We start from the raw sequence: 72,089 nt of genomic DNA, 5'->3' as shown, positions 1-72,089 counted from the left end.
ATGTACCTAGATCCAGACAGCCTGTACAAGCCCAGATCCCTACCCTGCTGTCATATAAACTTGCATGCTTTTCTGCCATTTCCTTCTTCTCTCTGCCCCTCCCCCGCCTGAGAGATGGCCTTGGCAATTTGATTCCTGAATAAACCTTTATTTAGTTTGAGAGTTCTTCTGCAGCATCACTTCTAATAGATATGAGGAGTACAAATGTCAGCTCTTACAACGGGATATTTAAGGTAGCTATAAAAGTACTCTCACCAGAGTTGGGCCTGGGTCCATGTACAAATCATGATGATACTTCTTGTTAGTTACAGGCACCCCATTCAGTATTCTGGACAACCTAGACTGAGACGCTACTACAAACAAAATTCCCATTTTGCCAGCAGTTCCCTTTTGGGCCCTGCCAGTTAAGGTGTTGAGCTGGAAGATGGAATGAAGACTTGTTACTTCAGTTGCTTCATTTTCTGTCAGGGCCACCCCAGCTTTGTTTTTGTGTGAGGGAGTCCAGGGTGAGGTATTAGAGTACTCTGAACCAGATTCGCCTATTTCTCTGTGGATTCAACCCCAGTACCAACTAAGCACTCCTTCTTAATACTCTAGGTTCCAGGTAGAGTCACTTTTTCAGGCCAGAGACTCATTACTGGCTGAGCAGTACCCCTGTAATTCAGTGCCCTGAGCACTATAGCCTCGTAATTCCCATCTGGCTCCTTTATTCCCCTAGCAGTAGGTATGGTAGCTGCTCCCTTTGATTGCTAACTCCTATTATTCTTTTTTGTTGCTATTGTTGTTTTACTTCCTTAACATTTATTTAATAATCCTTTATATTAAATTCTCACTGTTACAATAGCCAGAATGTTTCTCTCTCTCTCTCTCTGTTACATCTTGAGCAACTATACTCACAGCTCTGCTAGGCCTGAAGAAGAAATAGGAGGAACACTGGCAGAGAGAAGCTTAAGAGACTCCAGTAGTTTTGAGAAGAGACTCTTAAAAAGTCACAGGTTTTTTCCAAAGGTGAGCAGCTTTGAAGACTGCCCCCGAGGATCCTCACATGCTAAGTCTTCATGAAAAAACTGATCAGTGGCCATTCCTGAAATTACATTATGAAAATTTTGTGGCTTCTATCTTAGAATCACATTTGTGTAGCTCACTTTTGAGGAGGTGACTGTCAATTAGGCAGTCTCGAAGGGAGGTGAAAAAAGTACGGAATCCAGGCTTGCAAACACAGAAGATGAAAATCTGCTGTGCCCTCCACTTTAGCTCAGTTTGACCACAGCCTTATGAAAACTCTGCTAACCACAGAACTGAGATGACAAATACTTATTGTTTTAAAACCACTAATTTGGGGAGTAATTTGTTGTGGAGCAATGGCTGTTTAGTGAAGTTGTTTTTGTTAAATTGCTACGGAAAGCTAAAAGGAAATATTTTTCTTAATCAGCAAATGTGGAAAATTTACCTAATAGTCAGCAGTTATGCATAATTTCATTGAATTGAATATTAATTTAGTACTCATAATTATACTTTCTCTAAATGTGTGTGTGTGTGTGTGTGTGTGTGTGTGTGTGTGTGTGTGTAAATGTGCAATGTGCACTATTACAATTTGGGTCAAGGAGAAATAGCCCATATTTGGCTGTAATTTACAAATGGGAATACTCTGAGCCGTGGGCTAGATATTTTTTAAAAAGTATTTTAAACTCTATATCTTCATTAAGAAACTTAGAAGATGATAAGACATATGAGAGAGCCCAAGACTAATCAAGATTCTCATATGCAAATATACAATGAACAAAATAGGTTAATTTCTTGATCAGGAGAGGACAAGACACCAGTGTTTCAACATTGTCAGTTTATTTTTTGTAAGAAGTGGTGGCCAAGTTGCTGGAAATTTTGACTCAATGTTATTCTTCATAAAAGTTGCTTGTGTCCCAGGAATTAAATATCTCTTGAACTACTCAGTCACTGATTTGGAGCCGTTGTGGAACATGGATGAAAGGTAGAGGCCCCAGAGATGCATAGAACCCCATGTTCATGGATTTAGCAGAATTGGTATTATAAAAGTGACTATATTACCCAAAGTGGTCTACAGTCAATTAAATCTTCATCAAAATTCTAACTACACTCTTTACAGAGTTAGAAAGAAACAAACCTAAAACTCATATTTAATCATAAAAGATCCCAAACAGCAAAAGCAATGCTGAACCGAAAGAATGATGATGGGGGTGTCACAATACCTTATCTCAGACTATACTAAACAGATACATAGAAAATTAGAGTAGAAGACAACAGAATTCTGAAATAAACCACACAACCTCATATCTGGTAAAAAAAAAAAAAAAAAAAAAAAAAAAAAAAAAGTATTGGAAAGAGATAGACTTTTCAATAAATGGTGATTGGAAGAACCCATATCTCTTGCTCAGAAAAAAAAATCAATATAAGTGAACCAAGAACCTTAATTTACAACCCCAAACTCTAACACTTCTAGAGTACAAATCTTAGGCAAGGGCTTTCTCAAAAGGACTCCAGAAGTGCAGGTAATAAGCCCCAAACTGGCCAATGGGATTGTATGGAATTAAGAAGCTTCTGAGCAGTGAAGAACACCAAATCGTTCAATCAATAAATGTGCCGGGACTGGCTTTAGCTCAGTGTTTCCTTCAACAGTGCAGCAACAAATGCTAATGTGTCGAATAGACAGTTTTCAAAAGAAGAAATACAAATGAGGAATAAATATTTGAAAAAAAAGTCGACAAACATGGCATAGCTCTTCTGCTCCTGGACACACTGCAGCTGTGTGTATCTGCACAGGAAGGGCCATTTGCAGGGAGAATGGAGACCAGCAAGATGAGGGAGGGGGACAGGGGGTGGAATGGCATGAAGAACAGTAGGGAGTGGGCTGGGTGTGAATAAGAACAAAGTACAATCATTTGTGTGTATGAAAATGTTACAATGAAACCGATTACTTTGTATGCTAACTAAAAAATGGATAAAAATTCTGCGACTTAAGATATTTTAGTATAAAATACATACTGGGTTTGGAAGACAACATATAAAAAGCATGTTTACATATATACACGTGTGTGTGTGTGTGTGTGTGTGTGTGTGTGTGTGTGTGTGTGTGTGTGTTTGCATCAGGGGTTGGGCGCATATACATGTGTATACATGTGAAGAACAGATGTAGATGTTGTGTGTCTTCCTCAATTATCTTCTGCCTTATTTTTTAATGTATGGTCTTTCACTGAACTCAGAGCTCCCTAATGGAGCTAGCCTGCCTGGACAGGAAGCTTCAAGGATCCTGCGTCTGCCTCTCCACACTGGGATCACAGGTGCATGCATGCCTTGCACCCTGCTTGTTAAGATGGGTGGTGGGGATGGAACTCAGACCCTCATGCTGGTGTTGCAAACACTTTATTGACTGTGCCATCTCCCACCTCCAAAAGTAAAACTAGATCCTTAATGATTTTCACATTAATTACAGGGGGAGATGGCAAGATTTTGAAGTAGTAAACAAAAACACATTAAAATTTTAAAAGCTCATTAATGTTTAACAGAACTGTTTTAAATACTTATCATGCCAATTAATAGAACTTCTACCCTTGAATGGGGATACAAAGTTGAAATACTTCTGGAGCATGGCCCCTTAACTAAGTATCTCTAGAGGGTTCTTTTGTGTGAGGCAACCAAGCATTCATGATTTACAGAGCTCACTAAACCATGTTAAAATGAACTGGATATGGTGATGAGCATATATAGAAAAACAGTGAAGATGGAGCAGGTGTAATTAAACTCTTGGAAATACTGTGCTACCCCACATACACTCCTTTGACTCCACCATGGGTGGTAAGCAGTATCATTATGAGAGCTCCTTGTCCTATTGAGGTCTCTAGTGCTGTGATAAATATTATGAGTAAAAACAATTTGGGGAGGAAAGGGTTTATTTGGCTTACATGTTCTAATCACAATCCATCATGAAGGAAAGTCAGAGCAGGAACTGAGACAGGAACAGAAGCACAGGGCATGGAGGAATGTGGCGTACTGACTTGCTCTTTCTGTCTTGCTCAGCTACCTTTCTTACACAACTCAGGACCATCTGCCTAGGGGTGCCACCACCTACAGTGGATTGGGCCCTCCCACATCAACTGTTAATCAAGAAAATGCTTCACAAACTTTGTCTACAGGCCAATCTGATAGAAGTAATTCCTCAGTTGACATTCCTTCTTCCCAAATGACTCTAGCTTTTGTCAAGTTGACAAAAAAAAATTCTAACCAACACACATTTCATATTATAATTTGCTAGAACATTGTAATATTATGAAAAGACTTTGATATTGTGTAACAACTGGAATTTCCTCATTCATTTTATCAAGATAGAAATAGAAGTGAACAGAGATAAAGTTAACGGCAAGAAAAGAGGGCCGGAGCTGTATGTGGTTAGTATATGAGGATGTGTGTAGACAGGGGACTGAATTAGGTGAGTGTTGGGAGGAAAAGCTCCCTGACTCTGCACAAGTGTTTCAGAGTTGCAGGTTTGTAATTCACCAGTCCTAGAAAAGCTCACCAGGTCTCAACCCTATACAAAGAACCACAAGCAACTAAGAAATGCTAAAAGTGGGGGACAGTTTCTCCAGGGAAGAGCACACTAATTGATTATCCAACACCAAATCGTCAGCCCTGAAGACATGCATACAAGTAACATTCTTTGGAGAGCAGGTTATATTTAGGAATATATATGTATATGCATATAACAATAATTATAAAAATGAGGCCACGGATTTGAAAGAGAGCAAGGAGGGGCAAGGTGTTTGGAGGGAGGAAAGAGAAGGAAGAAATAATGTTAACTATATTATAAACTTTAAAATAAAATAAAATAAAAACTTGTCTGTGCTCATAAAATTTCTAATTGATCACCATTGATATTAACATCACGATTGCAATTTTAAGAGTTTTCCCACTGTTGTCAAATTTAATTTTCATTGCCATTTCAGGTAAGTTACTATCTAAAGTTTTTGTCCTCATTTCATAGGTAAAGTTTCTCAGTCAATGTGAAGCCAGAATTAGAACCTTGTTCTTCTAGCTGTATTCTATAAACCATGTTCATCTACCATGAGCTACTGCTAGTTAGTGATGGGGGTATACAGGTGTGATGAACACATGTTTTGTGTTCCCCAAGAGCATTTTTTATAATTCTTCAAAACCATAGTAGCCCTCATTAAATGTGGTAAATAAGTTCAGTGATTCCCATTTGGTGCCTGAAGCCACAGATGGCACTGAACACTACATATATGGTATTTTCATATACATACAGCCCCATGATAAAGTTTGATTTATAAATTAGGCACAGTAAAATAAAATAGAATGGTTTAAAACAAAATGATATACTGAAAATTACTTAGAAATGTTTTAGTTCTGGAATTTCCCTCTTAATACTTTTGGACTAATCTTGGCCAGAGGTAAGTAACTTGAGGCCGTGGAAAGGGAAACAGTGCCCATCAGAGTCTAAGACTTCAAACAATAAGAGTGAAAAGAGTAGGCATCTTTGTCTCCTTCCTGATTTTAGAAGAATACTCTCAGTTATTTCCCGTGTAGGATGATGGTGACTTTAGTTTTGTTGTGAATTGCTTTTATTTTGTTGATGTATATTACATCTATTCTTGATTTCTTTGGAGGGGGCTTTTTACCATAAATGGGTGTTGATGTTTGTAAAAGGCTTTTTCTGTATCTATCAAAATGATCACATGTATGGTTATATGTTGTGTAACATTTATTGATTTCCATATGCTTAACTAACTTGGTACTGGTTTGTGACCTTATTAATGTGTTTTTATGTATTTATTGGGAGCATTTTCAGTTACATTCATTGTGGAAATAGGTTCACAATTTTCTCTTGTTGTTCTTTTGGTGTTTTCTGGTTTGGGCATCAGATTAATACATTGTAATGCATTTGACAGCATTTCCTCATTTTCTATTTGTTTAAAGGTTTGAGGAATGCTGTTTTTATCTCTTTCATAAAAGGTTTATTGGAATTAGAAAGTTAATCCACACAATTGTGTGTTTTTCTTTGTAAGGCAACTTTTTGTTACTTCTTCAATGTCATTGTTTGTATGAATTAATTGGGTTATGTCTTTTTTCCCTGTCTCTTTCATTAATTTCTACCACAATTTTTATTGTTTTCTGATTTCCAGTGCTTTGTTTTGAGCTTGCTTGTCCCTGTATTTTAGAGCTGAGAGTAAGTACATCATTGGGTTATTTGGCACTTCTGAGTTTTTAATGTAAGCCCTCATAGCTATGAATCCCCCTCTGAGAACAACCTTAGTTGTATCCCAAAGGTTCTGATAACTCGTATTTTTAATTTCCCTTGATTCTAGGAACTTTTAACTTTCTCCATTATCTTCAGCAGTGTGGTATTCTGTCTCCATGTTTTTCTGTAGTTTCTCTTGTTATTGGTTTCTAGTTTCATTCAATTATGATCTAATAAAAATTATTTCAATTCTTTTTTTTTTTTTTTTTTGGTTTTTCGAGACAGGGTTTCTCTGTGTAGCTTTGCGCCTTTCCTGGGACTCACTTGGTAGTCCAGGCTGGCCTAGAACTCACAGAGATCCGCCTGGCTCTGCCTCCCGAGTGCTGGGATTAAAGGCGTGCGCCGCCACCACCGCCTGGCATCAATTCTTTTTTTAATGAAAAACTTTCATTGTGGCCTAGAATGTAATCTATTATAACAAAGGTTATAAAGAATGCTGAGAAGAATATATGTCCACATTTGTTGAATGGAATATACTGTAGGTATCTATTAAATCTTTTTTGTCTATATTGTAATTTAACTATGATGTTACTTTGTTAATTTTTGTTTTGCATAGCCTATCTAAAGATGAAAGAAAAAAATTGAAGTTATCCATTATTGCTATATTAGAGCTTCCCTTTTACACCCATTACTATTTATGAAATTGTAAGAACAACATTTAGTGCATATTATATATGTATATATACACAGAAAATCTATTCAATGAAAATATAGCAGAAAATTCTTCAAATACACACACGGAAATGGACATCCAAATACAAGAGGCATTTAGAACACCAGATAGACATGATGAAAGAAGAATATTGCAATAAATATGTTAAAATACAAATAACATGAAAAGTTGTTCAGGTAAAATACCAAGTTATCTACAAAGGTAAACACATTAAAACAAGGTCAGATCTCTTATCTGCTCTTGTTGCTTTTGCAGAGGACCTGGGTTCAGTTCCCAGCATCCACATAGCGTGTGTGTGTGTGTGTGTGTGCGTGTGCGTGTGTGTGTGTGTGTGTGTGTGTGTGTGTGTGTGTATCAATAATATATAACAATTACATATATGTGACTGTTTTATTAATATTATATAATAAACAATATGTTTATTACATATTGTTGATATATATATAAGACAATGTGATTGTCTTTTTTAGTATATAGTGACCTTCTTTATATCTTCTTACTAATTTTTATTTGCAGTATACTTTATCAGGTATCCAAATAGAAATACCAGCTTGTTTTTGATTTGCATTTGCTTGATGGATGGACTACCAACCTTCAACTTTCAGACTATGGGTGGGTACCTTTGCCAGTGAGGTATGTTTCTTGGAGACAACAGATAATTGGATCTTGTTTTTTAATCCAACTAATCAATTTACATCTTTTCATTGGTGAGCTGGGCCATTTACACTAAAGGTTATTATTTTGAAATGTTTACTAATTCCTGCAATTCTGTTGGTTATTTGTCTGGTTGATTGGATTGTTGTTTGTTCTTTTATTTACCCCATAGGAATATTAGGTGTTTGGTTGCTTACTATATTGGATAGAATCAATTACATATCTGGTCTCCTTTGTTCATATATGTCTGTTAAGAAACTTACTCTTTCTTATGTTCTTACAATTGCAACTTTTGTTTTTCTCCCTCTCTGTACAGTATTCCTTTAAGCATCATCTGTAATTCTGGCTTAATGATCATGTACTTTTTTATTTTTGTGCTTATCTTGAAATATTCTTTTTAAAAAAGATTTATTTATTTATTATGTATACAATATTCTGCCTGCACACCAGAAGAGGGCACCAGATCTCATTATAGATAGTTGTGAGCCACCATGTGGTTGCTGGGAATTGAACTCAGGTCCTCTGAAAGAGCAGCCAGTGCTCTTAACCTCTGAGCCATCTCTTCTTATTTCTCTGTCAATTTTAAAAGATTACCTTGTTATATATGACAGCCTGATTTGGCAATTATTTGCTTTCAGGGCTTGAAATACATTGTTTCATGCTTTTCTAGTTTTTACAGTTGCTAATGAGAGATCTGATACTGTTTTGGTGGGTATACCTTTGTAGATGATTTGGTATTTTACCTGAACAACTTTTTATGTTGTTATATTTATATTTATTTATATTTTGACATATTTATTGTAATATTCTCCGATCATGTCTATCTGTGGTTCTAAATGCCTCTTGTATTTGGATGTGCATTTCTTTCTGTATACTTAAAGAACTTCTTGCTATATTTTAATTGAATAGATTCTCTGTAACTTTAGTTTTGAACCTCATCTCCTTCTAGTCTTGGGATTCTTGGATTTAGTCTCTTGAATATATCCCAGAGTTAGTACACATTTCTATCATGTTCATTTATTCTTTTGTTTTTCTTTATTGATGCTTGGATGTAGTATTTCCTGTATCTTGTCCCACACAAGAGTCTGTCTCAAAAAAAAAAAAAAATGTCTTCTGATATTGGTCCTGGGGTTAAAGATGGCTCAGTAATTAAGAGCACTTGTTGTTCTTGCAGAGAACATAGGTTCAATTCTCCACATCCACATAGCAGCTCACAACTACCTTAACTACAGTTCCGGGGGGATCTGAAGCTCTCTTCTGGCCTACACAGGCACTAGGCACACACATGGTACACACACATACATTCAGGTAAACATTCCTACACATACAATAGAAATAAATAAACCCTTTTTTAAGGAGTCCTCTGGAAAAGAATTCATATTTAATTTGAAACACTCATGAGTTGCTCTCCTACATGAAGTGTCAAGTAACTTTGACTAATTTAGTGTCCCTGAATCAGAAGTCCTCTATATACTCTCCAAGGTCAGCAAACAGGCCTCACTAATTCCCTGGGGTCTCCAATCAGGGTCTCAGAAAGGAAGGAGGCCTGAAGTCAGGAGGGCATCCTGCAGACCACTGCCCATAAAGATCTCCTTGCCTACTGCTTGCATGACAGCAGAGATGCTCTGCAAAGGGGACTCCCTCTACCTAGGAGACTGGCCACAAGGCCCTTGACGTTCTCTTAAATGGGTGTCTTGTCCTTTCAAGCTGACCTGCCCTTTCTAAAGCTCTACCATCTATAGGTGCTCAAGGCTCCACCACCTACGGCTGCCAGCCTCCAAGGCAGTCAAATGCTAGGTTCAACTAACTGTTTGCTTCCCATCAATGCCCCTGTGCTGCCAGGTTTTGTCAGTAGGACACAAGCTAGAGTCCTTTGGGAAGAGGCAAAGTCAGCTGAAAAAAAAATGTCCCCACCTGCCTGGCCTGTGAGCAAACCTATGGAGCATTTTCTTGACTGATGACTGATGTGGGGGCACTCTGTTTACTGTAGGTGGTGCTATCCCTGGGCTGGTGGTCCTGGGTATCAAGAAAGCAGGCTGAGCAAGCCAGTAGGAAGCTTTCCTCCCTAGCTTCTGCTTTAGTTCCTGCTTCCAGGTTCTTGCCCTCTGTTCCTGTCCTGACCTCCTTTAACAATGGATTGGGATGTGGACCGGTAAGTTTGAAATAAATCCTTCCTTCCACAAGCTGCTTTTGGTTATGACATTTTATTACAGCAATAGAAACCCTAACCAAGACAGCCCCCCCACCGCCCCGCCTAGGACTCAGGCCTCACTGCTCTGCAGTGGGTAGAGAGGTCATCCCTCAAATCTCATGCACCCGGTCTTCAATTTGGCCTGTTCTTATCCAACTGATCACTGCACACTGATGATCTACCTTGGAGGTACATGCCCATAGTGAAGATAGCAAAAAGGTCGAAAACTTGGGTGAGATAATACACAAAAAAAAAAAAAAAAAAAAAAAAAAAAAAAAAAAAAAAAAAAAAAATAATACCACATTGCCAGAGATTGGTTTTCTCTAAAAACCTGGTAGGGATAAAGATTGCTCCAGTCAAGATGGCTAGCTCTGGGAGAATAGGCAAAGCAGAATATACTAGAAGGGCAGTGGGGTAGTAGGCAAGGCATCCTTGTCTACAGTGCTGATTGAGCCTTTACAGGCCAGTGATTACTCATCCTCCATCTGGGCTGGGGATATGCTCCTCCTCCAGGGGGTCAGATATGGGTGAGGAAGTTTCTGCAGAGTTGGTCTGAGGAGTGAGGAACCTGGAAACACTAGCCTGATTGGTACCGTGCAAGTCTAGGCTTGGATCCCAGCCCTGCCTGTGACCCCGAGCTAGTTCATGAACTTTTCTGTTTTCAGTTTGCTGATAATCCTATCCTCCCGATTAGCTTTCCTGTCCCCTCTCTCACTCCTTTTCAGGACTGCCATGTTTTACCCAGGAGTAATCTTTTACAAATGTGAACCTAATGAAATCAGGACTCCTACACTCCTGAAATTAGTTATCGGTAAATAAACCCCATACATTTCTCATTGAGCTTGAGACAAAATCCTCAATCTTTCTCATGTAATCTCATGTGTCTCAGGTGACCTGTCCTCTGCCTACTTCTTCTCTACCTCACCCCCCCCCCCCCCCCCGCTTCAATGACACTCTGCCAGCCTCTCTCAAGGCATTTCCCCCAATACTCATTCTTGTCACACAGCCTTCTCATTTGCTGGCCCCTCCTCTCTCCTGGTGAGTGCTAATCATTTTGCATGTCTCGGCTTCTCCTCCTAAAAGAAAACTGCCTCATATACTGTTGAAACTCAACCATTGCTTTGTTGTCTCTGGCCACTCCATATTTTCTTTCAAAACATTAAGCATTTGAGTGTGTGATTCCTGGTTCATAATAGGTTGCAAGGTCAAGAAATACATGAGATATAGAGCACTGGTGGATGAAGAAGCATGTGTCAAGTGTATTAGGGACCTTGAGCAGATCTTTGCAGGCCTGTCCCTGCTGTTACCCCTCTTAGTGGATATAGTCATAGCACTTCTCAGAAGTGGGTACAGACGCTCCTCCCTCCCAATTAAGAAATCCTTGACACTGATGCTCAGGGGTTGACTGAAAGCAGTCAGGGCAGCTGTGGAGTCAAGCTGGGCAGATCAGATGGCAGACCCTAGCACCCACGGGATCAGGAATGGCCTAGCGGGGAGTTGGAAGGTGCTGGGGAGCCAGCCCCTTGAGTCTCATCAGACCCAGCCCTCCCTGTCTTGCTCCAACTCCCCTCAGAAAGCTGCTCTGCCTGGTCCCATGCCAAGTGAGCTGCTGCTTGTTTTGTTGTATGTGCTGCTAGGCAACTGGCCTGTTTTTGCTTATTTACCTCCCCTGGGCCATTTCACAACACTTAGTAATAGGCCCTACTCGCTCTCTCTGGTGCACATCTGGTTTAGATTTAGCCTGTCAGAGCCCCTTTGCAAGGAGAGCTTGCACTTTCCTCAGTGGTCACCAGCAAGGACTCCCAGGACCTTGGCTGCTTCTGGGCCTTGGTCACTCACCCGGCCCCCAGGGATCTCCGCCCTAAACCTCCTACTTGGCTTTTCAACAGTTTACACATTTATAAGCCCAAAGAGGAGGAACTTTGGGAAGAAAAAGGCAAGGGAGGGTTCAAGAACTGTAAGAACAGAAAGTAAACTTAGAGAGGATGCCAACAGTGCCCTTGTTTCTCTGACAGAACTTGCCTCATTCAGGACACAGAGAGACAGGTATGGAGCCATGTCTGGGTTCCATCAGACTCAAGTCTTCCTACCAAGACCACCTAGCATAAAGAGAGGGTTGGAGCCCACATTAGGAGGGAGGAATTCACCAAGTGCTTATACATAGAATAGTTTTGTACATGGCTTAATAATATTAAGTGATTCTGGTTTTCTTCTCAGATCTCTTACACGGTGATATTGACTATACTTACCTGTCTCTTGCAAAATAAAATGCTCACCTGTCATGTTAGACTATAAATCTAAGTACCAGCTCATGGTGATCCTGCCCATCCCTGGACAGGTTCTCTGGGGGAGACCAGTTCCCACTTATTTCTACCCCATGGTACTCTTGAGGAAAGAGGGATAAGAGCATTAGGTAGAAGTATGAAGGGGAGAGAAACAGATAGAAACACAGGATAGCCTTGGGTGGGCCTGGGTCCTTATCCACCGGCCTCTTCTGTCTCTTTTAAAGGGCTATTTATAGTAATGCCAAGGGTTGGAACAAAGGCCTTCCCCTAGCTCAGCCAAGTGTAGACCCTTCCAATCACCTAGTAACCACACACGGCCAAGCAATCCTCTAATGCAGCCCTGCTGGGTGAAGCAAGCTCAGATCACTAGAAATCTTTGTGGGCCCCCACAGTTCTCTCTCCACTTAGAACACCCTTCCCTATCCAACCCTACCTCTCCACACCTCCCCCAGGTGTTGACTTGTCATTTGTCATGCTAGATAGTCATCTCAGCAATTGCCCAGTGCCTCTCTCTGGTTTTCAGAAATGGTGGTTAATCTATTCAGACTCTTCCCCCACCATCAGTGAGAGACAGAACACTAGATGACCCACTGTATGGCCATGAAGAACAGTGTGTGTCCTTCATCCTTGATGGTTCTCTATTGGGTCTTCTTTGGATTGATTTTGTCAGCTGTTGACCTTGGATGTAGATTTCTTGTGGTTCAAGAGGATGTGTGTTTTACCTGCACATATGTCTGTGCACCACATTTGTGCCTGGTGCCAGAATCTATAAGAGGATGTCAGAGTGCCTGGAACTAGAGTTACAGATGGTTGAGAGCTACTATGTGGGTGTGAGAACTGAACTGGGGTCTTCTGCATACCACTGAGCCACTTCTTCAGCACTAGTCATTCAAGAGTATGGGGTGAGATGCAAGAGCAAAACCTTGGTGAGTTTAAATTTCTATGTTCCCATTACCCACCCTGAGAGGAAACACTAGCTGATCCATTCCTTAAACCCAGGATTAATCAAGTATCCTAAATTTTATCCAATCCCAGATCCCTGCCAAACTCCAATACTGCCCCTGCTTGCTTCATAAACCATCTCAATCCTCCCCATCTCTCCTTTTACACAATCCTATTTCCTAGTCTTGATGCCTCACAACAGGCTCTCCTTTTTTTGTTTTTATGCCCAGGTAGTAGGCATAATCATGTTTTATTAAAGTGTAAATCCAGTAGTGTTTCTCTTGTGTTTTACACTATCCTGATGGCCTTCTACTGTACTCTTGGTAAAAATCCAGCCCTTTACCTGGACTCCAAAGACTGCCATCTATCTCCCACTTACCTCCTCAACTTCAGGTCACACTCAACTGCCTTCCTACTCACTGTGTTCAATTCTATTCCTTACACACATCAACTTGTTCTCCTTCTATTCCTTACACACATCAACTTGTCTTTTCTCTGTTCCTTACACACATCAATTTGCCCTCCTGCTATTCCTTACACACATCAACTTGTTCAAGTGTTGGAGCTTTACCAACAACTGTCTTCTCTCCTTGGAATTCTCTTCCTTCACATTTCCATGTGACTGATTCCTTCTGCCCATTCATACATTGGCTTCAATAGCACTTCTTCAAAAAGGGTTTTCTAGACATGACTTTCTTTGCATACACCGACCATGACACAGAAGCATAGTCTCATCAAATCTTTTTTACATTATTCTCAACAGATATCACCATTTTTTTTTCCTATCTAGCATTCCCCAGTTAGAGTAAAACTCTACAGGTGGGAACCACTGAGAACTGGGTCTGAAACATAAAGATCACTCAAACTGTCTGTTGAGTGAGTAAATGGATGAACTGAAGGTAGCCTAGGCCTGGAGTGAGAGCCAGAGTGCACATCTTATGTGTGCACATCTTGCTGGGCTACCCTCAAGCTAGGTGGACTTTGGACATGTCCTGTATGTGTTCTAGATCTCCCCAAATCAGCACTGTCAAATGAAACATTATTTCATGATCCCCCACCTGTCCAGCTTCCAGATGTTTGCATTCTACCAATCTTCACATTGTTGAAAACAGAAAGCCGTCAAAGTTGGTAATGACCCAACTCCAGTTGAAAATTACTTTTTTAAATTGAAAATAAAGTTATTTTCATATACTATATTCTGATTGCCACAGTTTTCCTTCCTTCATTTTCTACCAGATCCTCCCCATCTCCCACCTTTCCAACCCCATGTCTTCTTTCTCTCTCTCAAGAAAAGATGCAGTCAAATAAAAACAAAAACAATCGAGGATAAAACAAAATGAAAAAACTAAGAAACAGGAAAAAAAAGAAACAAAGAGCATGAGAAATGTACGTACACACACACACACACACACACACACACACACACACCTCATAAAATACAATTGGAAGCCATAATATACAAGCAAAAGACCAGTAATGTTAAAAAAAAAAAGCTTAAATAATGCATTTTTTTATTAGACTAAAACAAAAAATCTCCAAAAATATCTATGAGTTCATTTTATGTTGTCCATCTACTGCTGGGTATCAACCTACCCCTAAGTGTGGTTTGTATGCCCAATAAGAGTCCCTTGAAGATACTATTTTTTCCTTTGGTGAGCAGTTGTCAATTGGAGATAACAACTTATTTTATGTCAACTTGACACAAGCTAGAGTCATCTGAGAGGATGGAATACCAATTGAGAAAATGCTCCATAAGATTGGGCTGTAGGCAAGCCAGTAGAGCATTTTCTTAATTAGTGATGGATGTGGGAGAGTCCAGTCCCTTGTGGGTGGGACCATCCATAGGCTGGTGGTCCTGGGTTGTATAAAGAATAAAAAAAATAAAAAAAAATAAAAAAAAACAGGCTGAGCAAGCCATGGGGAGAAATAAAGTAAGCAACATTCTTCCATGATCTCCATATCAGTTCCTGACTCTAGGTTCCTGCCCTGTTTGAGTTCCTGTCTTGACGTCTTTCAGTGATAGACTATGGATATGGAAGCATGAGTCGAATAAAAAGTTTCCTTTCCAAATTGCTTTGGTCAAAGTGTTTCATCATAGCAATAGTAAACTAATACAGTTAGGGATGGGAGCGTGTGCCTACTTCCCCATCTCAGCATGGGACCCCATCTGGTTTGGACGCTCGTGGGCCCTCTGCCTGCTATCCTACTCCATGTGCATCAGTCACCTTGCTTCTGGAAGGTCCTGTTTCCATTATGCATTCCCTCTGGCTCTTACAATCTTTCCACTTCCTCTTCCACATAGTTGCCTGAGCCCTGAGGGGAAGGATTCGATGAATACATCCCATTTAGGACTAAGTGGTCTCTTACTCCACGCACACTGTCCAGTTGTGGATCTCTGTATTAGTTGCCACCTACCGCAAGAGAAATCTTCCCTGATGAGTGAAGTGCTGCATCTTTGGGTATAACAGAATGTTGTTGGAAGTCATTTTTATTGTGACATTCCTTTAGCAGAACAATAGTATTTGGTTTTCACCTAGGTCCATGGACTATCTAGTCTTAGATTCTTGACCAACCACTCAGTGTCAGGCATGGGTGCCATCTCATGGAATGGGTTTTAAATCTGCAGACAGCGGCTGGTTACTCTCACAACATTTGTGCTACTATGTCCCTGGCATATCATGAAGGCAAACATGGTCGATGAAAAGGATTGTAGCAGGCTTGTGTTTCCCCTTCTTCTCTGGTAGCATGCAGAGTACCTTCTCGTACCACGAATACTAGTCAGTAGGGAAGGCTGTAGCTAGTCCCAGCTTAGCTTCTCTGTGTTTAATGAGAGCCTTAGGTGTTGTCTTCAGCAACGGGGCCTCACCATCTATTTGTAGAGATCAACCAATAACCATGGCAATAGCCTGAGTTGTTTGTGGGTTTCCATGGGGCCCGTTTGGTCAACAACTCAATTAGATGTAACTAATTCCTGGCACTGGAGGTTTCACTTGGTGGAGAGATGCCTGGTTGGGGCTTTGTCTCCCTCAGCACTTGGTGATTCCATTTAAATTTCTTTCATGTATGTAATATTTAAAGAACCTTCCACTGTAGTGGGTGTCCATATATTCCCTCAAATGGGCCTTAACGTTAGCTGTTTCTCTCCCTCTCCATTTAATCCTCATGAACCATTCTTCCCCGTTTCTCTCTAACTGTATACCTATTTCCCCTTACTTGGGAGATCTTTCCTTCTCCAATAGTCCCTTACTCTATATGGAACCACTGTGGTTATTCAGTTAGCAGCATGCCTATTGAAGCTTAAAAGTCAACACCCACATATAAAAGCATACATGCCTGCATGAGGCTCTGGAGGCGGCAGGAATACATACTAGATTTGTCTTTGGGTATCTGGCTACCTCACTCAGGATGATTATTTTTTCTAGCTCCACCACTTACCTCAGTCCATGTCAGGTGTGGTCACTGGGGGTTCCAGGTTGAATTTTTTTTTATTAAAACACCCCAGTTTACATTATTTACTTAAGCACATATCCAAAAAGGGCTTAATGAAGCTCATACTTCAGACTCACTTTTCTGCTTTTCTGCTTTCTCTAAGAAGTCTCAGTCTCTCTCTCTCTCTCTCTCTCTCTCTCTCTCTCTCTCTCTCTCTCTCTCTCTCGTATATATGAGAACAAAGAATGGGTTCTCCCACAGAGGTTGTTATTTTAGAATGGACTTTAGTGATTGAAACTGGAGGGAGCTAATTTAATCAATGCTGGAAGGGAGGGGACTGTCTTAACAGCCTATGAGCTCCAAGGAAAAGGTAAATCATCATGTGCTGGCAGGGCAACAAGGAACTGGGATTGAAGCTTTGCTGGAACCAGAAGCTGGAGTTCCCATTCATGTTCCTGCAATGTTCTTTGCTTGGATCAGTGTATTGACTGCATCTCCCCATCTCCAGGCATCCTGGCTTTTTCTGCAGAGTTTCAGCACATAATTTATCACATTCTACTACTTGTTTGCGTGCCTGTTTTTAGTCTCTCTCAATATAACAGTTCACTGAGGCAAAGACTTCATGCATGTATTGATTTATGTATCTCTTACACCCAGTGCAGTAGCATAGACAGATTCAATAAATACTAATTGGGTAAGTAGACCATCAAAAAGATACCATTGAATCCCACAGTACCTAATGCCCTACATCTTCAGGGACTAGAGAAAAGCTAGAAAGCTCTCTGGCATTCTACTTACAAATGTAGGAGCTGGGGAGATCGCTTAGTTAGTAGGTTGCTTGCGGTATAAGAGGACCTACACTCCATCTTCATAACCCCTATTAAAAAAAATGCCAGGCATGGTGACATGTTTGTAATCCTAGCACTGAGAAACAGAGACAAGCTTATCTCCAGGGTCCAGTGGCCAGCCAGCCTAGGTTACTTAGCAAATTACAGGCCAGTGAGACCCTGTCTCAAAAAAAAAAAGGGAGGGGGAAAGAATTTAAGAAAAGACACCAGAAGTTGACCTCTGACTTTTGTACACATGCACATAAATGTAAACATGTACCCATACACATACAGAGAGAGAGAGAGAGAGAGAGAGAGAGAGAGAGAGAGAGAGAGAGAGAGAGATATTAAATTAAACAAAAGAAGCTGAAGCCTCAGGGAATGGACATTGGTCCAATTAGGTTGTATGTCTGCAGGATCAAACACTTGTAACTACTAAATATGACAATATCTTAGCATTTGTGTAAAGTAGAAAAAGGGATTTTTAAAAGCTGTCCTTGAAAACATCTATCTAGGAAATCTCAATGGTATCTGCATTCTCAGATATAGGGAGCAGATGAAGTCTTGAGTGGATATTGATTATTTACATGAGCACAGCCCTATTGAGGACTCCAGTGTCTCAGATCCACAGGAATGGCAAATCCTTCCCCTGGTCCATGTGCTGATGTTAACAATATGTCCAGAAAGTATAGACTGCAGCTTCCTCATTTAGAATGACTGCAGCCTGAGACTGCTTCCCTACAATGAGAGCATACAGTGCACCCCATCCAAGCTTTGCTTGTGTTCTGTGTATCTGTCTGTCTTTCTTAATCTCCCATTGCCCCAGCCAGATTTACAAACCCAGCCACTCAGGCCATTGCATCAGAGTTGTCAGCCTCTGATGATATGCTGTGGGAGAGGGTACTTGGACAAACTGTTACAAAACTGCCCACTTTATAGGCTATAATTGGTCATATATTGGCAGTTCTGCATGTTGCAACCCACAAAAGTGTTGCATGGATACAATGCAGAACTATAATCAGCAGAAAAGGGATGAAGAACATTTGAAAAGAATGCCAAGTTTTAAGTTCTGAGTTCCATGGCCACATTGGTTTACTGTGCTAGTGTGTTGAACAATAGTACTGCAAGTTTTGCAGAGATTATCTCATTATTTTTTCCAAATTTTCCCCAGAGTAAGTACTGTGAGATCCTCATTCCACAGTCAAGCAAACAAAGGTTTATTATGGTTAACCTATTTGTTTCTGATGACTCAGTTTAAAAACAGAACCAAGACTTGACCCTAGGAAAGATTGGAGGTCCTCCATGCAAGCAAATTTACTGCTGATAGAAAGAATGAGCTATCCTTTTATCTGTGATCTGTAGACCTGGGCATATTCTTCTGCCAAGCCACTGGCATGGCCTTATAACTGGTAGTGAGCATCTGTCCTCCATGGCAGCCACTTACGTTCATTTAAAATTGTTTTGAAATTACAATTGGTGTGTGAGTAAGTGAGTGTGAGTGTGTGTGTGTGTGTACACACAAGTGGAGGTCAGAGAACAACATTCTGAAATCAGTTCTCTCTACCATGTTGGACCAAATGCAGGCCAAGCACCTTTACCAGTTGAACCATATCTCTGGCCCTCATCTTGCTCATTTCTGTATTTACAAAAGCCTTATATTCTAAGAAGCATGTGTAAAGAAAGAACTGTGTAAAGTTTTATTGAACTGCAAGAACTAGACAGATGGCAAAAGCATAGTTGATATCACCAAAGAATAGCTTTGATCTGCATGTTCAAGGGTATAAAAAGAGGGAAGGTGGTACAATGCAAATAATAGGAATCATGACAAAAGCATTTGTGGAGTGCTGTCAGATGTCAGGAAATTTATGACCATTATCTACAATGTCCGCATTACTTTGCAAGTTAGTTGTCGTAGTGGTTGTCGATTTGACATAAATCTATACACACCTGACCTGAGAAGAGGGAATGTCTGCTGAGGAATGAGGCTGCCTCTGTCAGCTGTCCTGGGGGCAGATCTGTGGGGCCATGTTCTTGATCATTGATCGATGTGAAAGGGTCACAGCCCAACTGTGGGTACTGCCGTCCCTGGATTGTATAATAAAGATAACTGAGCAAGCCACAAAAAAAAAAAAAAAAAATGCCAGCAAGTAGTGTTTCTCCATGGTCACTGCAACTCCAGGTTCCTGCCTTGGCTTCCCTCGGTGATAAACTGTGATCTGAGAGGTGTGAGAGGAAAGAGACCATTTCCTTCCTAAGTTGGTTTTGGTCAGTGTTTTGTCACAGCAACCGAAAGAAAGCAAACTAGAAAAGTGCAGGTGCTGGGTCCAAGTCGTTACCCCTCGAGGACAGCATCCAACGTTTCCAGATACTGAAACCGCCTCTGTGCTATCTCTGTGCTGTGGAAATGTGTTTGCTCTGAGTAAGGTCACACAGGGCATTGAACTGAAAGAACAGTCCTTCATTAGAATTCCACAGAATTCCATTCTGGGTGGACCCCCAGTTTCTACTGAATGCATACCACACCCATACTCCAGAGCCCCACAACTGTGTCAAATGCATGCTTGACTTGATTTCAGTACAAAGACTTGATGTGGAGCCAGGGAATTTCAGAGCTGTGCCTGTAAGCCTGGAATTTAAATATTAGCCTTCTTGACCTGGACAGCTTTGATCTTCCAAGTTTACATTCACAAGTATTGATAACATAGCTTAAATCACAAGCAAGAACGCACGGCCTGGAGCCCACAGCTGCCAAGTGTGTGCATGTGTACAGGATCTCCGCTGAGATCAAAATGCTCTTGGCTTTCAAGAGTGCTTATCTGATGCTAGTGGCACACATGGGACAGAGAAACAGAGACCTTTTCACACAGTCCATCTGGATGGCTTCATCCTATAGGACACACTTAAGAGTGACCTGTAAGTGACCCCTAGCACAACCTGGCCCTACCTGAGCTGGCCTTCCTCAGTTTTGTTGTTTACTTTCTTGTTGAGGAATGGCTGCAATGGTTAGCCGTTCTTTGCCAAGTATCCACGTAGATGTAACCTCAGTACAAATAAAATATCACCATATATCCATCTTACACTACGTACCTGTTAATAATAGTAGATGAAACATGTATATAGTACTGCTGTTACCATCATTATCCAGATGGGGAAACTGAGGCACAGAGAGTTATTTACTGAGAGTCATACTATGGGTAAACAGCAGAGTGAGGATCTGAACCTGGTGCCTGATAGTATCTCTTTTTGTCTTATGGACTGGGGGAAGCAGATTTTGGTTATTTTACAGAGAAAGTGTAGTTTAAATAACTTGTCAAATGTCACATGACCTGTTCATTTGAATTCAAACCTTGTGATTTGAATGAGAATGGCCCCATAGGCTCATATATTTGAATACTTGATGGAACAGTTTGGGAAGGATTAGGAAGTGTGGTTTTATTGGAGGAGATGTCTCTAGGTGCAGGCTTTGAGATTTCATAAGACTCCTGTGATACCCATTCTCTCTCTCTCTCTCTCTCTCTCTCTCTCTCTCTCTCTCTCTCTCCTTTCTCTCCCTCTCTCTCTCCCTCCCTCCTACTTGTGAATCACGATGTGAGTTCTCAGATGCTGCTGTGTGCCATGCTTGTCTACCAGCTGCCATGCTCCCTATGATGATGGCCACGGACTTTTTAACCCTCTGAAAACATAAGCTCCAAATAAACCTACTCTTCTATAAGTTAGCTTGATCATGGTGTCTTATCACCCACAGTGGCATCTTATCTTAGTTTTAACTAAAACAGTGGCAGAACCAAAGTTTCAGACCCAGGTCAAAGTCCAGTGCCAGAATCTCAAAACCATGCAGAAACCTGTTTTTGTGTGGCCTGTGAGCTGATAGTGGTTTCCAATGCTTCTAAAGCATTGTTACAAAAAGGAGGAGGGTAAGAAGAGATGGACAAAGAAGAGAAGGAGGAATAGAGAACAAGGGAGAGGAGGAGGTGGTGGTGGTAGCGGCCATAAGAACCTTATGGTTCCTTAAAACTCAGGGTATTTACAGTCTTGCTCTTTATGGGAAAAACTTGGCAACCTCTTTACTCTGTGGTCTCCTTTATATGTTGGGCTGATACGCTGCTCTAAGGATCAAATAAAGGAACTGGGGTGTCTGTATGGTGTACAGGGACACTGACTCCCCTTTGCTGGGCTCATTTCCCATTAGACAGTAAGTGCAGATCCCTAGGCTTCCACCTTAGGGGAAGGGGCCGCCGGGTCATACACTGCTTTCTCTGTCCCCCCTCCCATCTCATTACCTCATCACTAATCTTACTGTAAAGAATTCCAGACATAATTTTTCTTCAATAGAGTAGAAAAATATAATCCCCCTCATAATCTCTGGATGCTATAATGTGCCTTAGCTCCACACCACCGTCCCCTCTACCATGGGTCCCAACTCATGACACTTGTCTTCAGAGCTCAATTTAGGCCCTTTGCTTTCAAGGCCAGCCTCCTAGCATGTGAAATTTCTGGTTTCCTCATAAAAGCTCACAGTGTCTCCTACTCTCTCCTCCCTTAACCTCCATGGTATTTGTCTTAGGGTTTCTGTTGCAGCAATGAAACACTGTGACCAAAAAGAAAGTTAGGGAGGAAAGGGTTTATTTGGCTTTCACTTCCATATCACTGTTCATCATCACAGGAAATCAGACAGGAACTCAGAGCAGGAACCTGGAGGTAGGAACTGATACAGACAGAGGCCATGAGAGGGAGCTGCATCCTAGTTAGTTTGCTCTCATGGCTTGCTCAGTCTTCTTTCTTACAGAACCCAGAGCCACCGGCCCAGGCATGGCATCACCAACCATGGGCTAGGTTCTCCTCCATCAACCACTGATTAAGAAAATGTCCTACAGTCTTGCCTGCAGCCCCTTCTATGGAAGAATTTTCTGAATTGAAATCTTCTCAGAAGACTTCAGCACAGTATTCAACATTAGCAACCAACCAACCAACTAATCAATAAACGCAGGAAGAAAGAACCGCTCATTTCCCTCCCGTTTGTTTCCTGGCATCCTACACTCACTGTCTTCTGTCTCCAGGCCTAGGCTCCCTGGCACTGGAAGGATGAAGGCAGCCCCCCAACTTCTGACCTCTTTTCTCCTGTCTTACACAGTCCTGTGTGGCCAGCCAGCCTTTGCCCTCTGAGGATTTGTCTCTTTCAAAGTTCTAATCATCAACTTTCTCTTCCTGAGGAGAAACCCAAGCAGAAGACACTATGAGCTTACTCTTCCCTTCAACGTGGGCCTGCCTTGAGGGCTGCTCAGTGCTCGCCCTGACTCCACACTTACCTGGAGAGACACGTGGGAAACAGACCTAGGCCTCCTGGTACCTGCCTGTTGTGCTTGTCTTCACCTTCTTCCAGGAGGGTGGATGTCCACCTGTTCAAATCCTCACCCTTGTTCCCAAGGGGCTCCTTCAGCTCCAGCCCCTTCTTCCTCAAATAAGTCACTACTCTGTAGTCAGAACAATGAGTTGGCCCTCGAGGCAAGCCCACCCCAGCCATGTTCCTGCTCTACTGTCTTCAGTGGTCCTTGGTGATTTCAGAAGGATACCCCCTGCCCAGCTCCCCATGATCCAGGCCTGTTACCCCTCCCCATCTCCTGTCTCATCATTGAGTCACTCCTTCCCTGGGCCTTTGCTGTGCCAAAGCAGCTACAACACTCCAAGCATCCCTGACAATATGACAGCAGCTTCTTTCCCTCATCTGGGTGCCTGTTGCCAACTCTGTCTTACTGAAAATATCTGGGCAGCCTTCAGGTACAATGCAGGGTACCTTTTGAGGCCCTCTATATCCATACTTTCCCTATCTTCTGGTCTCTAGGTCCAGGGAGTTAAACTGGGTCTGTGGGTTCTGTTTCTGGTTGTTTTTGACTAACTAGTAGCTTAGAGACCAGAGACGGGAGCAGGAAAGCTGGGTCATGGGCAACTCTATTTTCGTTTGATTCTCTTGCCAGTCAACACTGCGAGACTTCAGAACCCCCCCCACACACACACACACACACTCCCCCATGATGAATGATTGAGCAGCAGTGAAGTCCCCAGCTCTGCCATTCTTCTCCCTCTGTGCCTTTCTGAACAAGCAAAGCAAGTATGCTGTTTATAGGGAGCCTTAGGACCCTGACCTGTCCACAGTGACCCAGCACAAACCTCAGGGGGCACCTTGTGAGTACTGTTGTCTATCACAGATCTGGTTACCAACATTCTGTCTTCTCCCTGAGGCGGTCTCATTTCACCTTGCCTTGCAGAGATGCATGTTGCTCACACATCTTAGTGAGCAGCTATTATATGCTGGGCTGTGACCGAGGCATTGCAGATTTAGAGGTTAATAAAGGATCAACAGCTGGCCTTGCCAATCTCTAACTTCAGCACAGGCAATTAAATTTGAGCCTCATTAGATATAATGGTTATGAGCACAGCACCAATTAGCAGACAAGTCTTAGTTCTATGAACTAGCTAGGATGTGACTAGGTTATCTCTCTGAGCCTCAGTTTCCCAGTCTGGAAGTCCACATAAGAGCAGTCACCTTAGGCATTTGTTGTGAGGACTCAAGTAGTTAGCATAGTATCCTGACATGTGCTTGAAACTCAGTAAGCATCCATTATTTATTTTTATTGTAGTGGGTACTTGGTTTATATACAGTAAGTAAATAAATAGATATATTATTGAATGATAATCGAATGAATGTCTCATACTCATGTCCAGCTGTCTCCCATCTCCCAGCAGCTGTAACTATGCTGTTTTTCTGAATTATTGGGAGTTCCAGGTCCTGGAAAAATGACCTTGGCTTTTGCTCCAGTTTCCTTGCTTTGGAATATTGTTCCCAGAGCACCATGACCCATTCTGTGGCTAACACATCTGGCTACAGGTGTTCCTGGAGTTTGTAAACATGGGTTGCCAGGCTCTTCCTTGAAGCTCACAGTTTCTCAGAAACTGCCTGGGTTCCTGTTGAGCTGCCTTGTTTCTGAAAGGCTTCCACAAGCTCCACTGCCCTTCTGGTAAACCCAGCTGGCAAGGCTTCCACTTTCGCTTTCACTGAATACCCTCAAGGGGAGATTTCTCAGCAGGGAGGCATTGTCCTTTCTCCTTGGGCCCAACCTCCAGTCTTCCCCTAAGGCCTCAGAGTTTTTAAAATGTACCTATCTTTACAATGATGCTCCTCACAACAGTAAGCTTTCCAACTGCTTCAGAAATTAGCAGCTAGGGTGCCTGTGGCAACCAGCCTGTATGTGGCATGCTTTCCACACTGCTCTCCCTATTATCCACACTGGTACATCCCTGCAGGTTGACTTACCTGTAGCCAACTTCCATCTGAAAACATTAAACAGAGGATTTCGAACCACTTCCTACATTAGCAGCAGCCTGCCATTATAGTTGTTCTGTCTTATCTGTACTTGATAATCTCTCACTGGGCCTGATTTGAAAGCTAAACTTTATCATGGGTGTGTAAGTGTGGGAAAACCCTTGCATGCTCAGGCTTCCATACTGTCTACACTTTTAGGTGTGATAGCATCTTGGAATGTGTCCCCTACCAATAAGGGGAGGTTTCTGTATACTCTCTGTTCCTCCCAACATCCCTATTTGGTGGACATGATCCCAAACCAACAGATGTGGGGATTTGGACTCGGGGTGATGGAAAACCTAGAGTTTTAAACCTAGGTTTAAAGAGAAAACCCCACAACTTTGACCTTTAGAAACAAAGTTAAAAATGACCACAGATGGAAGCCCCCAAGGGCGACTCAGCTCTGCTGTTTCAGTCACTTTGTTTCCTATAAATTACCAGGTTACTTGTGTGGATTTGTCTCTCCCACCTGACCACTCCTCCTCAAGGGTTGTGTAGGTGACTCAGTTCAACCTGATCATTTGCCCCAGGACATGGCTTGAGTTGAGGAAGGAGTGATGAGGAGTAATGAGGGGAGTCTGAGAAGCCCAAAACACTCCAGCAAGCTGAGAATGGATGGAGGGTAGCTGTGAGTACCAGATCATGGAAGGACTTACAGGTCACTGAGAAGTTGGATTGAACCCTGGGTGCAAGAGGAAGCCACTAAAGGCTCCTGAGCAGAGCTCTTGCATATGAAAAGAGAATTCTGCAGTAGGATGAAGAGCTGTTTAGAAGACAGTAGGAAAAACTCAAAAAAGCCAAGTTGAAAGCTATTGTAGCCGCCTAAGCCAGAGCTGGGGGAGACTCACAGACCTGCAGGCTGGAGCAGGGATGGGTAGAACTTTCTGACCTCATTGCTAGGGTTTCTGGGCAAGGACTAAGGGTATGTTTCTATCAAAATTGGTACTACTAGTCTTCCAGCACCACTGGATTAGAAAAGGTGGGGTTGGAGAGGATGAACATGGACATCCTCCAGAAGATCTCTGTGCTTGTAAGAAGTACGTGAAGAGTGTAGTTTGAAAGCAGCAGACGTGTGTCTGCTGTAGGACATCTCTCCAGTCCAGGTGGAGAGATGCTCATGGGAAGCTTCTAGAAGAGGAAATGGCAGGTGAGCACCTAAGGGAGATCCTGGGGATAGGTGGTAGAAGACAATACTCAAAGCAGAAGACATAGCCCATGAAGTAGAAAAAAGCAACATGTTTAAGCAATTGGGGCTGAGAGATCCAAAATGAAGAGTCTGATTAAAATCTGAGAGGCTGGTGAAAGCAGTGCCTGATAGCTAACCACATACTTTAGGGTACTCACAAATGCCTAAATCCTTCCTATAACTTTCAGAGAATGTCACTGTCAGGCTCATCTTTTAGCTAGGTTATGGGGGTCAAGTCAAAAAGTAGTATTTGGTTCCCCTTTATCTGGTTTGAGTCTAGGTCACTTGCCAGTGCAGGTAAGCTAAGCAGGAAGCCATTTCTGACAGTCACATGCTAGTCGATGGGTATCTGTCAGCTGGATCTAGAGCTCCTCGTGACTTCAGGACTAGAGACCGGGGACACAGAGGCACCATTCTGGTGAACTAGGTATGTGGACAGCATGAGTCTGTGGGCTCCTGGGAGGAAGCAGAGTTTCATTTCTTCTAGGTAGTTTTTTTTTTTTTTTTCAATACACAGAGATGAGATGTGAAATTGAAGGCCAGACAGTGAAGGCTTGTCAAAAGATGGGCAGCGCACCAGGGCACAGGGACTAGAATTTAACCATGAATTTAACTCCCCGTGTCAGCCTCTTGCCTTGGACTGGCCCTGGTGTACTCTGCCTTGGTCACTTCTTGAGGTTCTAAGGTCTTACAATTCTGATTCTCATGGGTAAGTAGCTCTCCACTGTTCCTTGGGTACCATGATCTTAGGCTGAGCCACATGCATAGTTCATAAACATTTGGCTCCCTGCCTTGATTTCCAAAATCATCTCTAAAACAAAAGAACCTGAAAGATTTTCCCAGTACTTTCTCTATTCTGAGCTTTGGTGTTCCATGGAGTCTTCTAAGCCTCCAAATTCTGCTGGAGCTGTGGCTCCTCACCATCCAACTCTTTTCAACAGTCATTAGCATGTTTTATTTCTTCCTGGAGTCAAAACACTGATCTAAGCACTTTGACTCTTCAAAATAACTTTACAAGACATTGTTATTGTCACTTCCAGTGTATGGATGAAAACACCAAAAAACACACAGAGAAGTTACACACATAATGTAAGGCTATGCAGCTAACACATTGTGGATTCAAAGGTCAGACCCTAGCAAACTACCCGAAGGTCCATGACCCTTGCCCTAGGAAACAAATGCTAAAGGGTTAAAGGTACATGGAGGACGTGGGGACATCAGGGGAAGTCCTAATGACAGACAGCTTATTGGTCCTTGAGGCATTTTCTCTTCTTGTTCCTATTCTGTAGGTTGTGCAATACCTCGAGACATCCTACCACCCATGGAGAAGAGCTCACAAGAAGTCATCTAATGAGTGTGGAAAGAATTGTAGACTTAGCAGACAAATATACAGGCTGTCTGGCTAAATTTTGAATTTCAGATGAACAATAAAAAAAATTTAACTATAACTATATTCTGTGCAACATTGGTATGTGTGTGTGTGTGTGTGTGTGTGAGAGAGAGAGAGAGAGAGAGAGAGAGAGAGAGAGAGAGAGAGAGAGAGAGAGAGAGAGAGAGAGAAGAGTTTCACGGCTCGTATGAACTTCAGGTTTAACTGGGCATCTTCTCTTTTATCTGGAAAACCCATTTCTAGCAGCACAGCAAGGGCAGGGTGGTGATTCCCCTCCAGAATATTCATGAGTGTGATTCTTGCTTTGTCTATTGGCATAGAAAGCTTGACACAATCAGTTTCAAAACCATAGGAATAACCAGGCCTGGTAACACAAGCCTATAATTTTTACTACCTGCTTAGGGAATAGTGAATTTCAACTGGCCTGACTAACTTTTTGAAACCCCTTCTCAAAATTAAAAACTTAAAGGAGGGCTAGAGATCAAGCTTTAGTAGAAGAATTTATGTCATTCATGAAAGGTGCTAGGCTCAGTTTCCAGCATAGACACAAACAAAGCACAGGGTAATCCTACTTCTTCAGTGTCTCCCCTGGGGAAACCTGGAAAAGACTCTCCAGCCTGGAGCAGAACTCCCTAGGATGACATGTGTAGGCCTGCTCACAGGTAGTATTGTGGTATTGTGTTCCCCAAAATTTTGTGACTCTAATGAACTTATCTGGGGTCAGAGAACAGAACAGCCACAATATAGATATAGAGGTTAGACAGTGGTAGCACACGCCTTTAATCCTAGCATTCCAGAGGCAGAGATCCGCCTGGATCCCTGTGAGTTCAAGGCCACACAGGAAACAGCCAAGCATCGTGACTCACACCTTTAATTCCAGGGAGTAATGGCAGGAGGCAGAAAGGTATTTAAGGTGTGAGGACAAGGAACTATAGGCTGGTTAAGCTTTCAGGCTTCTGAGAGCAGTTCAGCTGAGATCCATTTGGATAAGGATTCAGAGGCTACCAGTCTGAGGAAACAGGATCAGCCGAGGAATTGGCAAGGTGAGGTGGCTGTGGTCATTCTATTTCTCTGATCTTCCTACATTCACCCCAGTACCTGGCTTCAGGTTTGATTTCATTAATAAGATCCTTTAAGATTCATGCTACAGGGTAGTGTGTTCCAAGTTCTGTTTCTAAAGCTCTTCAGTGGTCCTCACGCTGTTCTCTACTTCTGCATCCTCCCTTCTTCTCTTCACAGTTCTCTCCTGCAGTAACTAGAGAACAATCAGAAAGAGCATTTAGTTGCATCAATAGATTTGACACACACACCCCTTCCTGCTTGATATCCCACAACCAGGGTCTAAGTAGACTGTTCTCTTGCTTTTCCTCACCATGCAGGTGACAGGGATCTAGGAGAAGACTAGCAGCCCTGAGAGGATTGTGTGACCTCAACAACATGTTACAAATTCCCCCAAACCAATTCCAATATTCTAATGACACATTCTGCTTCTTCCAATAGTTAGATTTTCATAAATACTCAGTGAATGAACAAGACATAAATGGAAAGGGGTGAGGTACATTTTTTTTCCTATTAGGTCTGACTTTTTTGGAGCAAACAAATAAGAAGTGAATGTCAGTTGATGTATCATGAAGAAAACAGCATTTTAAGCATGAAGATGGAGGCTGGGAAGATAACTCAGTAAAGTACTTGCTCTGTAAACATGCAGACCTGAGTTCAATCCCAATTACCCACGTACAAAAAGCCAGGCATAGTGGTACATACTTACAATGCCATCAATAGAAAGACAGAGACAGGAGAACCCCTGGGGCTCCGTGGCCAGGCAGCATAACCTACTTGGTGATTTTCAACCAATGAGAGACACCGTTTCAAACAGCAAATGAAAAAAAAGCCTACAAAGGATTTTTGTGAAATAATCTTTTTGTACACTTTGAAGAAATGTCACTCTGATTGGTTTAATACAAAGCTGAATGGCCAATAGTTAGGCAGAATTTCCAGAAACAGAGAACACCGGGAGAAGGAGGGTGGAAACACAAGGAGACACAGAGGAAGCAGGAAAACAGGATGGACAGTATGTAGATGAGATTAACAAGCCTCAGAGCAGCATACAGATTAATAAAAAATGGGCTAATTTAAGTTATTATAACAAATAGCTAAAAACAAGCCTAAGCTATTGGCCAAGATTTTGTAATTAATAATAAATCTCTGTGTAGTGATTTGGGAGTTGGCTGGTGGGACAGAGAAAGACTCACTATAAAAGGCACCCAACGTAGGGCACATATTTCCACGTAAGACCTGAGAAAGCCTTTAAAAAATTACCCATCACACAAAAATGGAGCCAAACATGGTTTCCTAATCCCTCAGTCTCTCATGCAGGCTGCAGTACAGAGACTGTCTCCCAGCCACTGCCAGCGGGCTTGATCTGCCATGGACTAAGTTGTGCAGTGCTTTAATATTTTGCTTATATAGACAGAAAAGTTACAGATATGCAGTAAAGCAGATTCAGATGTGTAGTGGGTAGCCATTCCAGCTTGGATCTGGAAGTTCCAACCCCCATTGCGACTCTGGCAACTGTCACGCCTACGAGGTGGGCCAGGGGAGGCGCCTGGAGACCTGAGATCTGGATGGGCAAGCACGCTCTCTCTGGGCTGGGACCCTGAACCATGGAGGTTGACAGAGCAGAGCTCCAGAGAACACTGCTGGACTGCGATACACCTTCTCCAGACCCTGCAACCTACCTTTCCCTTTTTGTAAGTTACCCACTACATAAATCTTCCTTTTAACTAAGTGGAGTGGCCTTAATAATTTCACCAATACAGATAGGAAAAATAGCTCTAAGCAGACTACAGTGTGATCAACAATGTGTGTAGACTTAAGAAAAAAAAAGAAAAAGAATATAGACAGTCATAAAAAATAAAAATTTAAAAATAATAAAACAAAGTCTTCACAGAGAAAAGTAAAGTAATAAAAATTAGACCATTTAGAGATGGGAAATACACAGTAAGTCTGGATCATGTATGGTGTTGTATTGATTTTAAATTTTTTTGAATGCTGATAAGCAAAAAATAGCTGCTCAGAGAAACTAGATTATAAAGACTACTAAATTGAACAACCTATATATTTAAAAAATGTCTTAACTTTAAAATGCAAGTCAAAAATATGTTACATTGGGAAGAGGTTATACTTTTGTTTCTACAGAAAACAAAAGGCTGTGGATTTATTCAATGTTGATAGAGATCAGATCAGATTTGATCAGGGAAGATCCCCTGAAAATTCTGGCTACAGACATGAATAAATAAACTTAAAAAAAATACAAGATATGTGACATATATGTTACCTGTTAAAACAAAAAAAAAATCATCTTTAATTGACTTGTGCACACTGCACATTTCATACTTGTGTTAATGCAGACACATGTTGCCTTTGAAACTTTGTGTGTTTTCATGACAAGGGGACCAGATACCAATGAAAATGGGTGGCCCAGGTGATCTAGCCTCTTAGAATGCCTCTGTTGCAGTTTCCTCAGAATTGTGCATCCAGAATAGTTTCAAGCTTCTGGCTGAGATGGTCCAGCCTCACAGACCATTCTAGCCAGGACTTGACCCTTATCCTAATTTTCTCAGGTCCCCAAATATGCCAGCACCCCCAGACAACAGGAAGCTATCTAGAGAACACAACACCCACATTCCCAAGAGATGAGGGTGGGTGATTTATTTTTTTTTTTTTTTTTTTTTGGTCATTCAGTAGGTTATAGATGCTTATCATTGTTTATGGGGGTTGGTTACAAATTGTTATTTGTCATGGTCAGGAAAAAAAACAAAGATGAGATTCAGATCTCTTTCTGAAGAGAAAAAGTGAGAATATAGTATAGAAATGATGAGATAAAAGGGTGGATTTTTGAGTTTACTTTTGAACAACCACTAGTCTCAAATATTTTACATTGTTATGGATTTTTGTATATTGATACAAATTTAAGGTTATTTTTGTTATACTGTATATATGCTTCTGTTCTTGTTTAAGGTATTGTACCTATGCAGCTCATTTTAAAATGTAATGTGAAGTTCTAGTCCTTGAAAGCTATTTAGGATAATAAAGAAATACAGGTTAGTAGTCATCTATGACAATCAAACTTACAGTAATGTTAATATATTTTCAAGGTCAATCAGTAATATATTTTAAATAGGTGATCTTCAACACTTCAAAGACCTATAGAATATGGCATTTAAAGTGTTTTAATAACATAGGGCTTTTCTTGACAGTGAGACACATCTGATCCTGGCAGCACCAATTCACTTCAAAAAAAGGATGATGGGCATTGAAGAACCTTCATATGGGGTCGCTTTCTTTGTGGCAAAAACTAGCCACTGGGCAAAGAAACTGCCTTTGTCACAATTGCTGGCAGTATGTTCTCCAAATTGTACAAGTAGGACAAAAAAAAAAGTGTCTGCCAAACTTTGTCAAGACAAGGTATGACAGTCCTTCAAAATTATTGCTTCACAGAAAAGCCTGTCAGATATACTAGGCTTGTAGGCCAAAGACAGATGCCCCAACATTATAGAGAAACCTTGGGTGATTGTCCAGGCAGCCAGTTGTTTCTGTCATTTCTTATAGCTTTAGAAGTTGCTTGCTCTGCACTTCCTCCTTACTTAGGTAATATTATATCATTCTCGGGTCTTTGGTAGGATTGAAGACTAGATAGTTATAGTTTCTCTTAGTCATGATAGAAAGTAAATTAGGTACAAAACTCTGCACTCGTCAAGAGAGAAGAGATAATGGAGTATTTTCTCTGAATTTGCCAAATACAAATGAACTAGACATTGTAAATGTAATTCTTACCTGATAATTGTTCTTATTGTATATAATTTTGCTGTATTAGAATTAAAACTTTTCTTTCTGTATTTAAACAAAAAGGGGGAAATATTGTGAAATAATCTTTATGTACACTGTGACAAAGTTTCATTCTGATTGGTTTAATAAAAAGCTAAATAGCCAATAGCTAGGCAGGATTTCCAGGCATAGAGGACACTGAGAAGAATGATGGAAACACAAGGAGATACAGAGGAAGCACGAAAACAGGATGGACAGTATGTATATGAGGTAAACAAGCCTTGGGGCAGCACATAGATTAATAGAAATGGGTTCATTTAAGTTATAAGAGCTAGCTAAAAACAAGCCTAAGCTATTGGCCAAGCTTTCATGTAGCATGAGTCTGATCAATAATAAGATCAAACCTGGAGCCAGATATTGGGGTGAATGTCGGAAGATCAGAGAAGCAGAACAAGCCATAGCTACCTCACCTTGCCAATTCCTCAGCTGATCCTGTTTCCTCAGACTAGAAGCTTCTGAGTCCTCTTCCAAATGGATCTCAGCTGAACTGCTGCTCAAAACCTAAAAGCTTAATCAGGCCTCGTTCCTGGTCCTCACACCTTATATACCCTTTCTGCTTCCAGCCATCCTTCCTGGAATTAAAGGCATGTGTCACCATGCCTTGCTGTTTCCAGTGTGACCTTAAACTCACAAAGATCCAGAGGATCTCTGCCTTTGGCATGCTAGGATTAAAGGCGTGTGCTACCACTGCCTAATCTCTATGTTTAATATTGTGGCTGGTCCATTCTCTGATCCCAGATAAGTTTATTAGAGTGCACAATATTTTGGGGAACACAATGCCACCACACTTTCATAATTAATAATTCTCTGTATAGTGACTTGAAAGCTGGCTGGCAGGACAGAAAAAGATTTGCTATAAGGATAGGCAGTACCTGAGCCGCAATACAAAAAGCTGTCCTCTGCCGGGCGGTGGTTGCGCACGCCTTTAATCCCAGCACTCGGGAGGCAGAAGCAGGCGGATCTCTGTGAGTTCGAGGCCAGACTCGTCTACCAAGTGAGTTCCAGGAAAGGCGCAAAGCTACACAGAGAAACCCTGTCTTGAAAAACCAAAAAAAAAAAAAAAAAAAAAGCTGTCCTCTGGCTTCTACATGTATACACACACACACACACACACACACAGTGGCAACATGAGGATTTAATTTATATAGGAAGTGATTAGGAGAGATGTTTTTGATTCTATAGTTTTTAAGTGGGCAGAGCCTTAAGGGAAATGAAGCAGTAAGCCACGTCCCAGAGCAGCAGAACGGAAGCAAATGCAGGACCAACTGCAAAGCAAGAGTGTATGGAAGAGTTAGAGGCAATGAAGGAGGCCTAGGAAATGGAGCAGGGGTTGGGGAGGAAGAGCTACTGAAGAGGAGGTCCAAGAAAATCTTGTGGGCACTCAAGCCAGTGGAAAGGGCAATGTTTAAAGTGATAGGGAAATCCAGTGAGGATATCACCAAGTTGATCAAGCTCTCGCTAAAGGCTCTGTCTGTATAGTGGAGAGTAAATAGATATGAGAGTAGGAAGTCATTGCAACAGCTGTAGCAGGAGATGATGGAGGCTGTGACTGAGGTGGTGATGCCGGGAAATGTGTAAGTCACTTAAGAGCTCTGCAGTTCACCTTGGCCAAAAAAAGAAGCAAGACTCTAGGATTCTGATATGCTTGCAAGCTGAGGCTTTATTTATTTATTTTTTTACCTCTTTGCTAATTTTATTGATATATATTTGACAAGCACAAATTGTACTTATGGAGCATGTAACATTGCAACTTGACTGAGCCATCTTATCAGCCAGATAGCCCAATTTTTGATGTTTTCTATAATAGCTAAATTAATTTATATTATAGAAAACAAATTTATATTATAGTTGCGCCATTCAAGGACGAGGGCTCCCTGTCTTTCTTACCCTTGCCAATACTTACCCCAGTCCTCTGGAAGAGTAGCGAGTGCTCCTTTCCATCCACTGAGCCACTGCCCTAACCTCCTTCACTCTTCTCATTTTGGGAAACAGATGTTTTCAATGCAGAGTTAAGTAAGCTGCATGGTGATGTGGTGGACAGTGATTATAGGACCCCCAGTCATCATAGATAATTCAAGGAATGGAGAGGTGATAGATTTCAGGCATCTTTGGCATTCCCTAAGGGAGGAGACAGGCTATATAACAAAGATGTAACCAACTGTTTGAATCAAGATTTTATACAAAACTGAGAAAATGTCACTTACAGGTAGCAGCTGAAACCACTGGGATAAGTTAAGTCTTTTCCCGTTCCTATATTATGCAATCTTCCTGTGAGCTACGTGTATCTTGATTAATAAAAGAAAGGAAAGGATAATTGTTCTAGGATACTGTGTTAAGGAGAGGCAGGGAAAGGAATGCATTTCCTGGAGGTATATTTTTTTTAATGAAGTAGCTGTATATTTGTTAATTAGGAAAAAGAAGACAACTTAGCCATTTGGGCATAAATCCCTGACATTGTACTAGCTGGGGTTTGAAATTTCCATTGGTGTGGGTCAGCTGGACCACCCGAATATATCTAAGGTATTTGGTAGTAAGTGTTTCTGTATGGAACATGAACTTACTTTGTTCAGCTGTGCGGTTTGTGGGCTCCTTGAGGAAACTGTGCACATGGTAAGTTTCATGCAAAATGTTTTTGTGCTTTAGAGGTGTGTGTCTATGTGTTTTGTCAGTTAGTATTTCCTCTATCAACCCAGGAGCCCAGGATCAGCAGAGCTCCTGTCCTAGTCTCATTATGACATCTTCAAGTTCAGATGATCACTCGGCTCTCTGTAGTTGAATGACCATGTGTACCTCTGGCCTCACTCTGTGTGAAAGAGACCAGGACACTGTGATTCTGGAAAGGGGGGTCAAGACAGCCAGGCAAAAGGGATACATGGAAACTCTGTAGTATAAAAAAGAGCTGGCAGAAGTAATATGCATTCTATATGGGAGTGGTCAACCAGGGAAGGATGTAATAATACCTTCAAAAAATTGACTTGATCCTAACCTACATTGTGGCTGAGCCAAACAGATAGTTTTTAACTCACCATTCACAGAAAAAAACAAACAAGCAACAACAAAAAACATTTCTGATAGTATTTCCCACCCAATAATGAAATGAACTGCCTTGAGAAATGACTGAAAGATTAGGTTCAAGGAGCAGACCTGAGATTGAACTGCATCTTCCTGGATCTCATCGCAACTTGCAGATGCCCTTGGGTGATGACAGCCAGGACAGAGCCCAGCCCTTTGGACTCCCACATACCTGTGATTGATAGTGAAAGCACAGTCAAGGACTAGCACATGAACACATTCTCATGCACAAAGCCATGCTGCGTGGACCCTCCCCTTCATTTCCATTATTCTCTCCCCATATTTCTATGTTACTGTAGCTCTAATATAAGGGAAAAAATTGCATGGATTTTTTTTTTCTAAATGGCTATTAAACTCTTGGTTCCTTTTCTCTCAGGATGCACACTGTCAGTTTGACCTGAGATAATCCTAACTCTTCTGAGAAATTTACAGCAAGGCAAATACCTCTCATTCCTCAGGCTTCCTGGACCATGTGGTGACTGCCTTCAGCCAGGCACTGAAAGGCACCCTTGCCCCAGAGGGTGCCTTCTCCCTGGTGTGGCCCCAGGTCAAGGCCAATCAATTTTGCTTTGAGGGAAGGAATGTGAAGCACGTATCTCCAAGAAGGTCCAGATGTTAAGTTGCTCTTTCATGACTGCTTTTGCTAAATGACATATGGCGGAGTCCTTGAGAGTCAGACCAGGCATTGTCAGGAAAGCCCATCACTGATGGCCAGGCCTCCTGTAAGACAGGAGAAATGTAGATGAAATAATAGAAGAATGACATGTCACAGAACCTGGGGACTAGAAGATAGTTTTCAAGCCAGAGAACCTAATACTCCACATAGCTCAACTTCTTCATTTTTATAGATGTGGGAATGACTTTCCAGAAGTGAAGTACAAGGTCAGCTCTAGAATAGACCTGGAATAGTCAGAGATGTTCTTACACAGCCCAGAAAGTTATTCCCCTCTGGGTTTATACCTGCAGATCCCTGTTTAGCTCATCAAGCCTTGGCTCTGAACACACTATACCACTTAGACTGCAGGACATCCACCACACTCAAACACTTTCAGAGGCATTGATGTATTTTAAATATTTACATGCACCCTGTTTGCCACCCCAGTGTCACATGTTAAAATCTTAAATTCCAAGGTGATAGTATTAGAAAGTGGATGGGCCTTTGGGGGATAATTAGTGGGGAGCCTTTGTGAACAGAATTAGAGCCTGTGCCCATTTTTGTAACTGTAAAATTTATTACAGACAGGATTGTCTATAAGTAACAGAGATTTATTCCTCCCAATTCTGGAACCTAGAAAGTCCACAGTCAAGCTAGTGTGGAGTGTGGTGAGAATTGATTTCTGCTTCTAAGATGGTTCCTTCTTACTGGATGGGATCCTCTTGAAAGGATGGCTACTACATCATCATATGGTAGAAAGTCCGAAAGTGGGCCATATGTGTAAGGAAGCGTCTTTCCTGAGGGTCAGAATCTCCTTTTCAAGGGAGGAGCCCTGCTGACCCAGTGACTTCCCAAAGGCTATAACTGGTAATATCACTGCATTGGAGGCCAAGTTCAAACATGAGGGAAACACAAACACTTAAACCACAGCAGTGCTCTTATTTTAGAAGGCCCCAGAAAGCTCCTTCTTTGCTCCTCCCCTGGGAAGGGAAATGGCAAGAAGCCATCATATTTAAGGAAACAGGTTCTTACCAGGCACTGAATCTGCTTACACCTTGAACTTAGGCTTCCCAGCTTCCAGAACATTGAGAGACAAGTTGTTACTGTCCATAAGTCCCATAGTTTATGACACTTTGTTGAACTAAGCTAGAACAGACCAAAGTAGAGATTCCATCCAAGGAAGGTGCTTAATTTCCAAACAGAGCAGGGGGCCATACCCCCAATGGGAAAAAGAAGAGCCCCTGTCTACAAGCAACCAAGGGGAAGTCCGCCATCTAGTGACAGTTCACTGTGGGCAACTACCCCACTGGGTAATTAGATTCTCTCTTGAGAATTCAAATCAACAATGAGGGGCAGTGTTATATAAATTGTTCAGAAACAATTTAATGCTTTTCAAGACAGAGATTTCACTATACAGCCTAGGCTGGTCTAGAACTCATAGATTCCCTCTGCCTTTGCTTCCCAAGTGCTGGTATTAAAGATGTGTACCAACACACAGGATCAAACCCGAAAGTCTGAATCATCAAGAAAGGAGAAAAATCTTCAGCTGTTAATTGAGTAACCTTTCTGTTCCTTAATTCTTGTTTCTGTTGTGTCCACCCTTTCCTGTTATGGGAAGATAGAGACAAACAGACAGACAAACAGACAGACAGACAGAAATAGAGAAGCAGCCCCAACCCTCTCCTTTCCAGCATAAATAATTGGAGCAATTCTTGTATCATTTACTGTTTAAATTCCTGCCCATTACTGCAGGGATCACCTGACTCCTCACCCCTCTGTTAAACAATGATAGAAAACTCCATTTATTCTAGGCACAAAGATGGTTAACTCTTATTCCTCAGTCTTAGGTACCTATACCTAAGCAGGAAGTGGAGGGGGAAAAACACTATTACCACTCAGTAATGATTATGATGAAGAGAGCAACAGGCCGTGTTGGGGCAGAAAACTCATGAATGTATAGCCCATCTGGGGAACTGTATACAAAAGCAGGGAGGGGCGTGGAGAAAGAGTTGCCCGAATGATAGGATTTCAGCAAAGGAAGAGCAGGGCCAGGCATGCCAGCTTCCATCAAGGGCACCGAGCCAAGGATGGGTATGAGTATGTGGGAAAACTGCAGTTTGACAGTCCTAGGACTGTTAAGTCAGCAGGGCATAGCAAAAAGGAGGCTGAAGCTTATCAACAAAGATAAGAAACTCAGGTTTCATATTCTGGCAGAGTCTCACCCTCAAGTCAAGGCCCAAAACTCTGTCCCAAAACAAGCTTCATTGAGCCTGTAGACTAGACTTTTCCAGAATTCTGAATTTGAATATCATTAGTCAGTCAAGCTCCAGTTCATCAAGGTCCCTTCCACACCTCCTTGCCCATGTTCTCTCATGGAATGTATTTCTGTCTGCCCCTGCTGGGTGTGGTCCTTACTCTCAGAAGCGTTGTTAGTTTTCTATGGGTAAGGGAGACGGGCATGATTGGACCCCTGATTTACATAGGTTATCTCTGGAGATATGGCGGGGGGGGGGGGGCAGGGCACGGGCAGCCTTTGGAATGGTACTCTCGAGGCAGAGACAGCTCTTAGAAGGACTGCAAAAGACCAGCCAAAAGATGTCAAACACTTATAGCTATGCCCTGAAGGGCATGGTACATGTAGTGGAGTGGCATGCATCATCTCTTCTTGTTATTCCAACAACTGCAGAGCTTTTATTACCATTCCCTCCATCTCTCTTTGAAGGCACAAAGAGGCTCAATTATCTCTACAAAGCGTTGACCTGAAATTCAGACTCCAAGTTACATGACAGTAAATTTCACCCAACTGCAATCCCTTGTGTGGAATTTTTGTGGAGTCCGCCATTTCTCAGGAGCCATAACTGTTGCGTGATGGAGAAGGGTAACTCAGCTGAAGTTTAGTATGGACTTTGGGACCCACATACCTAATAATACAGATTCCGTGTGCTTAGAGCGGGTGGATTTCATGGAGTGTCTGAGGCTATTGGGGCTGCAATAATGTATACTATAGACTGGGTAGCTCATAGAAAACATATGCTTATTCTTCACAGATCTGGAGAAGTCTTTGGCAAGATTCAGTATCACATGAGGACATGCTACCCCTGTGTCCACATGATGAGAAGGACTGATTATTCCTCCAGGGTTTTTTTAATAATGGCACTTACCCTGTTCAGGAGGCCTCTACCCTGACCTAGTCACCTCCTAAAGCCCCACCTTCTGATATCATAACAGGGAATAAAATTTTGACATACAAATTGGGGGTGGGGTACATCCATACCACAGGACTTGTCAAAACTTCTCTACATTTTCCCCTCAGAAAATAAGAGGAAAATAATCCAAGCTTTTTTACATAATAAAACACAAACACCAAAGCAAGGTTAGGTGTCATAATTGGTTTACATAACCACTAGTTTCGAATAGGGTCAGAGGATCCTTCCTGGAAGGGCCCTAGAAGCCTAGACTAGGAGCCTCCATCTCCTTCTCTCCCCCAATTCTGAGGAAAATTTATAAACAATCCCATGCCCTGAGCAGCACTCCCAGAAACTGAAGTGCTTCCTCTAAGACAGAACTTTTCGAAGTACAGTTCCCAGCAGATAGCATGGACATTGTTAAAAACAAACAAGAAATAATCTCAGTGTCGTGTAAAGGAACACATAGCAAAGAAAAAGTAGCTCCGGAGGTCATTCTTTCTGTAAATGGCTAGCAAGCACACTGGCCAGCATGGCTCCCATCCTTTATTCCTGACATCAGTGACAGCATCTCACCCCATCAGCAGAAGCTAGACTTCACAGTCTAATGCAGTTGGCTAATTTTTGCAAAGGGAAATGTGAAGGTTTGGGAAATACGAGTCCTTACTGACCCAACTGCCTTTAATTTCTAAAACAAAAAGGCAGGAAGGTTCTTATGACACATCAGTTGGGTACTTGCAATGCTGGATTTTCGGGCCCCTCCTTAGACCACTGGAATTGGAAACTCAGAGGTCTGGGTCCAGCAATCAGCTTCCACAAGCCTACCATGGGATTCTGACACTAAGGACCAAAACCATTGCTCTAAAAAGCAGTAGAACACCAATAGTGCTCTATTGAATTTGTCAGCAAATCTCTGCTGAGTTCTGGATTTCATCCAAGTGAGAAATGCTCCATCAAGTCATCCAGAGCCCCAGATGTTATTGGTCAGAGTGGGCATGAGCAGGCAGCCTGTTGGGAGGTTAAGATTAAAGTTTCACGTTAGCTTTTGAAATGTTTATTTCTTGCTCTGATCTCAGCTGTGATGATGACCCCTTTGGGAAGCCTCTCTTGACCTTCCTGGACTTGTGTCACATGTTGCTGCTCATCATCCTAGTGTTTGTCACCCTTTGGTCACATACTCCTCACTCTGAGCCAGATGGATAGAGATGTTGGCTTTCTTGTTTGCCCTTGAGTTTTCAGAATCTAGTAATAAGACATTCAATAATTTATGTACTTGATTGAACACTTAGCTCACCTTTGCTGGGAAAGTCCCATTATGGTAGCCTTGGCCTGAGTTGGTGCTCCTCTGCTTGCCCTGTGCCTTGTTCTATCCCCTCAGGCCAGCTGTAGCTGATAGGTCATTATAGATGCTGGGACACTGTCTCCTGAACACCCAGTCTATACTGGTGTTGGTCTCCAGCATCCCACCACATTATAGTCAACACTGCATTCACTGATATTTCAGAGTCTGCTATTCCATGATCCTACCCCAGAATTTAAGATCTACCATGAGGGGGTGGTCCATCATGCTCTATTGTATTCTCACTGTACAAGAGGACTCAGAAATGACTTTTCACTGACTTATTTATTCAACATTCAAACATCAGCTATGTAAGGTCATTGGAGAGATGAAGAAAAACCAACCCAAAAAGGAGTGACATGCCTGAGTTATACAGTTAGTGGGAAGCTGGGCTTCAGTCAGCATCTATGGCATCTGATGTTCACAGATGACTTTATACCTCTGTTGCCTCTTTGTTGAACTAGAATGTTTGGTATTTTTTTCCCATAAGTAATTGGAGCCATTGACTATCTGATGCTTCAGGGAAGTGGCAAGATGTTTTCTATTTCACTGTAGGTAAGTGCCTTCTCCCGCTTGCCACATTGACTTGTCTGATTTCAAAGGCATCTGCTTTTCCAGATGAGGGTCACAAAGTCACCACTGCACCCCATAAATCCTTCCTTGGCATTTCCTCACAGCTGTGCCAGTTGACAGCTCTGAATCAACATCACAGTGGAGATGCCAGGAGAGCTGGTGCTGTCACAGCATGTCACGTGTATAGCCAGTGATGGCTGGTGGCTGCGTGAATGCACCCAAACCATGGGGAGGCCTGTCCACCCTGCCTGGCTAATCAGAAAGGACACTGTGGTGACAAAGGAATGTTGCTTTCATTGACTAATGCCTATGGATTAAATATGACTCCACACCAACTTTTCTCAATCAATCCAGAGCATCATAAACTTGAGAGAAAAGTAATTTCTTGGCTGTAACTTTGAGCCAAAGGAAAATGCAATGTTCACTGAAACATTTTAATAATGGCAATAAATAAACAAATAAATAAGTAGAGAATTGACCAAGCCCCCAAATGGCATCTTTCATAAGAAGGGATATTATATTAAGACAAAAAAGAGACAAAATGAAGTTTTTATAATAAATTAGTTTGAAAATTAAGTTACAAAATATAAATACCCCATGAGCCTGTTTTCTTTTAGAAGAGAATTTTTGACTAGATAGATGAATGGATGGGTGTGTAGAAGGGTCACAGAAAGGCATGTAGGCATATATGTATAAGAGAAAGATACAAGAGAACGGAAAGAGTTATACTACTATACTAACAGTAGCCATCTTGGAATAGAATGTTTTGTTTTAAAAGTCTTTTGCCTTTATTTTCTTCTTATTTAATAATAAATGTGTTGCTTTTGCTAACACATAGTTCTTAATATCATTCAACTTAATATTCAGACCAGTAGCTCATCTTTTACCCATGACTCCTTTTCATATCTTTATTCATCCAAAATGGATGTTCTTAAGAAACATTCAGTCATCTATTCACCCTCCTACCCACCATTCACACATCCATCCACCCACCCTCCCTCCTACCCACTCACACATCCTTCTATGCATCCACCCTCCCACTCACCCGCTCATCCATCCATCTATCCACCCTCCTACCCACTGACTCACACATATATCCATCCATCCTTCAACCCACCCACTCACATGTCCATCCATCTGTCTAGCCTTCATCCTTTCACTCATCTACACATTATTATATCCATTTAGGAGGCAGAATCTGTATGGACTTCAGATGGTGCTTAAACAAGGCCCTGTGATCTTTTATATCCATGCCATGTTCAGTCATGGCGAGCGGTAGTTATTTTATTGTTGTTGAGACTTTCCTAGTTTTTGGAGCCCTTGACTTTATACTCCACCATGCTTCCTTCCCTTTGTTCTTTTTAATTCCTATTCATGCTTCAGACCTTCTTCTGCACAGCTCACCTTTCCCTCTTGCTTCTTGCCTCCTTCCTCCTACATCATGGCATATGTTGTAACTGACATGATTTGAAACTTTCCAATGTGTATCAGTGTATCTCTTCATTGCATTAGGTACTAACTGATACAAAGACTATATCTTCCAGTTCTGAAGAACTTACTAGTTGAAAGCTAGTTTCTCTCACAGATATGCTATTCCTAAGCCCAAAGGGAGAGCTGGCTAACAACCTTGTTGCCATTCGTTGATCAATAGGTAGTCACTAATCATTTACTATATGGTAAAATGAGAGATTAATAAAATAGTTTCTCCCTCTAGGGCAGTGGTTTTCAACCTTCCTAATGATTTGACCCTTTAATACAGTTTCTTATGTTGTGGTGGCCCTCAACCATAAAATTATTTCATTGCTACTTCATTTTTCTACTATTATGAATCATATGTAAATATCTGACATACAGGATATCTGATATGCAACCCCTGAAGAGGTCAAGACACCCACAGGTTGAGAACCACTGCTTTAGGGGATTCAAAGTTTGTAGGGATGGAGACACATGTAAAGGAAATATAAAGTAGCTGTGAAAACAAACTAATGTCCTGTCATAGCCTAGACAGTGAGCTCTTCCCAACCACACAGGGAGCTCACTGAAGTCCAGCTTCCTACCCAGTTCACATCGTCTGGAACATAGTGTTTACTCAGTAGATGTCTGTTAGTTACAGCTATCCTAGTAGCTATGTTGATGGAACCCTTAGAGCTGGCAGTAATTTTAACATGGACTTAATAAGAATTTGCTCATTCTCTCAACACTATAAAACAGAGCTTATTCCAATCTTGTAAGTGGAAAAACTGAGTGTACGAGGCTGAATGGCTTGGCTAGGATCACTTAGCCAGAAGCACTTAAACTGAGGCAGCTAGACTATAGGAGGCTATACTTTTCTCTTGGATTAACCCACGAGTGATGATAGTCTGCCTACTGAATGCCAGAAACAATTCCCAACTAGAGGAGTTCACTTGGAAGAAGCGATAAGCCAAATATCAAATGACTCTATACTTAGTGAAACTCTGAAACAGATGGGTGTCCAAAGTACAGATTATCCCAGAGGCATGGACAGTCATGGGGAAGGGTGGAGAAGCAAGATAACCAAGGGCTCGCAGGCATGGAAGGGCAAGTGCAAGGGCATGGATGTAGGCTGGAGCAAGTCTAGACCAGCTGCTGGAGTCGGGCTTCCTGTCTTCATCGTGCTCCTCAAAGATGAAGCCACATCTGAAGCATCTCCATCTTCATAACCCCAAACAGCACCTGGAACTGGGCCCTTGGTGGAAGTGTGAACAATCAGTAACATTGGCTTCTGTGTTTCCAAGAAAGAGAGAAAATTGGATTTCTAGAAGACTGAGTTGGAAGATGACTCCAACTTGCAAGGAGCAGCCAAAGATGACCAAAAGGAAATGAATTAGTGTTTTTACCAAGACATTTTGGCCTCAGGCCCCATCTCAAACCTGTTCCCCTATTAACAGAATGCAAAAGCCCCCACTTCTGACTAAGGTGCTGTGGAGTTGCTAGGATATGAATATATTTACCCGCAACCACAGACATTTGGATCAAGAACAGCCCACTCAGTCCTCACATGGGGCTGGATCATGGGGATGCAATCAACATGAGGTCCTCTGGGGACTTGGAAATCAGCCAGAGATAGATAATTGCCTCGGGGGTGCCACAGCTGAAGTTCTCCCCATATTTTGCTGTAATAAGCTTTTTTGTTGTGGTGGTAAAGTTGATTTGCTTTGGCCCCTTTGGGGCTTTCAAATTCAGTTGTGATTTGCACCAACTTTTTTGAACTTAAGAAAACAGGAGGGAAAGAAAAGAGTCAGATTTTCCTACTCAACCATCTCTGAGTTCCCAGTCTGGATATGCTTAGGGTCTAGATGCCCTGGGGAGAAAAGTAGAAGGTGGCGGGTGGGAAGCACTTTGGCTGAGAAGGATGGCTAGAACAGGTTGAAATCCTGGCCCGAGTGCCATGCACCAGAAGATGGTTGCTTCTGAAATGGCCCAGACAGATGGGGACTACCTTTTATCAAACTGCAGGACACAGGACTGGCTCACCCCACTACATCAAGCCCAGACACTTAGCTTCCAAATGCCTCAAATGAAGAGGGCTTGTAATCAGCTGCTTGGAAAGCTAAAGCAAGAAGATCACAAATGCAATCTGTCTTAAAAAACAAATTTAATTAAAACGTGATGCCAGTCAGCAGCTCTATCACGAGAGAGCCCAATGGCCTCAACTCTCAGATGTTTAGATCTTGTCTTGATTATTAAGCTCTCAAAACGAAGGTTCTCTGTCAGAGTCTGTCCACTAAAGAGAGCTGTACCCTTGTCTTGGCATCACCCCGTAGTTTTCAGGCCTCCTTTTGCAGGAAGGCAGGGTGGATAGTGAATCACACAGTTGCTTCACCTCAAATTTCCATAGAGATTGCAGTAAAATAAGCTCCGCTTGGGCTGAACTATTTCAGTCTTTAAAGAGAAGATAGTAGACAAACTATCTTCTCTTTAAAGACTGGCAGCAAGGGTGACTCTGTCTTCAGATTTCTGAAACTCTATTTGTGGCCACTGATTACCCCCCACCCCCACCCCCAAATAATCATCCTAGCCCAGAACCTTTACAATAGCTGGAGATTTAGACATGTGTTGTTTTTCTTCCTGGTGAGCTTGGCAGCATATGAGGCAACACACACAACTCCGATAGTTCCACACTGGCAAGTTCTACAGCTCAAAATGTATATCCCATGGTTCATTGCTTCCATCTTTTCTTGGATTTTCATGGAATACTGGTAAGCCCTTTATTGGAGTGCTCAGGTGCCAATCATAAGGCTCTATCATTTGCATTTATTGCTCTTTCCTAAAGCTTTTTGGGTCAAACAGAAGCCTACAAGATCATCTCTAAAGGAATACTACAATCAGACTATCGCTGTCATTGGCTTTGACCATGACATTGCACAGAATTCAGCAGACAATCTGCTGCTAGAAGTCTGGAGACTTTATCATACACAGTTCATGTCTTCCTGCAACTTCAATGGGAGCACTTAAAATTACTTTATTTTGGAGCCTAGAGAGATAGTTCAGTGGTTGAGATCACTAGTTGCTCTTCTAGAGAACCTGGGTTCAATTCCCAGTGCCCAAATAGTGGCTCACAACCATCTATAACTTGACTTCCAGGGTACCCAATGCCCTCTTATGGCCTCTGCAAGCATCAGGTATAAACATATTGCACAGACATACACGCAGACAAAATGCCTATAAACATAAAAAATAAAATAAAAGCAGTAGTAGTAATAGTAATAAATTAAATAGCTTAAATATTTAAATAGTAAATAAATTAAATAGTAAATTAAAAATAATTTAATAAATTAAATTAAATATTTTTATTTTCTAAATCCTTTCTAATTGTTTTGTATTTTATTTTAATTTTAACATATTGTGAAATAAAATATTGTGAATAAAAGCCATGGCTTTTAAAAAAACCACCACTGTTGATCCTGCTAACTTCCTGGCCCTATCAGTGCTGAAAGTAAGCCTTTTTAATTTTACTGTTTGTTGACTTTAAGACACAAGTCCTGACCACAAAAGAGCCACAGAGAAAGGGCAAGAGGAAGGCATTTTTTACTCTCACCTCTCCCAGAGGGAATTAGAAAAATAATATACTTAAGTGTGTGTGGCTAGCTTTGCTGTGCTGTAGAAGTATCTGTGAATAAAGTAAGTCTAAATGGCATGGCGGGGCCACATGATAAAATGAAAATCTTCCGTATTCTATCATCTGCTACTTTCGCAGCCTTGCTTCTGCACATCAGTCCTCAGCTTTGGACCAGCTGGTTTCTTCTGTGTTGCCTTCTCTATCTCTGACTTCTTCAGCACCATCCTTACCATCCAAACTCTAGTGCCATCTCCTTCACACGTATTCACTCATTTGGTCTCTTATTCATTCACTCTTTCCTTAATATCCGTATCCATCTAACCGTATCCCTGTCCATATCCAATATCTGTGTCCATGTTGTCCCACAGTATCATTTGTTTTCTGTAATCTGGAGTGCAGGCCCTAGCCCCTCTCTCTTAGTCTGGGTATTCCAGTAGCCAAAGACAGTACGAGACAGTCAAACCCTCGAGACAGTCAAACCCTCGAGACAGTCAAACCCTCGGGAAATAAGGCTGTGCTTACCGCATCAGCTTCAGTCCTGGTTGTTTGACCTCCATTGGCGGCAGTCGCTCCTACAATTGGCACAACGCGGGTGGCCGATGTGAACCTGTCTGGTGCTGGAGCTCTAGCGGTGCCGTGGGCTTGGCCCCATGCCTTATGATCTACACACTGAAGCAGAGCAAAGGAGGACACATGGAGTCGGGAGCAGGGAATGCTTCTGCCCCACAAGGTACAGAGGCTGACAACTGTCATTTTTTGGTGGAGGAAGTGTTTGAAGCTCAAGGACTATTCTTTAAAAAAAAAAAAAAAAAAAAAAGATTAAAAAAAAAAACATTTTTTTCATACAACATGTTTGGAGTATGCTTTTTCCTCCCTCCCCCAACTCCTCCCATATCCTCCACACCAACCCAACTCCACACTCTCTCTTTCTTTAAAAAGCAAATAAAAGCAAAAGAGAAACACCCCTTCCCATTGGAAATCGAAAGATACAGGCAAAAGATCAATAAGGGGGAAAAAGCCCAAACAAAACAATATGAGACAAAACGTCCTCAAAAACACCATGAACTTCATTTTGTGTTGCCCATCTAGTGCTTGCCATGGGGCCTCCCCATGTGTGCTTAATATCCCCAGTGAAGCTCCCTGGAGAAACCTCACTTCCTTGGTCAGTGGGTACCAGTGGTAGAGAGCTTCTTGGTTAGGGGTGGGAGCTCATATCCACTTCCCCCTCCTAGTGCTAGGACCCTGTCTAGCAGCCTCAATACTTTAAGAAGTTAGCAATCTGGTTCCAACAGAAACAGAAGGAAGATTATTCACACTAAGTTACTGGAAGAAAACTGAATGAAAAGACCACATGCATAGGTGCAAAGGGGACCCTGCAGCTTGCCACCAGTGGGAATCCCTTACATATTTTTGTCTTCACAGAGGAGAGGAAGGAACAACTCCAGGAATCAAAGATAGTACTTGTAAGGAAGGATCAACAACGATACCCTGTTAGAGCAGGCAGGGTGCCCCTGTAAGCCTGAGAAGAGGGAGCTGAAGGGAGCTGAATGCCCATGTTCCTTTGTCTTGTACCCCTGCATCTCCCATTGCTTCTTCCCTTAGGCTGGGCTCGCCAGAAAGTTAACAGGGAAGACTTGCTCACTGCCATGACCCCTGCAAGTCATCTGTCTGGGTACAGGGGAGAACAGAGGCCTGGGGGTAATCTGGACAGGCATGGAAGTTTATCAACACAATAGTTATGACTTAATTGATAACAATTTTACAAGTAGTCATGACAGTAAGTGATAACTGTCGTGGTACTTGGTATATACTTGGCCCTTCAAAAATGCTTAGGTGAATGGACCAACTCACTTGTTCCTCAGCAGACACAGGAGATGACACAATCATGATCCTATTTTACTGACTAGGAAACTGGGGATCATAGATCTCAAACACTACCTGTAAGTGAGAGTGTAAACTTAACCTGACATTTGCAATTATAGATTCAGTGTTCGTTGTCCACCTTACCCCAAATGGTAACTGCTGAATTTACATCTTAAATCAGTGATAAAGTAGAGGAGTGATTGAAGTGTGGGCAGGAGCCATTTATTATCATCAAGGTCAAACAAACATCCTCCAGTTAAAAGATATTAAAGTATAACCCACGAGAAGAGCGAGAGAGACACCGGGGAGGGAGAAGGGGCCGCGAAGCCAATGGCACATAGAATACAGGCCAAATGTCTAATTATAGCTGACAAGGTTCTCATGATCTGGGCTTCTTTCCCTATGCCCCCCATGGGGCACTGTGTCCCAGCCAAAGTCAACTTTGTTTAGTTCTCTAAATAGCCCTCAGGTCTTTGCCCCAGCTGCTGCCTCTGCCTGGAACACGTTACCCTGTTTTCTATTCACCCATCACAACTCTGCTTTTCTAACAGGCAGGTCCTGGTGAGGGCCTTTCTTTCATCATTCTTCCTTCTCTCCCTTCCTCTAATAGGTATTTATTTGGGTGCCTGGTGGACACAGACACTGTGATAGCTGGCCCCCCGGCCTGGGGAGTTCTCGGAGGGAACTGTTCCGCCACGTGTGGGCTGGTTGTTTTTTGTTTTTTTTCCAGTGTGTTGGCATGACATCCTGGGCTTATCTGACGGCAGCTTTCTTACTCTGTGCCCTGGCTCCACAAGACAGCAGTTTGTCTGTCTGTGCGGGCATTAGATTCCCATGCTACAATAACAAATTACCATGACTCCGAGGTTTAAAATGACACAGATGTATCAGTTTGTGGTTATTTTCCATCTGTGTATGTGTTTAACAGAAGTTTACTGGGCTAAAATCAAGACACCTGGAGGCTTTGGGGATAAACCTATTTTCTTGTCTTTCTGACTATAGGCTACCCACAGTCTGTTGCCAACAGCCCTTTCCTTCATCTGCAAAGCCATCCAAGGCTGGTAGCACTTGCTACATAACATCACTCTCATGCTGACTTTTGTCTCTATCTTACACTTTTTAAAGACCATGCTTATATTAAGGACACCTAGATAGGTCAGGTCAGTGACAATAATTTTAATTCTGCCCCCTTAATTCTCTTTTGCTTACAGGTTCCAGGGATTATGACTGGGATATCTTTGGAGGCCTGTCATTCTACCATACTGTGGATCCCCAAATGTAGGGTATACAGGAAAGGCCAAACGTCTGAGTATGTAGTTGGGAATGTGAGTGTGTGAGACATACAGAATCTCCAGGTACATGTTGTGTGACACATAAGAATGCCAGGTAGCTGGGTATTAGGGTTGTGACCTGATGGGGGGCGGGGGGGGGGGACGTTGGAGCTACACAGTTTCTGACCTTGATGGAGCACAGATGTATGTAGTGTATGTTGGGAGCTTAGGGACTATCAGAAAAGGGACATAGAAACTTGAAATAGATAACAGAGTTCCGTTTTCCTGAAACTACTGTGAAGTATTTAGTTTATTTCCCATGTGGATACTTGTGCTTCAGGACCTAGATTTCTGCACTCTGTACTCATATGTGCCTGTGGCCACACTGAGAGTGAAAACTCTGTCTTGCCTGGGCCAGACAGCTCCGAGGATGGCTTGTATGAGTCAGCATACAGCTCAGACACGCTTGTGCTTCCAGCCTTGAGAAATCAATCACTGCACAGTTTCCTGTCGTTACTGTGAGGGCAACAGCTCCTGACACCGAATTCTTTTCATTCCCCAGCCCACTTCTTCCCTAATTTCACAGATTTAAGAACAGCAGAGCCCTTCAAGTCATTTCTAGTCTGCCCCTTCTTTTCACAGACAAGCTACTGCCCAGTGAGTGGCAGATACTGCCCAGTGAGAAGCAGATACTGCCCAGTGAGAGGCAGATACTGCCCAGTGAGAAGCAGATACTGCCCAGTGAGAAGCAGATACTGCCCAGTGAGAAGCAGATACTGCCCAGTGAGAGGCAGATACGGCCCAGTGAGTGGTGGGTCTGTGCAGGCTTCTATGACTGTCAGAAAAGATCAGCATCAGGGTCCCCTATTGTAGTTCAGACCTGTTTAAGCTGACATTTTACTCTTGTCCCAGGTCCTGATGCTTCTGAAAGATGAAGTTCACAATAGTAGTTCCAAACAGATAACTCCCAAGAGAAGCATCTATCAAGGATTTCTGCCCAACTTCCCACACGAAGAGCCAGATAGAACAGTCTGAGACTCTCAAGGGGTCTGTGTCTTCTCTCCCTTTCTCTTGAAAGCAAGCCTAATGCCCAGACCCAAACTGGAGCTACTGTCTTTCCAAGCAAGCGATGCTTACCAATTTGTGTTGATGTGACAGGGCCCTTCCAAATGTAGTCACCATGGTAGATGCCAGATTCACCCAAATGAAACTCACAGACAGAGGTCCTCACCCTCAGAGAAACTAATCATCAGGAAGCTCCTAGTTTTTTCCCCAGGCCCAGACAGTCTGAACTGTTTCTTTTGTTAATAAGGGAAGGGAGAATGGGCGGGAGGGAGAGAGGGAGGGAGGGTGAGGGAGGGAAGGAGGGAAGGAGAGAGGAGGGGAAGGGAGGGAGAGAGGGAGGAGTCACCTTTGTATCTTCAGTACCTCCATAATCCAGGGCACACATTAGGTTCACAGAGAAGTGATTTGAATGACTGAATAAGATTTGGGGTCCAGAGGTCTCAGGTCCTAGAGTCTTGGAAGAGGGGCTGCTGCTCCCAGCTCCATATATTCTTTGCCACCCTATATCTGGACAAAATGTGCCATTAGGCGGAAGTGGGATCGTCTTGGAGGCTTACTGAAACTTCCTCGGGTATAACAGACTCCAGGTGAGGGCAGTACAAGAGGTGGAGCAGGCAGAACCTAAGATGAGGCCCAGTTCAGTCCTGCACAGCATAGGAAGCATGCCAAATGCAGGCATTGGCCCAGGCGAGTCTAATATAGGGAAGGTGCAGGACAGCAAGGGTCCCGGCAATGCATGATGGCACCTGAAGTTAGGAGCCACCCAAGACTCCCCTTTTGTTCTGGAAAGTTGACTCTGAATTGAACTCAGCTGAAGCCCCCACCCATCCGTTTCAGTCTTGGTCACCCCTACACTTGTGTCAAATCTCTGTCCACGGTCTTCTAAGCAACACAGGCGGTCGCTTTTACCCCCATCACCTCCAGTAGTCCCCAGAATGGGTTTCCCTTAAAATCACCCGAATAATGTCTCCCGTGTCCATCTTCTGTCCTTCCCGGAGGCCGGACTCTGATGACTAGAGGAAAGCAACTTCAGATTCCAGGTCTAACGATCTTGTAGGACAGGTGGGATGTTGATCCTGGAAGGTGAGTAGGAACATACACTGTGAGGATGTGCCCACGCTTTTTCCAGACAGCTGAGAGGGAGTACGTGAGTCCGGTTAGGGGAATTTGGGAAGGCCTCATAAAAATGCACGTGTATGATCTGGACCTTGAAGGTTAAGCAGATGTTTACCAGCTGCAGAAGGGGCAAAGAGCAGCCAGAGTCAAGGAAGCTGGCTGAAGCATGAAATATTCGCGGTGAATATTTGAGCGAGCAACCAGCTATGTGGCTGGGCGAGTGGACCAGGCACCGGGTGGGAGAACAAGGCTGGGACAGCCTCACAGAAGGCACGAGTGTGTTTTAGACTCTTCAGATTTCCTTCTGCACATTGCACTCTAAGCAAAGACAACAGGGCCCCTAGTCACCCGGGCTCCCAGTGTGTGCCAGGGAAAATGTTTAAGGTATCATTTAACCTGAAGCAAATGTGCCATCAGCATTTTTATAAGCCTCCAAGAAAGAAGAAGAAGAAACAAAAGCTGTTGAAATGTGAAAATAATTAGAGAGGCGACTTTCCCAGGGAACAAACATGGCCCACGCTGCGCGGAGGGAAGAACAAACAAATTGAGGGGCGGTTATGAAGCTGTAAAAATCCCTGTTTATTTCTGAAGAAAGAAATAACGTTGGAGCAGAGCCACTGAGTCTGCACAGCCGTAAATCAAGGCTGAGGCGGCGAGGAAGGAGGAGTCAGCCGATAAATTCAGGGGAAAGCAAAGCTGCATTCCAGCTGTCCCCCGCCGCCTGGGAACCTGCTGGGCTCGGGTTCTGCAGCCCAGGATCACAGCATCCCAAAGTTAGAATGCCCTGCGTGTGTTCTCGTGTGCTTGTCCCGTCGGAAAGCATTGGGCTCGGTTACGGTTTAGGAAAGCTAGTCTGATAGTTTCAGTTTTCAGAAAGAAGTGGGGAACACAGAACGCCCGGGTTCCCCCTCTCCAGCTGCTTCTCTGCAGGGTAGTTTCAGCCCAACTGAAACCCCGAGTAGGCAGTGAAGCATGGTCAGGGCTCTGGAGGAAATTCCCACCCTGTCGGCTCAGAAGGGGAGCCCACACTCTCCCTCCCCAGGCTGCTGGCTTCGGTAAACAGTCTCAGTGGAAAGGTCACCACTGACCTCTGGGCTGAGGGATTTTTCTCGTCTCACACCTCGGGTTTCTGGAGAGAGAAAGAGAGCTTGTTTACTGAGAATTTGTCCACTAACAACGCAGAGTCCTGAGCGGCAGGGTTTGTAGAGCAAGCACAGAGAGCAGGCCAGGCTTTAGCTGAGCATTTAAGTAATGCCCCTGCCTCAGACCTGCATGCTTTCCTTTCTGCTTTTCAATGGATGAGAACAAGTGATTTAACTTCACTGAGTACTGACCTCTACTCCACTAGAAGCCACACAAACACGTCCGCACTTTGCATAATCTGCATACCAGCTTTGTATGGAAAACACCATTGTGTCAGTCTGTGAGAGGTGGCTGTAGGAGGCAGGTATACCTCCACTTTTCTTAGCCGCTAAACTCTTATTGTTTCAGCAGCCAAAGCTTCTGTCTACAGAAGCTAAATGGTTTGAGAGCATGGGAGGTGGAAGTTCGCTCAAGTGAATTAGCTTCATTAAGAGGTGAGTAGCCACAATAACAAATTATTCAGTGCCAAAAAGTTACCAGTTACGGGAGCAACAACCCGCCTCGCCAAGAAGCCCTTTACATATGCTAATTCAGTGCGGCCAGAAAAGCACCCTTGAGGAAGGTGGCAACTCCATTTTACAGATCAGAGAACTGAATTCGGGAGATGAAAATGTCTGAAAAGGTCAGTCACCTTACCCGAAGAAGCAAAGCAATCTTGCTGTTAAAGGCCAGTTTTTTGTGTGGGGTCTGTGGTCTTTGCAGACAATAGGAAGTGTATTTTCGGTTTTAAAAACTTAAAATAACTAGATTTTTTTTAACTCAATCAGATGCCATCCTAACAGATTTCCATGTTTCTTGAGAATAAAACAAAATCAATACATTTTTATCTTTGTGTATGTTTGTGGGTGTGGTATTACACATGTGAGTGTGAGTGTGTGCACTTGTGTATGTATGTACTTGTGTGAGAATAGGTGCCAGAAGTCAACATTAGGGACCTTCCTTGATTGTTCTCAATCTAATTTTTGGAGACAGTGTCTCTCACTGAACCTAGAGCTCGTTGATTTGGAAATCCAGGAGCGCTTTTCTCTCATATCCTCTGGTACCCAGCACTGGAGTTATAGACGGATGTTGCTCCCAACTCTTGGGGGGGGGGTCCTGGGGATCTGAACTCAGGTCCTCGTGTTCGCACAGCAGCCGTTTTACTGTTTGAGCCATCTGTCCAGCCCCACATCTCTACCTTTTAATTCTTGCCCTCTTATGTGAGTAGAGGGGACCCGACTGAACCGTATCAATCTGCCTGGGAAGAACCTGCCCCCAGTGCATAGCTGCCATAATTTTTCAATATCCATGGAGTGACCACTGCATTTTATTGAGCATCTATAATCAAGCACTTATTAGCCTGGTTTCCAGATGAAGAAATTCTAACTCAAAGAGGGGAAGTAACAAGGCAAAGTCGTGGGTGTGCTGGGATAACCACTTGACTGTTTCAAGCGTCTAAAATAGCTGTCCACCTCATCCTTGTTTGTTTTGTCTCCTTCTCTCCCTCACTTTGTATTTTCGTTTCCCATTTATGCCTTGATAAATCACTACAAACCCAGACATTTACAGTACCACACGTCTGTCTTCTTCCCTTCTAGAGACCAGAGATTCAAGGCCAATGTGAGTGACTGAATTGGAGGCTGCAGGTCAGAGGAGACCCACTGCCTAGGCCTCTCGCTCCCAGCATCTCTGGGAGGGAGGAGTTCACTCAGGGCTTTTATCTGAAACTAAATACTAAAATCAACCAAGTACATGGCAAAGGGGCAGATTTACTCCCTTTGCATTTGACATGTCAACAGGTCCCAGTCAGATCTGAAGTTCCCCCACCCACTTGCAGGCATTAATCTCTAAGCTCTACAGACATGAGAAGTGAATATCACACACTATATCATATTTTCAAACGGCCCCTTCTATCAGCCCCATCATAGGTCGCTTCCTCGGCTTCACCATGTGACTCTGGTTGAGATTAAGGATAACCATTAGCCAGTATAACATGTACTGTTATAATGTACAAAGCATTTTTACATTCCTTATTATTCATTGTACTCAGAAAAATGCTGCAAGTGAGTGAAATAAGTCATGTCTCCAGAGGATTGCTGTATTATTATTATTATTATTATTATTATTATTATTTAGACAGGGTTTCACTATATAGCTCTGATAGCTCTGGCTGTCCCGGAACTAATTATGTAGATTAGGCTAGCCTCGAACTCACAGAGATCTATCTGCCTGCCTCCTGAGTGCTAGGATTAAAGGGTGAGGGATTGCCTCCATCAGATTGGCCTGGGCAGGTGGTCCTGGAGTCTACATGAAAGCAGGCTGAGCAAGCGATGGAGAACAAGGCAGAAAGCAGCTCTCTTTCATTACCTCTACTTCAGGTCCTGCCTCCAGGTCCCTGCTTTTGAGTTTCTGCCCTGAGTGTCCTCAAGGATGCACCATATCAGCATATGTAAACGAAATCATTCCCTTTTCTTCCTCAAGTTGGTTTAGTAAGTGTTTTATCACAATGGAGAAACCTAAGACCCTGCACAAGCATGAAGGCTAGATTTAAAATCCCCAGCACCCACCTATGGCAGCTACCTATAATCCCGGCACGTGGGAAGCAAAGCCAGTGGTGCCTTCTTGATTGCTTTCCAGTTTATTTACTGAGACAAGATCTCTAGCTCAACCTAGCGGCTGGCAATTCCAGCTAGTCTAGCTAGCCAGTTTACCCCAGCACCTCCGCTCTGCCTCCCACATGCTGGGAATATAGGTAACTGCCATAATCCCTCAACTAAGGTTCCTCATTCCAGATGGCTCTAGCTTATGTCAAGTTTACAAAAACAAAACACGACTAGCCAGCATATGAAGCAAGTACTTTATCCATCAAGCCATCTCTCCAGCCCATGAAAGAGTTCCATGAAACAGAAAAAGCTGCTGCTTAAGTCCAAGTTGCTCCCACTGTGATGGGGCCTAGACCAGAGGTCTGAGGCTGGTAGAGGAAGACGTGAAGCAGATAAAGGCAGCTCCAGGATCTCCCCACTCCAACAGCACTACATTTTCAGCCAGCCAGGAATTCATTCCACTCCCTCAACTAAATAAATAGCATCATAACTCGTGCTCCTCACAAGCACAGCATGTGAAGCTCTCCCTTTGGTTTTGTGCTTCCACCACTTGTCTTTGTGAGGACCAGTCTCATGCCCAACCCTGCCAAGAGTATATGGTAGTTTCCTTTGACTGCCGATCCTTAAAGTGTGCCTTTGCCTGAGCTTTGGGATAGAAGCCCACAAATGAATTTTTAGAAACTCTAAAGTACTTCTCCATAAATGAACCTCCATGCTTTCTGCCATAGATCTTTAAGGAAGATTCTTTTCTTCTTTTGAATGCTCTGAGGGTGAAGTTACCTCCACAGAGGGACTGAACATGGTGAGCTGGGCATCCTGCAGAATCACTCACGGTTGTGTTTTCCAACAATGTGGAATGCTGAAATTCCAGAATGCACAGGCTCATTTTTCTTCAGCAACACATGACCCCTCCACAAAACACCATGTCTCCATTTGCCCTAGATGTTTTATTATGGCTGTTCTTACAGATTTTTCAAAGCCTAGCAAAGGATTTACTCATGACCCAGAGCAGAGGACAGAGGATCAGTTTGGGAGTTTGAAGGCATGAGTTTGAATTCCAGTTTTGCTCCTCACTTGCCGTGTAATTTTTATGAGGCTTATACAGTGTTTAATTAGCATCTACATGCCTGCCTCAGTTTCCTCCTTTTGGAAATGGTCCATAAGATATGGGACTGTGGTAAGAAGTAAATAAAATAAAAAAAAAAAAAGCAGAAGCTCCAAGTACACAGTAGTTATTTATTGACAGCATCAGCATCAGACAAGTTCTCAGTGTATTTATCAGTTAGGAAATGGGTTGAGCTGATGTAATTCAGAAGCGAATTTACCAAAGGGAAAACTTACAGAGACAGGGTGGGCCTGCGGGAGCCAAAAAGTGTGTTGAGACCTGCAACTGCAGAGCCCCTTCTCACTCCTTGACCCAAAGGGACCAAAGGAAGCAAGGTGTAGCTGCCCAGCCAGAGGCAGAGCCCAGGAGGTGTGCTGGAGAGGAACAGAAGGGCTGACACACCTAGGCACGAAGCTTGGGGAAGTAGGGGAAGTTCCCAGTCTCTCTCACTCTTTAATCTCTTGCCGATGATTTCTTGCCACTGGTCAAACCCAACCAGAAGACAAAGGCCAGTGAGTACTCCTGGAGCAACCACAGGGGTCAACCTCCTGTGGCATGGTACAGAGAAGAGGATGGATCTGGGTAGCCAGAGGGCGCAAATGCAGAACCCTCAGGCCAGCAAGAGAAGCCCTTATGATTCCCATATGGACTAGTACTAGTGTAGTCAGACCATATGCAAAATCCCCACAAAAGTCCTGCAGTAGTGATTGTGATTATGTTACTTCGGGCACAAAATTGCTGGGCTGATCCCCAGGGTCTAAAGAAATCACCCCTTCTCCCCAACTCCTGTCCCAGGCATCCTTCCTGCCTCTACCCTACTCATATTCTGGGAATACAGTGGCTCTGCTCTGCTTCCCCATTGCAATTCCATTTGAAATAAAAATTTTTTTTTTTTTTTTTTAATTAGTGAGTCTCTTTTGACAGCCAGTACTGGCACTTGGGTGTGTCTTCATTTCTGCTCCTCTTCTTGGGGAAGTCCATTCCCATGTTCACAGGTGTGTTTTACCTTGGGGAAGCCCACTGCCATGTTCACAGTATGTTTTATCTTTTCCTCTGAGTACCTCTCCTCCTCTTGACCCTTGTGCTTAAGCACATAGGAAAATATCTTTATGGAAACTTTAAAATCAACACACTATGCATTGGATATCATAATGGAATTTTAAAACACAATTTCTTTTAATTGATTCTTCCCCCACACCTCATCTCCCTCTTCCCCATGCCTCAGTCTCCATTCTACTTTCATATCACCATATCACCTGTGATCTGTCCTTTGCCTCATCCCCTCCCTCAGTATCTGCTTTTAGCCTCCCTTGGTCTCATTTCTAGTTTGGATGGGAGGCTACCCACATTTACTACCACTTATATAAGTTACAATCTGGGATCTGTATATGAGAAAAATATATACTTTTTTTGTCTTTCTAAGTTAGGGTCATCTCACTTACATAATATTTCCTAGACCCATCTATTTTCCTGAGAACTTCAGAATTCCATGTTTCTTTAGAGCTAAATAAACTTATTTTGTATGTATGTACCTTGTTTTCATTATGCATTCATTTGTGGATGGGCATATATTGTTCAGTTTACTTGATATTGTAAATTGAGCACCAGTAAATACAGATTGTGAAGCATCTCTGCCATCGAACATGGAGGCTTTTAGATGTGTTCTCAGGAATGGAAGAGCTGGGTTAGATGGTATTTCTATATTTAATATTTTTAGATCCCACTCACATTTCCATAATGGCTGTACTAGTTTACACTACCACTGTCAGTGACTAAGACTTCCTTTTCCCCCACAGCCTTGCTAGCATTAGTTGTCAATCTTCTTGATGCTAGCCATTCTGACCAAGGAAAAATGGTATCTCAAGGTAGTTTTAATCTGTATTTCCCTGATAGCTAGGGATAAATTTGCTAACAAAGTCTATCAAGCATTTAAGGGAGATCTAATATCAACACTTCTCTTAGAGAGAAGGAACACTACTAAATTCATTCTATGAAGCCAGTATTTTCTGGTACTAAAACCAGAGAACACAAACAAAACAGAAAACAACATATCACTTTTCTTATTGAATATGAATACATAAAAATCTCAAGAAAACACTCACAAGTCAAATTTGAGAACATATTAAGAGGATTATATGTCAAGACAAAGTGGATTTTTAAGTCACAGATACAAGATTGTTTCAATGTATACAAAGCAATAAATATAATACATCATTATAAATAAACTGCAGTATGAAAATCATATAATCATCTTCATAGATACAGAAAAGGCACAAAATTGACAAAATTCAATATACTTCCATAATAAAAGCCCTGGGGAAATTAAAACCAGATGAACCATACATCAAAATAATAAGGACCTTATATGACAGACATTCAGCCAATATTATATTAAACAGAAGAAAAACTGAGAGCATGTCTGCTCAAGTCCAAAACAAGACAAGCTTGCCTCTCTTACTCAGTATAGTATTTGAGCCTTATTGAACAATAAGACATGAGAAAGACATAAAATTAGAAAAGGAAAAATTCAGTTATCCTATTTTCACACATTATTCTATAGTTAAAAGGCCCCATAGAACCCATCAGAAATCTCTTATGTCTAATAAACAATTTCAGTAAAATTGCAAGACATAAAACCAGTATCTTTCATCTGTACAAATAATGAATTCACAAAGAGAGAAAATAGAATAAATATTTCATTCACAATAGCTCAAAAAAAAAAAAAAAGGCTTCCTCTGGCAGCAGATAGGAGCAGATGCAGAGACCCACAGCCCAAAATTATGCAGAGAAAGAGTCTAAAGAGTCTGACTTCAAAGATTCCATGTGATCATTCCTCTTGGAGATTAGGGAACCCCATGGAAGAAGGTGAGGAAAGATTGTAGGAGTCACAGGGGCTGGAGGACACCAGAAGAACATGTCCCACCAAATCAACTAAGCAGGCCTCACATGGGCTCACAGAGACTGAAATGGTCCTTCATGGGTCTGGACCAGGTCCTCTGTATATGTTATGGCTGTTAGCTTCGTGTTCTTGTGAGACTCCTAATAGTGAGAGTGGGTATATCCCTGACTCTTTTGCCTGCTCTTGAGACTCTTTTTCTTCTATTGGGTTGCCCTGTCCAGCCTTAATATGAGGGTTTTGCCTTGTCTTATTGTATCTTATTTTGTCCTGTTTGGCTGTTGTCTCTTGGAGGCCTGTACTTTTCTAAAGAGGAAACTGAGGGGGAATGGATCTGTGGGGAGAAGGGAGTGGAGGGGTAGGAAGAGTGGAGGGAGAGAAAACTGTGTTTGGGATGTATTGTATGAGAGAAGAATCTATATTCAATTTAAAAAAAAATGGGTAGGGGGATTACCTAGGACTAAACCTAACCAAAGAAGTGAGAAATCTCTATTCCTAGACATTAAAAAAAGGAAACCAATGAAGATATTAGATGATGGAAAGACTTTCTATGCTCCTAGATTGGCAAAATTCCTATTGTAAAAGTGGTTGCATTTACCAAAAGCAATCTGCTTGTTCAATGCAACTTCCATCAAAACTGCAATGACATTCTTCATAGAACTAGAGAAATAAAACAGTCCAAGAATTCATAAAAGAAGGCAAATGACCCCAAGTAGTCAAAAGCATCAAAGGAGAATGAACACAGCTAGAGGAAATAACAATACCTCACCTCAAAATACACTAACAACCATAGTGAAAAAGCAGCTTGGTAGTAGTATAACAAAAGACACACATGTAATCTGAAACTTTGATGAAAGGTATGAATGATAAACACTGTGCTTCGATATCTTCATCTATAAAATGGGCTAGTACTGGCATTTACCTCATAAGATTTTCTTCAGCATTAACGAAGTCTATGCAAATCATAGAAAAATGATTGACAGGCTAATGTTTTTATTACCAACATATGGGACATAGTACAATATAAAGTAGCTTGTGGTCCACCAGTGATTCTGTGATCAACTCAAGAGTAGGGTCTACATGTTCAATACATGCTAGATAATCATTAATTGGTTGATGGATATGCAGAGCTGAGAAGTCAGGTCCAAAATTTTCAAAACCCTCCAGAGCTAGAGGAGGTGCCACCAGGCAGGGTGGCCTCCTGCAGGACTGTTTAGGTGTGCCTTCATCACTGGGAGCAGCCAGCCAGTTTCTAATTTAATTATGTGATTAAAGAAACAGCTCCTCCACCCTTCACACTTCCCCCGCCCTCTTTAGAAACCAATAATGAGAACCTGAATTTTTGCCAGTGCACAGCTATCTCTGAGGAGGATGCACACTGCCCTCTGGCTCAGCAAGATCACTATCAGACACTACAAGAATGGAGGGTGTGGACCTGAGAATCCCCTAGGTCCTGACTTGGCCCAGGAGCAGGTTCATGGCTGGAGAGGTACATGGCAGGCATGACTCAGTCCCAGACTTCCAGGGCCCATCCCCCATATTTGCTCCTACTTGTTCCTTCCTCCAGTCATGCCCCACCACCTCCAGTTAAAATCAAATGCAAAGGCAAGCCCTCAAGGGCGTGTTTTAACACCCCTTTCCCACACTCTGCCCCTCACCTGCCCAGCTGAGGCCAGTGAGCCTCTGGGGAGCCAGCCCTTCTCTCCTCTATGTGGAAGATTTACTCAGGCTTCCCTGTGTATCCGCCCTTCTCCTTTTTCTTTTCTCAGTTTTTCAACTTAACAAATAAATTTTAAATTTTTATATTGTTTCATGTTAGTTAGCTAGTTAACTAGTTGTGGTAAAATACACTCGACATAAAAGTTGCTATTTTTAACAGCAGCATACCAACTAAGCCTTTTCATTTTCACAATCTGAAAGCTGGTGTAGTACCTACTTTTCAGGAGTGGCTCTGTGCAGCATTTATTGGCCTCCTGAAATTCACTTAGCCCCCTTTGAAGATACCTTAAAATTTATGAGGCTGAATGTAGCCATTATGAGACCATTAGTTATGCTCCTTGTGAACTTCCTGTTTTTTTCTTTGTGGTTCTTATTGTTCTTTTCTGGAGCTACCAGCTTAAGTCGTGCTGGGATCAAGAAAAATGGGCCTTGGCAGTTCGTGTTCCTGAAGTTGTATCCATGCCAGTGGATACCCACACACTCCAGAAGAGAACTTGACATCACTGCTGCCGTTGTTGCTGGCGGCCACCACTGCTACTGTTTCTGGGATTACCATCTCATAATTGGTTACTACAGCTAGCACAGTGGAGACCCTGGCAGCAAAAGTAGCTACCACAGTTAATTAATTTTCTATTGGGCATTAATTAAATTCTATTGGGCATGATAAATTTAATTCAATAGTTATATACAGTTTGATTGGCTTTGAAAACTATAAATTTATAAACTCAAGATCCATTTGTTTTGGGGATACCATCTTACAAAGACTCCAATTTGCAATAAGGCTCATTAAGGAAGGGAATGGCTCAGTTGCCTTTAGCCTACTGGCTATGGGTGGTTTAAGACTTCTGTTGGTCTTTTCTGTGTCGAACACACAGATTGCAAGCCCAGCACCACTTTGAGATTTTGGCAACAATTAACTCTGCAACTCACCCATGACTGAGCCTGTATGATAATGAGTATTCAGAGATGGGTAATACCTGGGGGGCGCTCACCAACCTAAGACAGAGCACCTGTGTGGCCTGGGCAGGCATCTCCATGATGGGTAAGGTGACCTGCTGACATCCCATGCAACCTAAGTCAGAAGCTTATTTTCTAGTAAAAGGGGGACTTGTAGGGCCCTGGCCCCCGTTTTGAGTAACTGTTGCCTTGCTTGCTAACCTTGACCTTGATATCCTCCCTATGCTAATTCCCTGCTGGGTTCCACCCTCCTGAATGCTTAAGGGAAGTTCCTTGTCTGTGTATCCTGCACAATGGGCCTTAACAGTTTAGATGCACGATTGTTATACATCGATAGTGAACTTCTGTCCTCTGGGGTTCTCCCATTGTGCTGTAAGCCTGTATTTAAGACCTCCTCCTTCCTTCAATAAACGACATTTGGCAAAAAATTTAAAAAAAGTTGCTATTTACTCATGGCTAACTAACTATAGTGCTAAGTGGCATGAAGTGACATCACATTGGATAAGCCATCTCCACTGTCCATCCACGGACCTCTTCTCACCTTCAAACCTGAAGAATCATGCTCAGCCAGCAGTAATTCTCTCCTATTTTCACATTCCATCTCTTTCTTAGCACTTATCTATTTTTGTTTCTATAGTGCATTGTTCTAGGCACTTTATACAAATTTTCTGTCAACCTGACTGGCTTATTTCACTTAGCATGGTGGGCCCATGATTCATAAATGTAGCATGTGGCACAATGTTCTGCCTTTTAAAGGCTGATTAGCACTCCACTGCATGTTGAGCACATCTTATTTACTTATCTCTTCAGTAGACATTTGAGTTGCTTCTACCCTTTGTGACTAACACTGCTATGAACATGGGCAGACAAATCACAAATCTGTTGGTCCTGGTTCCATTTCTTTTGGAGACAGAAATAGAAGTAAAATTTCTGGATCAGGTATTACGTATTTTTTCAATAATTTTCACTTTGTTTTGCACAGAAACCAGCACCATTTCATTCTCCCAACATTAATGCACAAGAATTCACCAACACTTGTTATTCCTTTCCCCGTCCTTTCCTTTCCCCTTCACTTCCTTTCTTCCCTTTCTTCTCTCTCCCTTCCTTCCTTCCTTTCCTCCCCTTCCCTTCCTTCCTTTCTTCCTTACTTACTTTCTTCTTTCCTTCCATCTTTCCTTCATCTTTTCTGACAACAGCTTTGATGATTAACCTTCCCAGTCAACATGGTTGGATTTGGAATCACCTAGGAGACATACCTCTAAGCACATCTGTGAAACTGTCTGCAAAAAGCTTTAACTCACTGAAAAGAGAAGACCCACCCTGAATGTAGATGGTAACACCCCATAGGGTGGGGTTCCAACCAAATAAAAAGGGAAAAGGGAGGAAAGCAGCTGAGCATCAGCACCCCCTCCCTCTACTGTCTGCTGCCTGAGTGGGGATGCAATATGACTAGCTGCCTCCTATTTCTGCCTCAATACATTCCCTGACATGAGCCTAAAAGTTAAATTCTTCCTCCCTTAAGTTGCTTTTTGCTGGGCATGTTGTTATAGCAGTGAGACAAAAGCTAATACAGTGGCCATCCTAAGGGACATGCCACAGGATACTGTTGTGGTTTTTAACAGGCAATTTGGGTGTGCCGACTCTTATCAGGTCTAAAGAGGAAGCCTGTCAGGGTATGCAAATAAACTCTAGCCCCTTTCTGCCAGGAAGGGAGAAGGCAAAAAAAAAAAAAAAAAAAAAAATCAACTTGAAGTGGGCTAAACCCCTGTTAATATCACTTCTTTAATTCCTCACCTCCTTTCCAAGGTGAATATAATTAAACCATTCTGGTGAAGAGACCAAGATTCATGGGGTTCACTGACTTGTCTCACGGTTGTAGGGCTAATATATATGTGTGGCTCAACTGAAAACATGTTTTGAGACACATTTAGACTCTGTTCTTTGTCACCATTGTTCTCAGATCTGTTTTTGTTTTTAACTTAAGTGAGCAGAAGAAATTTTTAAATAACTTTGAGTACTGACTGACACTAAAACAAAAAAGCCTGAAATCAGTGACATACCATCTAGTATCACTATCCTTGCTTGCATAAAATGAAAACTTAACCATGCCCCTCAGAAACACACAAATAAGGGAGAAAGCTGATTCAACTGAATGGGCTAGGTTATAGGAAAAGCTGGCTTTGTTCATCTTTCTTAATCATTTCAAACCATGGCTAATGTTTAGCCTGCAGATGTCAACCCATCCAACCCCACAGTCCTCAGGCAGGGGCTCGTGGGAAATTCCACATTGATCATGAATTTACCTTTATAAACCACTGTTGAGATGTCGCTATGCCTAGAAGCCGAGCTGAGTGTCCTCTGAGGGTTAGCCAGCCTGCCCTGCATGTGGCAAGGCCACAGGCAGCCTTACTAAAGGACCTTTGCAGATTTCATCGCCTCCTCTCGTTTCTCTCCTCCTCTCTCACTACTGGCCCGGTCCCATTTTCCAGAGAAAACTGAAAAATTCTGCACAACAAATAACACCATGAGCAAACAAAAGATGCAACGTGAGTGGGGAAGTAGTTGCCAAAATTATAAAAATTAACTTATGCCATGGATATGTCTCAGAGATACAGCACTTGTCAGGCATGCATGAAGCCCCAAGTTTAGATCCCCCCAGCCAAAAAATTTTAAAAGCTTGCTTAAGAATATATAAAGATTTAGTAAAGGGATCACTGTTTCTCTGTCCCACCGCTGCCAGAGCACATACACTGCCGTCCACAGTACAAGCAGAACCCTGTCCTAGAGACAGGCAGAGGATTGCCATGGTGACCAATTCAGGATTTGGGACCAGCCTGTGAAGTCTGTGTCCTAGCCCCCCCCCCCTCACTGGCTTGTTGACTGACAATATGTCATTAAGCTTCCTGAGCTTCAGTTAATCTGTCCATGAGGGGTGGGCAGACCTCATCACTGGCTGTGTAAAGTAAATTAATCTTCTAGAAGCTGCACCTAAACACTGCCAAGCCACAAAAAGTGTGCTGGAATTGCTAGAGTCATCTGCAGGAAGCCTCTCCCCTCCTCAAGACCTGGCCTCCTTCCCTCCTTGCCCAGGCCTCATGCCATAAAATCCTAGCAATCTTTAATCACAGTATCCATACCTTTTTAAGTAGAGAGCATATTTTTAATATAAAATACCACATAGGAAAGTATCAAGGATAATATAATGTACGGTTATGTATCTTCCCTTTTGCCCTTAGATCTTACTATTGTGTCATGTTGGAGTCACAGTTTTAAAAAGAATCTAAGCTTCACAATTTAGAGTCATTTTAGTGTTCCCTACTCCCTTAAAAATACTTATGTGGTATTTGTAAGTAATATGAGAGAATTCGCAATGTAATAAACTTTGTGGCCATGATACCATACTCTATTCAGTATAGCCACACTGGGTGTGAATATCTTTTCTCATTCATTGTTTTATCTTTGAGCTTTGCTCATGCAGAAATATATTATAACTCCAGGCTTCTATAGACCCTTTGTCAGCCTAGGCGAAGTCCCTATGTTCAGTTTGCTGAGTCTGTCATAGGTGGGTATGGTCTTTTCTATGTCTATGATCTTGTTGCTTTTCCATAGCTAGTTGATACATTCAGTAATTTTTTTTCTTTTCTTTTTTTTTTTTTTTTTTGGTTTTTCGAGACAGGCAGGGTTTCACTGTGTAGCTTTGGAGCTTGTCCTGGATCTCACTCTGTAGACCAGGCTGGCCTCCAACTCACAGAGATCCACCTGCCTCTGCCTCCCAAGTGCTGGGATTAAAGGCGTGTGCCACCACTGCCCGGCAAAATTTTATTTATTTATATTTTATGTATGAGTTTACTGCATGTATACCTTTATGCCAGAAGCGGGCATCAGATCCTCTTATAGATGGTTGTGAAGCATGGTGTCGTTGCTGGGAATTGAACTCAGGTCCTCTGGAGGAGCATCAGCACTCTTAACCTCTGAGCCATCTCTCCAGCCCCACATTCAGGGATTTTCAATAACGAGCTGCACTTGTGTTCTTCATGTTACCTTCCATTGATTATGAGCTATTAATCTTTCTCCATGTCTGTACTTGATTTGCAAATATATTTGCTTCATTTTCTTACACCGTGTTTGTGTGCTCTGGGTATTGGGATAATGCCGACCACATAAAATGAATGGAAATACCCTGTTCTCTAGCTTGTCTACTCTGATGGACATAGATTTCTTGAAACACGGCCATTCCCACTCATTTGCATTTTATCTGTAACTATTTTCATATTACAATTACAGAGTCTGGAATGCTGTCTGTATCTTCACAGAAAAGGCACATCAGACCCTGATCTTCATCATCTTAGTTGCCTGGCCTTTCCTAGGCAATTGCTAATTTCTGTTATTAGGCTTTTCAGATATAAGATTTCCAGTGTGTGGTGTGTGTGTGTGTGTATGTGTACATTCCTATATAAACATGTGAATGTGTACACACGTGCCTTGTAGTCAGAGGACAGCTTCAAGCGCGGGTCATGGCCTTCTAGGTTTCTGAAGTGAGGTCTGTTGCTTGCTTATTCCATGCTAGCTAGCCCCCAGCCCTCCAGGATTCTCCTGTTTCTACCACTTGTCTCCCTTAGGAGAGCAAGGATAAGAGACCCTCATGCTATGCGTCCAGCTTTTTTGTGAGTTCTGGGAACTCCAACTCAGGTCTGTATGCTTACGTAGCAAGTGTTTTTACACACCTGAGCCATCACTCCAGCCAGCCCCCAACCCCATTTTCATTTTTTTAAAATAACTTCTGTTTCTTTCCCTTGGGCAGAAACACATCTTTCATTCTCTAAGTTACTGTCACGTGTTCTGTCAAGGCAGTGATAAAAGTAACTAACTTGGTGTTTTTGTGTCGGGAGATGAAAACATTATGGCCTTCCGCTCTCCCTTGCTCTTCCGTGCAATTAATTTCCCCGCCCTGTTTATCTTCCTGCCTCCACCATCTATCCCACACTAACTGTCAAGACAACTAAACTTGTTTCTTCAGACCCACCCCACGAGCACCACCAGCATCACCACTGTATCCAAACTCACCCACACAGTCCTCTCTAGAGGACTTACAAGAACTAAAGTCTAGCTATTCCCCTTGGGTTAAAAACATTCAATGTTTTCCCTTTCCCCAAAGGGTTAAATTGTCAGCTACTCCACAGGACAAAGATAAAATATCGCCTGCCAGGCCCATCCACAGCTGTAGCTTCTGCCTCCTCCAGCTGTGGGCTCTGTTCACACCTGTGCTCAGAGATACATTGGATTGTTCTCCCAGGGCACCAGGCATCTTCACACCCTGACTTCCTGTCACCTTTGTATTTAAAATAACCAGTGGTGACTCCTTCTCGGTCCTACCCTACAGTAATATTTCTGAGATTTCAAGGTGAAATAGGAGGCTCTGTCTGGAAACTAAAAGCTACTGTGAACCAAACACCTGCACCTTTATTATGGTCTCAGTTCTCCCGTTGACCTCATTTTACAGGCGGTAGGCCGATGCTCAGAAATGCTGAGTGACTTGCTTAATATGCAGGTAGCAAATCGAGGAAGCAGGGCTTGAGCTCTGGTCCTTGACAGCCTAACTACTGACCCATAGCCCTTCCTGGTTTTAAAGACAATGCTGCAGTCTTGGCTCTGTCACTTTCTGACTTTGTGACCCTGAGCAAAGCCCCTCTTCATTCTGAATCTGTTCTTCTTTGCCAGGAGATGATGCTCTGTGTATTCTCCTCTGACATATCCACAAGGCCATACTCTTCTCTCACAGCTGAAACTGGCTCTCTGACAAGGATCCCCGAGTCAGAACACTGACTATCCTTTCTACCATCACCAGCCTTTTTACACCAGTCTCCAGACTAGCGCACACCCCTGTCAGGTGTACTGTCTAGGCTTGTTCCTGGATTATGCATCTTGTCCTGGAGCCAAAAACCCATTAGGAGACGTGAGATGGCAAATCCAAACATGATTTTCTCATGGAATTGCACTAAATTCTATTCTTTCCTGATGGACCACGAATCATTCCACATCCAACTCTTAGCCACAATGTTCCTATATACCCGATAGGAAGAGTGGTTCAAGGAAACAGAGGCCCTTTGCATGCCTAACCTCTTCTAAAGCGGGACATTATCTGAGCCAGAACCTGCTGGTAAACGTGAGCCTTCAAACAAAGACCCATTCTCCAGGGAGACCCTGCCCTCAGTAAACTCAGGATGTCTGTTTTGGAATCATTGGCTACTATGCCAAGTTCAAAGGCAGACGATGGGGAAAGTTCCCAGGAAAGTAGAGGCTTACCATTGAGGAGAGGAGGAAAGAGGGGGAATATAGCCACCCCTAGCTGAGTGAGGACCTTCTGCTGGGTCGAGAAGTTCAGTGCTCTTAGAGTATTCCATGCTCCTTTATTAAGTGCATTCATAAGCATAGATCCTAATCTCTCTGGGCCTTTCCCCTCATCTCTTAAGAAAGCAGTCCTATCTCTTTTTTTCACAACTACCCATGAGGCTTAATGGAAATGGCATGCAAAAGATGGCTACCTAGTTCGTCTAAGTGTCAAAATCACTTCTTTTTAGTACTATGTGCTTTATATTTAAGAGAATTGGGAGCTGCCAAGAAGATACAAGGAAATGCAAGGCTAGATGTTCTCAGAAAACACACCTATGAAAACCTTGTTGCAAGCCCATCCCGAATCACAGAATCCTGAAACCTGAAGGGGCTCTAACAATCAGAGTCATTCTGAGTTTTATTGCTATTCTCAAAACTTGAATGTTGGCCATGATGGGGAGCTCACTGCTTTCTGAAATTTCCAGGGTGAGTCTTGCCAAGAATGGAGCCTCTCCTATCTTCTCCTTTACAATCTGACATCATCTAAGCATTTGTAGCTTTCAGTATCCTCCAAGCTTGTCATCCCACCAGCCTTTCTCCCTAATGTTTCTTTGCCCTTTCGGTCGACTATGAAAGGCAGTACGCATGCCTGATGCTATTGCTAAAACACCACCCCCTCCCTCCAAAAAGCTCTGTTACCTCCCTACTCTAAGCTGAAGCCTGAGCATTTCTGTTCCCCCAGCTCCATTCACATGGGAATACTAAATAACATTGCATGTTACCAATTGTCACCTTGATTTTCAGAAGCAAGGACTGTGTCACTCCCAACATTTGTGTCTCTAGCTCCTCTGCCAGGTCTGACACCATAGAAGAAGTGTGTGTGAAGAACTGAGCCAACTGCACGGTTCGAGAGGTCGGAGCAAAGGAGCCGTAGACTGTGTGGCTGAAGAAGAACCATCCGGAAGTTTGGCCACAATCAGAGCCTCCATTGGTTCTCAACCTGTAGGTCACGACCCTTCTTAGAGGATCAAATGGACTCTTTCACAGAGGTCACCTAAGACCATCAGAAAACACAGATATTTACATTACAATTCATAACAGTAGCAAGTTATAGTTATGAAGTAGTAACAAAAATAGTTTTATGATTGGGGGTTCACCCCAACATGAAGAACTGTATTAAAGGGTCACAGCATTAGGAAGGTTGGGAACCACTGCTCTATCTCATCTCATGAATGGAATGGAGTGAAGAAAAAAGGGTTGTGTTTTTAAGAAAAAAAATGCTCCAGGCCCCTTTTTGGTTTGATGTCTGTTTGCCACCAGTGGAGGTCAAATAAAAGCCAATAAAAGCATCTGACACATGTAACTTTCTTTCTTCTATGCATTCTGCGAAGAAATAGCAAAATGCCAGATGAAGATCTCAAACACACTGTTCTTGTGGACAACATGATGTCATTTTTTTGGTTTTGTTTTAAGTGAAATGGCATTTATCGAGTTATTATGGATTCATGAGTTTACATAAGTTTTTAATATATGCTTTTAATTTTTCAAATACTATTTTTATTAATTCTTTGGTAATTTCATATACTATATTGTGATGTAGTCACACCTCTCACCCCTCCCAAATTTACCTTTTCTCCCCTTACCTCCCCACCTCTCCAACTCTGTTTTCGTCTTCTTTTTTTCCATCCAGCCCAGTTTGTTTGAGAAATTTTTAAGCAGAACAATGAGTTATAATTTCACTACACCCTAACCAAACTGTTCAATGTCTTAGGAGAAGGAGAGGTAACATGGTAATAATTCATGTACTTGATAGCTTCTTGGTCATATGGTATGTGCTTTCTACAGTTATTAATAATCAGCCTGTGAAGTTAAGAATTGGCGGCTATTTCACACATGAAAAAGCTAATGGTCCAGAGGTTAAATAACTATTCTGGCAGCTAGGATAAGACTTGTCCAGATATAACCCAAAGTGACGCTTTTGTTGTTGTTTTCACAGTTCTATTACCAATGTAACAGAGATTGTTTGTTGCCTACTGAATATCCATTCTGCTCTATGCACCAAGATATAAACTCTTGTTCTCCGCTGGGTAAATTGACATAGAATTAAGACATTTCCTAATGTTCTTCATAGTTAGACATAGTGTAAGACAAAGTTCTCTCCAATGATAAATAATCAGATGGAACAAGCAGGGTCTCAGGGATGGTTCTTAAAGGAAAAGAGACTGGAGTCCATGATTTCTCCTGGTCTTGAACCAGACAGAATGTGATATAGGCATTTCCAGAAGACATGTTAGACCTGGAGGGCAGGTATGATGTGCTAGTAGGGGATAGAGTTCTCATGATCATGCACCTTGTACCAGCTCTGGACCTTCAGATAGCTGCTGTACAGCAGGAAATCCATGGGGTTTAAGCCTCTTCCTGAAGCTATCGCAATTCTAAGGGCATTTAGGCTTGATTGCAAATTCACTGGGGGAACTTTAGCAAAGTTATTCAAAGACCTTGATTTAAAAAAAAACTGGAAAAAAAATCAATTGAATAAGAGTGATATTTTCAAAGGGTCTTTGTACTAAGGTACCAAATACAAGTACTAGGCAACAGAGTTGCTAGGTCTTAAAGGACCATCGTAGGTGGATAATCTTTTTTAACATTTCCAAGGTTCTTAGAAAGATAAGCAGACATTCATTCATTCATGCATGCATGCATGCATGCATTCATTCAATGCAGTGGGTTACTAGCCCACATGTCTATTTAAGACTTTTCCCATAATCACAAACAGTGTTGACTATGACTTCAACAGTCACCTGGTTAATACTGTGCTTGTTTCAAGGATATCCACAAATGGATCTGTGTGAAGGGCCTGGGTTACTTGCCTCAATTTGTGACAACTCGGAAAAGACAATCAACCCACAGAGCCCCTGGCACCGTACCTTGTTCAGCTTCTGTGTCTTTCCAGTCCTCCTTTCTACCCTGCTTGGCAGGTGGTTCTCAAAAGCATTTGCCTATGAACTATCCACAGGCAAGTATCTGCACTGGGTCTGTTCCTCAGACTTAAGAGAGCTGGTTCCATGCATGGCTCTGCATTGGGGTCTGGGTCACCTGAATGTTAAGTTGGTCACGAGCCTCATCACTGAGCTTTGAAGAGAACTGATAGCATATGGTACATGGGAGTGAGACTCAAGGATTTGCATCCTTAGGAAGCTGGGGTTGGGTAAAAGAAAAGGCACCCATAGCTGCAGTGTATCAGATATTGAAGAGATAAAGGAGAAAAAAAATAGCTACCAAGACTATTGAATAAGATGACCGCTGAAATAAGTCGTCACTAATTTCAGACAAAGTGTGAAAGGCAGAGGGCTCCCTTGGCAGCAGGCCAAGAGCTGATTTCCTGCAAGTAGACAGAAGAAAAAGCTGAGGATTGAGCCTAGAACTTGCTTATCAGGGTATCAGAATTTAGAGACTTAGAGATTAGAGTTTTTCCACCATGGACTGACTAAGGCTAAGACCCTGCTTGAGAGGTGTGGGGAAAGGACATTGGGTTTGAAGTCACAAAAGCTTGAGAACCTGCCAACCTTGATCTGGTCCTGCCTGTTTCTCCTGGCATCAGAAGCCTGGTCTACCCAATTCCAGGATAACTCTTCCATCTTCTTTAAAGATGACAAGGAAAGCTCAGCCTAGCAAAGGACATTGCTACATCTCCTCTGGGCCATGAGATCATATCCAACATAACCTGTCAAAAATTTGCTGGGCTTCCAGGAAGGGATTAGACCCTAAAGAAGCAAAGGATCTCACCAAGATGAATCGACAGAAGCCAGGAGTATGTTTAAAACAGGCTCTGAAGGTGCAGGAGGAGAGCAAGAACAGATAGTTAGACAGTGGAGAGCACATTCCTCTGGCATGGTACTTAACACCTAGCAAGGACCATGAGATACAGATCCAGTATGCTAGTAGGATGACTTTGGGATCATGCAGATCACACTGTGTGCCCACAATAAGCAGAATAGACAAGGTGGAACAGAGAAAGGAGAAATAGTTAA

At 42.5% G+C, this 72,089-nt stretch overlaps 1 long non-coding RNA gene across 2 annotated transcripts; it reads right to left on the bottom strand.

The window, feature by feature from the left end:
* Positions 1-28,313: 28,313 nt before the first annotated feature.
* On the bottom strand, positions 28,314-46,739 carry LOC114693793. Of its 2 annotated transcripts, XR_003734601.2 has the most exons (6): positions 46,534-46,739; positions 35,624-35,899; positions 35,252-35,351; positions 34,312-34,392; positions 34,011-34,225; positions 28,314-28,475 (listed from the first exon to the last, which is right to left on the bottom strand). It is a non-coding gene; the product is annotated as an uncharacterized LOC114693793 (long non-coding RNA). The 2 variants fall into 2 exon arrangements; XR_005090757.1 differs by lacking the exon at positions 34,312-34,392.
* Between the last annotated feature and the right edge of the window lie 25,350 nt (positions 46,740-72,089).

Source organism: Peromyscus leucopus, chromosome 2 (genome assembly GCF_004664715.2).
Source record: "Peromyscus leucopus breed LL Stock chromosome 2, UCI_PerLeu_2.1, whole genome shotgun sequence".
NCBI classification, from domain to species: domain Eukaryota; kingdom Metazoa; phylum Chordata; class Mammalia; order Rodentia; family Cricetidae; genus Peromyscus; species Peromyscus leucopus.
The sequence above is the reverse complement of the archived record's forward strand: the minus strand, read 5'-3'. Positions and strand labels throughout refer to the sequence as shown.